The sequence below is a fragment of the Symphalangus syndactylus genome, chromosome 6, assembly GCF_028878055.3.
Source record: "Symphalangus syndactylus isolate Jambi chromosome 6, NHGRI_mSymSyn1-v2.1_pri, whole genome shotgun sequence".
NCBI classification, from domain to species: domain Eukaryota; kingdom Metazoa; phylum Chordata; class Mammalia; order Primates; family Hylobatidae; genus Symphalangus; species Symphalangus syndactylus.
In genome coordinates, this window is record NC_072428.2 from 25,348,139 (window position 1) to 25,420,227 (window position 72,089).

The 72,089-nt window shown below is 37.1% G+C and overlaps 1 protein-coding gene across 1 annotated transcript; it reads left to right on the forward strand.

Annotated features, from left to right (window-relative positions):
• Positions 1–3,794: 3,794 nt before the first annotated feature.
• DCDC1 (doublecortin domain containing 1) lies at positions 3,795–54,816 on the forward strand. The gene is given in 16 exon segments (XM_055282040.2): positions 3,795–3,835; positions 10,469–10,613; positions 12,181–12,340; positions 16,107–16,265; positions 17,417–17,617; positions 21,704–21,797; positions 24,277–24,447; positions 26,668–26,853; positions 28,228–28,431; positions 29,707–29,899; positions 32,817–32,969; positions 33,670–33,771; positions 38,991–39,127; positions 40,375–40,554; positions 51,929–52,079; positions 54,573–54,816. Coding segments are annotated over 14 exon segments (2,178 nt in total). The 5' UTR covers positions 3,795–3,835; positions 10,469–10,613; positions 12,181–12,221; the 3' UTR covers positions 54,701–54,816.
• Positions 54,817–72,089: the final 17,273 nt, after the last annotated feature.

The following is a 72,089-nucleotide window of genomic DNA, read 5'->3' on the forward strand; positions in this document are numbered from 1 at the left end:
TGATTAAAGATATTTAACATGTAAGCAAAAATATTCCAAGTTCGTTCATTCTATTTTTCGAGAATGATGTTTCTCTGAGAGGGAATAAATCATTCATCTTGCAGCATAACACAGGTTGTTACAGAAATTTTAAAAATAATTATATTTCCTCTTCAAATAAAACATTAATTAGAATTGTCTGGAGCATCTTAGGTACCCCAATACATTTTTGTTGAATGAATGAGAGATTAGAGGTATAAACTGTGTTTAATATTTTTTAAAATCTAGACATGACCCTTCTTCTATATTTATTATTATGTTTTTGTCATTTCTTTCTGAAGGAGTTTGGCCAATACAAGGACTGCTTGTTCCGAGCAGTCCTCCCATGAAGAAACCCATCTGTAAGACAACAGAGCCATATGCCCCTGTGCGACTCAGAGTTTTGCGGAATGGAGACAAGAATAAAAACAGATCCATTACTATCCTTGGTCCAGATATCTCACCTGGACAGAAAACACAGTAAGAACAACTTGTTCATACTTATTAAATACACTTTCTAGTTTGTACAGATTTTTGTGTTCTTAATTATGGATGTTTTTCTGTGGGAATTCTGTATTTATTTAGCAAAAGGCCTCCCATATTGATATTTGAAGATGAAAATAGAGACTAGGACTCATTTAGTTTCTTCATCAGGAATTTGATTTGAACTCTGCTGATTTAGAAGATAATGGATTGGAAATGAGTAGCTCTGATTTTTTAAAAGTTCTATTTTTAAAAATTCTATGATCAATGTATATTTGAATTAGCATTTTTGTTTGAGTTTTATAAATGTGTCTTGAAATAATTAAACTCAACATCCTTCTTAAATATAATTTTGTAACTACTTATTTAAGTTAAATTATACACGATTGTTTAAACCTTTAGAATATTTAATGAACAAATATCGTTCTCAAAAGTAAAACTTTATATAATTTATAGTCTTCCTTGGAATAACATTTTAAAAGTTTATCACCCTAGAAAAACATTTATTGACACTTTAGCTTACCTTATTATTGGGATAAAATTTTCCCAATAGCTAATATTTTTTCCAACATTGGAGAAAAATCGCCTGCTGTCTTTTCATTTCATTTTATGACAAAAGGCCATAGATCATTGAAGAGCTCTGATGTAAAGAATGAGTTAAACACATTGTTTCTCATATTATTAGCAGCCATATTACCTCTTGACCTTTCTTTTGAGATGTTTAGAATATTTGAGGCTGCTGATAATAGTTTAATATTACTTTCTTCACATTGATTAAATATACTTCATACATCGCTGAACAATGAGTAACATTCAGATTGGCTGACCACTGAACTGCCTGTAAAGATGATAAAGTAAAAAATTAATCTTCAAAGTAAAGTCAAGCCTGAAATTGAATTCTTTGACGCATACATTTCATAATTAGCTCATTCTGCTAGATGTAAAATGTGAGGGTAATGTCCTTAAAGTAGTGTATGACTCTTCAAAAGTAACACCCAAAGTTAACACAAAATTTCTATTTCTTCCTACGTTCATTATTTTTCTTGTTTTCTATCTTTAATTGTGGCTCAAAGTTACATACAGATATTATCTTATCACATCAATGTTTTAAAATGCATGGTTCAGTCAGGTAATCCAAACAAATTTTAAGAGATTGAAATGGTAAATTTGGACAACTGTTCTAGTAGAGAATATGTGAAATGCTGTACTGCCCATATGCTATGTTCATGGAACAGTATGTCCCAGTTCATCAAGTATTCAGGTATTAGAGTTACTTGTTCACCATATGAATTAATTACTCCCAAATAATTAAAATTCACTGGCATAAACTTAACACTAAAACTCTACTATGTATAGTTTAATTTCTCTGCTGATTCAGAAAGTGTTCTAGAATATCATCAATAGCATTCCCCCCCCTAGAGCTGGATGTAAGTACTGGTTCACAGAAGGTTTAAATGGAAGGTCTTGGCTTACATTGCAGGGTAGCTGCGTTGTCCAGCTTCAGAGAGCTCTGTTCACATTGTTATCTGTATGAATGGCATCCTAGAGTTGTGCCAGGCAGAAGCCCTGCTGTGCCTTGGTGTATTTAATAAATACAAGTTACACATCTTCCAGAAGAAATAACTTCTAGTGACATATATTACTTTCATTAACCTGAAATTTATTTATAAGAAGAAGGAGTGTTGGGCTGTTTAGTGTCTTTATAAGCAAAATCATGCTGGAAGTATGAAATATAGATATACTTTAACCAAATCTTGCTCTAGTAACATGCTGTCCTTTAGCTATTTAATAATTTACTGGAGGTAGTTTTGAGGAGTTTCTGTTGTTGTTATTGGTTCTTTCATCTACAAAGCCTAAGGAAAATCAAATAGTATTTGTTCATTACTTAGGCAGTTATTACTCTAGTGAGTGACAAGATCTTGTCAATTAGTCTTAATAATGACTGTCGAGTTCATATAAATTAAGACCTTCATAATTTTTCTTGTGTCACAGGCACATTTCGTCTCTCAGAAATGTAAGTTAAACAAGAAAAACTTCATAAGTTACATTTAAGGAATTTTAAGAGGAAAGGCCCAAGATGAGACTTTGAAGTAAATTTTATATTTTAGATGATTTCAATATATGTATTACTTATTAGTAAGTTATGATCTCCGAACTCGCTTGAGCTCCCTAGTAGAGCTTGTAAGGCCTTTTATGACCTATCCCTGCATATTTCTCTAGCTCTATTTCCCATCAACACTCCCCTTATTCCCACTCAAACCACCCACCACTGCTTTCCAACACTTCCTATGTGCTTAAATAATAAAAGTCTTTTGAGAATGAGTTTAGATTTCCTTTCCAGATGTTGACCCTGAATGAGACGCTCTCTTCTCTTGAGTTAGTTATGGCTGCTATGTATTCCACTACTCCAGCCCTGGGCCTTCCACCAGTACAGCACCTATCATTCAGTTTCATGATTATCTGCTTATGTTCCATCCATGAGATAGAGAACAGGGATGCCTCATTCCTAGCAGATGTACAATCTGCTATGTTATGATCATAGATCATTGTGTTCTGATGAAACAAGTATTAAGGTACTAGAGAGTCACTTTGTTAGCCACGTGATTAAGGGCCTACATAGGCCTTAAATTAGTGACTACTGAATGAATGAATGGTTAGCGATATTTGATCACCATTTGTAATGAATGAATGATTAATTATAAAGTATTTGATAACTATTTCATTTAATAAAATATAGATTCTAAAAATGCACAAAATAGTTTTCTAACTTAAAACTTTGAGCAGATGTATATTCAAATTAAGCATCTTTTTCTATGATCATCATTATTTATTTTTCAGTCTAAAAATTTTAAATTTGGGGTTAATAGTAAGACAATATATGAATAAAAATTACAGGTAAAATGAATGCAATCTCTGAATTTTCTTCAAAGTTGAAAAACTTATATTTCATAGTGTTCAGCATTATTAGAAGAGAAATAAAATAGTGAAAATGTATTGTCTTACAAAATTACTCATAGTATAAATATTTATGTAATAACATATCATGTTATTTAATGTTTTAAATGAAGTTAAATATTTCATTGTGATAGTTTTTGAAACTGTGTATTTTAAAGAAAGAGATTACTTTAGGGCAAATCATGATAAATTAAGACCTTATAATTTTTCACATATTAAAGTATGTCAAGAGATAATTGACAATGTATTCTGAGATATCAGTCAAATCTCGGATCATTTGTTTCAGAAGTGTTCACACTGAAAAGAAAGAGAAAATCTGTGTCACCAAATATGCTGAAACAGAAATGGACCAGATAGAATTTCACCAATTTTTGGAAAGGTAAATACTTAATATCCTAAATGCAAATGCTTTTTCCATTTAAATACCTGAATGATTATTTATACCAGATAACATACTATATATATGGTATATATGATATACATATAGTACATACTATATATATACTTAAATACATACTATATATATAGTATGTACTATGTAAGTGTATATATACTTAAATATATATAGTATGTAATATTTGGTTTATATTTGCTTGCATTAAGGGTGGGGTAGTGAAATTTTATGTTTTACCTATTATAAACCAATTTAAATATATGTAAAAATAGGTTTATAATAGGTTAAATATTACATATATACACATATGTAATATATTACATATATACATATGTAATATATTACATATATATACATATACATATGTAATATATTACATATATATACATATACATATGTAATATATTACATATATATACATATACATATGTAATATATTACATATATATACATATACATATGTAATATGTTACATATATATACATATACATATGTAATATGTTACATATATATACATATACATATGTAATATATTACATATATACCTACCTAAGAAAACCAGTTGTTAATATAATGATTCTGGAGTTTTTAATCTGTAGAATATATAAACTATGTGAGCCTGTGGTACCAATGGTAATTAATACAATGTTTTTCCCCGAAATGTCAAGGTCTATCAAATTCCCCTAGCTTTCTGAATGGCCAACTCTGTAAATATAAATTAATCTCATTTAAAAAACATATTTCACAATTTACAGCAACTTTCTTTGGTTTATATTTGCTTGAATTAAGAGTGGTGTAGTTAAATTTTTATATTTTACCTATTATAAACCAGTTTTTAAAACATAACTGTCTTAGTCTGTTTTGTGTTACTATAAAGAAATACCTGAGGCTGGTTAATTTAAAAAGTAAAAAGGTTTATGTGGTTCATGATTCTGATGGCTGGAAAGTTCAAGATTGGGCATCTGCATCTGGTGAGGGCTTCAGGCAGCTTCCACTTATGGCAGAAGGTGAAGAGGAGCTGGCAAATGCAGAGACTACGTAGAGGAGAAGAAATAAGTCAGAGGGGGAAGGTGCCAGCATCTTTTTAACAATCAGCTCTCAAATAACTAATAGAATGAGAATTCACTCATTTCCAAGGTGGGGGCATTAATCTATTTATGAGGGATCTTCTATCATGACTCAAACACCTCTCATTAGGCCTCATCTCCATCATTGGAGATCAAATTTCAATATGAGGTTTGCAGAGGACAAACATCTAAACCATAGCACTAACGTATATCATGTTTATGAAATATGTTGTAATTTTTTTAATCAGTATTTTTCTACCAAATCAAGAATTAGATCACTGCTGAAAGGTTGGAGCACTTGGTATGAACTTTTTCTCAAAGTATGCCTTATCAAATATGAGGGGATACTTTTATGGAGTTTAAGGAAAATTATGCTATCTTTGGTTATTTAATAATTCACTCTAGACAATTTTGAGGTTCTCTTTGTTGTTGTTGATTTTTCTATCTACAAAACTGAAGTATGATCTAATAGTATAATAAGTCCCATTTTAGAATAATAGATACACAACTTTTGTTGTTGTTGTTGGTACCTTCTACTTTCTGTAAAGTTGCTGGCAACATAGAATATTGGAAAGACCATTGGATTAGGAGGCAAAGGAATTCATTTTAACCCCAGCATTGCCACTAAATAGCTGGAAGTCTTCAGCAAATCCCTGTCCTTCTCCAAGGCTTGTTTTCCTCAACTGTTAAATCAACAGTCATCTGTTGTATTTATATAATATACATCAACCAGTGTTGGATGTTCTGCTGGAGGTTTCTGGTGTTTTTCTTTTTTCTTTTCTTTCTTTTTTTTTTTTTTAGAACAAGGCATTGCTTGCTCTTAAGGAACTCCCAGCTAACTTTTGGGGAAGAAAATTTGCTTAGTGAAACAATCAGAAAGCCACATGCAGCAGTGTTTAACCATACAGAATTGAAAATGATCAAGGGATCATTATATGATGATATATTTCCTGGTTTATATATAACCAGGAAAGAGAACATTGTAAGGGGCAGTTGTCAGAGAATGCCACAGGGAGAAGAAAGAAAATAAGACAAAAATCCAAAGCAAGAAGACAAAGACAAGGAGAAAGCACGTGACCATAGCTTCTCGAAGGTTTTGTTACGGTTTGGAAAGAACTGAAAGAGTGTAGAACAGCTCCTGGGGTGGGGTGTCCTGGCAAGTGATTAGTGTAAGAGCTCCACTGCTGCAGAGCTGTAGCTGACTGGATCTGGGAGGCATAGCTCCTTTCTTTAAAAATAGGGATCTTGCTATGTTGCCCAGGCTGATCTTGAACTCCTGGCCTCAAGTGGTCCTCCTATCTTGGCCTCCCGAAGTGCTGGGATTACAGGTATGGACCACCATACCCAGCCTGTTTTATTTACTTCTAAGCTAGCCTTAGAGAAATGGAGGGCCTGATTATCTGTTTAATTGCTTTATCCCATTGAGGAAATAAAATTTAGAAACATTCTTTATAAAGCTATGTCTTGCTGATGAGCATAAAGTCAACTTCATGTAATTTTGTGTTAGAATGTAAACAGTACATTCTAACACAAAATATATTTAGCAAGAATCTTCTACTTCTTCCATAGGCGGGATATCCTCACAGCATTGTTTAGGAAATGCTCCATCAGTCTCCTGTAGCTCTACTTTTTCCTCACAATTCCATCTATTTACATCTGTCCTAAAGCTTGCTGTCTGGGTTCCAGCCTCTCCCACCTCCAGCCCATTTTCCACCTTTCTGACAGTTAACTTTCGGAAAAGCAGACCTGATAACACCACATATCTGCTCTAATGCCTTCAGTGGCTTTCTGCTGCTTATGGGCTAGAAGGCAGGTTCCTCAGTCTGGAATCCTAAGTACTTTCAGTTGGTTTCTGTTTTCTTTTTCAGTTTCATCTGGTCCATACCCTCCTCATGTCCGTACACTCAGCTCCAGTCTAGCGCTTTTTGATGAAATCCTGTTTATCCTTTAAAACCCAACCCAAATGCCACTCCCTTAGGTAAGGCTTCTCTGGAAAAATTGTTTGCCCCTCTGTTCTCACAGCACGCTGGCCAGGTGCCTGTGGCAGCACCTACGACTTCATATTACACTTCAGTTGCTCACCTTTCTCTACCCTGACCAGATTCAGAGCTCCTCAGGGAACTACAAAACTGTCATTCATCTCAATATCCACAGGGCTTGTCCAGGGCTTGTTTTGGAGGGCAGGGGGTTGTGGGAGTGGGAAATCAGTGTTCAGTGTTTAACCAGGCTAAAAACGTCTGTTTCAAAGGTAGTTAAAGTGATGACTATGACTATAGTCATCACTTCTGGTGGAGGGAGCTGAGGAACTTGGTGACAAATTAGACTTTGACAACCTTGGAGAAAGAGCAAGACTACATCAGAAAAAGCCAAGGAAAAATTCTTTTAGGTAGCAGAAAGAACACAGGCACAGAAATAGAAAAGTATGGGGCATACCAAGGAACTAAAAGTCAATAGCAGTGTGTCTAGCTATTTATTGGTCATGTCTGGGACTGTGCTAAGAGCCCTTTTCAAAATCAACCTTTAATCGTCACAGAAACCCTGGAAGGTAAGAAATCTAGCCTTAGACAGGTTAAATAATTTGCCCAAGTGCCACAATTTGGAGAGAAAAATGAGACTCAAATGGGTCTGATGGGCCCCAGAGTCCAGCTCATGACTAACAGTCCTGCGGAGAGAGTTGTCATTATGGATTCAGGCCCCAGATTTCTTTTATTTTCTCTCTTTGCTGCTGGAAGCTTTCTGTAGGCAAGGTCAATTTTTGTGTCTTTTATTACAGATGCACTGAGGTTTTAAATTTACCTTCTGCAGCTAGGAGATTGTACAGTGAAAAGGGGAAGGAAATATTTGCCTTAAAAGACCTGCAAAGAGATGAACTGGTAAAGACATAGATTTGAAACTGGCAATATTAATTTATTAATACCCCATCCAAGAAAGAATGCCCCTAAATATGTCTTCAAATGCTTACCATTTTAATTCTTATTTTCTGTCAGAATTATCCTAACTGAGCAAACATCAGAAAGTAATACTAACAGCTAACATTATTCAGAGCTTCCTATATGTCTGGCATGTTTTCAGAGTGGTATGTAAATTAAACTTTTTTTTTTTTTTTTTTTTTGAGATGGAGTTTCACTCTGATACCCAGGTTGGAGTGCAGTGGCGCAGTCTTGACTCACTGCAACCTCCGCCTCCCATGCTCAAGCAATTCTCCCACCTCAGCCTCCAGAGTAGCTGGGATTATAGGCATGTGCCACTGTGCCTGGCTAATTTTTTGTATTTTCGGTAGAGATGGATTTCGACATGTTGCTCAGGCGATCCACCTGCCTCAGCCTCCCAAAGTGGTGGGATTACAGGTGTGGGCCACCGCACCCGGCCGAGCTAATCTACTTAATAAAGTTCATCATGATCCTAGACTCTAGAAATTAAGGAAGAAACTGGAGAAGGCCAAACTGTTAATCATTTGCAATTTCTATCTCCTGCTCTGAAGGAGGTAAATTCTCTACTCTTTTTGAGAGCTTCAAAATGTAGTTGTTGTTTAATGGTTTTTTACTAAGTGGTAATTTCACTTTTTCAGGACAAAATTATGTCTACTTTTTTCACACACTCTATTTGGTGACTGGAGGAGGCCGAAAAGAGGAAGGACTTCAGCAGCCCAGCCTTTCCCCTCATTTATAGAATTTGAGGCATTGGTTTGAAAAATTTTAAAAAAAGATACCTTCCTTGATTGATGCCTCCAATTCTTTGAACAGAGAACAAAGCTTGTACCATTTCGTTAGAACTCAACTCGGGCCCTGAACCTAAATACTGGAGAGAGTCTTAAACAGAAGTATCAATGGCCAACATCAGAGGCAGAATCGCAGGGTGGAGAGTCTGTTGTCGTCAGAGACTGCTAGATCTCATTTTGAACCCTAATGCCATCTCTCCAAGTGTTTTGTTTGTTTGCTTTTAGTGTTTTTGTTTGTTCTGCTATGCTATTCACTGTGAGTTTTTTAGAGAATGAATTTAAGGTAGATTACATTAAAATCATACAATACAAAAAATTAATTTAATGGTAAGTATAGATGAGGCCACCATGGCAAAGCAGGTATGAGTGGAAGGAGGATAAGAGGGAGCCAGGAGTGATTGTATATTTGCTAGAAATTAATCTGTCACTGCTCTGAAGAGTAACATGACGATGGAAACATAAACAGTTAGTTACATGATTAAATATGTCCAGAAGAGAAAAAGAAATCTGTTGTTCAAAAGAAGAAATTTTTGGCTGGGTGCGGTGGCTCATACCTGTAATCCCAGCGCTTTGGGAGGCCGAGGCGGGTGGATCACCTGACCTCACGAGTTCAAGACTACCCTGAGCAACATGGCAAAACCCTGCCTCTACTAGAATACCAAAAATTAGCTGGGCATGGTGGCAGGTGCCTGTAATCCCAGCTACTCAGGAGGCTGAGGCACAAGAATCACTTGAGCCCTGGAGACAGAGGTTGCAGTGAGCCGAAAGCATGCCACTGCACTCCAGCTTGGGCTACAGAGTGAGACTCCATCTCAAATAATAATAATAATAGTAATTATTATTATTATTATTTAAAGTTTCCCCTGGGTCTTCATACACAGAATGTCGAATGTTTGTAATAATGACTTTGCAATGATCAGAAAAGGCAGCACTGAGATTCTCTTTCTTCTTACTGAGCCTTTCTCAATATATCACTTTCTTTTCTCATCTTTAAAGAAATATTTATCCATTTAAGGACATTTAAGAAATACATATAAGCAAAAAGAGAAGGAGAAGAGGAAAAGTATCATCCATAATCTTGTCACCTGGAAATATCCACATTGACATTTTGGTGTTTATACTACAAATTCATTTATACCAGGGGTCATTAAACTTTTTCTGTAAAGAGTGAGATAGTAGATATTGTAGGTTTTGTGGGCCATATGGTGCCTGCTGTACATCAGCTCTGCTCCTGATGCATGAAAGCAGCCATAGACAACGTGTAAATGAATGGGAATAGCTGTGTTCTAATAAAACTCTACTCACAAAAACAGGCAGGGGACCAGATTTGGGTTTTAGGGATAGTTCACCAATCTCTAATTTTGCCAATCTGTAATTTACTCCTTCCTTCCTTCTTTCCTGCCTTCCTCCCTCTCTCCCTCCCTCCCTCCCTCTCTTGTTCCCTTCTTTTCTCCCTTCTTTCCCACCTCCTTCCCTCCCTTACTCCCTTCCTCTTTTCTTCCTTCCCTCTTCTTCTTAAACAATTATTTTTTAAACTTTAATTTTGAAATAATTATAGATTCACAGGATGTTGCAAAAATAATATGGTAATATACAAAGATAGTTTTTTCACTTAATACAAAACTCCTGAAATTCATCAAAGTTGTTGCCTTTATCAGCAGTTTGATTTTTTTGAAAGTACTGAGTGGTATCCATGGCACCGCAGTTTTCTTTAATCATTCACCTATTATTTTAATAGGATATTTTGATTTTTTTATTGTTTCCAGTTTAGATTATTACAGATAATGCTGCTGTGACAATTATATAAAGGATAAGAGATGCTTTGTTTGATAGGTGTATGTTTCATGTGGAGAACACCGGATCCATCCTGACCTGTCCATTGCTCAGCAAAAGAAACAAATATTCCTGAGGAACCTAGAATCAGACATTGCCAAAATTGCCAAAATTCAAATCTTCAGCAGCACACATAAAATAGAAGGTAAGCATTGGAATTATTTACCTTAATATATGCAGCCAAAATGAAATGCTTGACGATATTGCTTTTTAAAAAGTCAAAGTTTGTTTAAACAGGTAATATTTCACCTCTGCATCTTGCTGTTTAACTCTTTGCACTAAATTATGTGTTTGACAGGGTTGAGTATTTTAGTTCACACTACAGTACACATTCTTTGAATGTGCAAAGAAAACAATCTTTTTATTTTGTCGTTAACAGATCTGACCTTCTTTTGTGAGCCTTATGCATTCTCTAATCATGTTTACATTTTGTTCCATCCATTAATTGAATTAGTCCCTTTAGGGAGAGCTTTCAGATTCCTCTATCTCCAGACTCTCACGTTAAGTTCCACTCTAAGATAGAAAAAGGCACTTGGGATGCAGATCTTCTTGCTTCCTGGGCCCTACTGGCTGAAGTCGATGACTGGAGTGACTTGTGGTTCCTTCTGTTGGTTCAGACGATACTCTGGGTGGGTGTGCTTCCTCCCTGACTCAGCCTTCTGTCTGCCTCCTGTGACCCTCTGGAGCCTGACTATGACTCAGTGGTCGTCTCTGCAGTCCTTGTTACAGAGCCACCTCACCCCTGCTTGGCATCCACTTTTGGAAAGCTCCCCAAAAAGATTCTCAGCAACTCCTGGGTCTTAGCTGCACCTCCCAGAAACCAGATCCCAGTTCACGTGGCTGGCTGTGCCTCAGATTGGAGTAGCAAGGGTAGCTCAAAAGGGGACAATGGGCAGTGTCCTCACTGTTTCCCCAGTTTAACTAAGATGCCCAAAGTGAAGCCTGTAGAGAGAATCAAGATATGCTGTGCTAGTTTTCTGGCTTTCTCTGTCTTGTGCCCCAGATCCCCTCTGGCCCAGGAGTGATGGTTTTTCTCCAGGTCAATCCTGAAGTTAAACCCTTGATACACTAAGTGGGAGCTACAGGCTTTTGGAGAAACCATAGATCATGACTGTGTCATCCTGACTTCCATGGTCGATGGCAGTATGCTGTTTGAATGTCAAAAACTATCTTTGGACTTTTGCTTTTCTTTTATAAAAGTTCTAATTTCCTCATGATTTTCCTTCTTCCCTTAAGTTTTCTCCAGGAACCAGGACAAAAGTCCATATAGAGAAAAGAAAAAGAGAAAAAAAATTAGTATAATTTAAAACATTGCCGTATTATATATATTGAACACTGTATAGTAAAACTTTGCATGTGTCATTCAAGGCTTTCTCTGGAACTGCGACTGGGACCTCCACTGACGAGTTTTGGATCCCAGAGAATGATCTAGAAACATATATCTAAATAATGTAGCCCATTTGAATAATTACAATATAGAATAATTAACTGATCTTTGGAAAGACCTATTTTCAGTATTTTTGACTAAGAATATCTTGAGAATAAAGAATCTATAAAAATTAAAATTAAATTCAACTGAGTTTAATAAGTAACCTACGAATAGACCAAAAGATGGAATTTTTTTGCATTTGTATTTTAGTGTGTGTTTTTAAATTCCTGATGCTCTGCAATTGTAACTAATATGTCTTTGCAATTTGTGAATTTCTGCTCAGCTCTTGTTTTAGAAGTCCAAAGTGACGTTGTATCTGGAAGCATGCTTGCTGTGCATAAACCTGTAGCAATTTTTGGAGAAGAGAAGCAAGTTACAGAACCAGAAGAAAAGCAAATGCAAGAAGATGCTCTAACAATGGAAAATGCTTCCAGTGAAATTCTGTAAGTAATCAGTGTAGCCTGAAAAGCTACCTGGCTGCTTTTTGAACTCAGCTTATTAGCCCGATAACAGCACAGAGCGCATGCAGGGAGCTCATGCCAAGTTTGTGAAACTAATGGCAGGTGAGAGCTAGTGTTTAATTAGTTTTCCAGCAAATGATACAACTACAGCTTCGAAGTTCAACCATCACAATGATCTATTTTCAGGAATATTGTTATAACGTTATTATTTTTAAAAGGCTAGAATTTTAGGATAGTAGGCATTTATTTGAGGAATTCATCAAGTTTTGTTTCCATAATCATTGACTTCAGGATAAATTAAACTTCTTCCCTAAGTTCAAGTTAGACACATGTTAATATACAGTTATCATTCTGGATCATTGAAATAGCTTTCTGATTTCTCTCTATTGCTGTAATATCTTCCTTCCAATTCCCTTCTAAGTTAAACTGTAGACGATTAACTTTCTAATGCACAATCCTTTTCACATAGTTTTTTAAGGGCTACCTATTGCAGACAGAAAAACGTATTCATCTGGAATCCCAAGGCCTTCTGACCCTGGTTCATGCCTGTCATTGACCCTCATTTGCATTCCCATGCCCGCTGTCTCTTTCTGCCACATGAATTCCAACCTCCAGCTCAGCAACGACAAGCTGTCGCCTGCATATTGCACATTCTGTTTATGTTCTGCTGCAGACCTCTGAGCCACATAAGAATTTCTCTCCACTGCAGTGCCTTTACTTGCCCCGTACTTATCTGTAGAATGATACTTTAGCATTGAAGTCAGTTACAGCAATGACTGTACGTGGCAATGTGCTTGTCAGTCCCTCTCCCCCTTGCCTACCCCTCCCTCTACCAGCCTGGAAACATTGAGGGCAAAGACTGTCACATGGGTTCTAATCATCATTTACTGAATAAATGAAGGGAAGATTGAATGTGTTTCCAAATTATAAAACCAAAAATACCTAGCCAATTACCTCTGCAATAATTGTGAAAATAATTTATATATCATTGTTATGAATTGTTTCTATCCTCAATTATAAGAATATGAACCTTTATTTTAGGAACCAAACTTCCTCATTTGGATGAGTGATTCATTTGGTCCTATGACTGACACTAACAAAGGCACCAGAAGGCATTTTTCAGAGAGAACGATTGGTCCTAGATGGCATCTTTCTCAACAGTCAGGGAATTGACCACGAACTTTCACATCCCCTTCTAAAGAATGTGTCATCTAGCCTCTGAGTAATTTACTCTGCACTTGGAAAAAAATAAACAGAAAGTAAGAAAAAAGAAAGAAATATTTTTAAGAGCAAAGATCCTCATTGTTCTGAATCAGAGATTTCATGAAGGCCTGGAGTCCTTGAGGTTAAAAGTGATTGGGTTCTCTCAGAGTACAATGCAGTCGTCTCCTGCATATTCCAAGCAGGTTCTTTTGCTCAAGCCTCTTCTTGAATACTTCTAATAACAGAGAGATCACTGTTTTCAAGGAGGCCCATTCTAACATTTAAATAATTATTTAGACCATCTCCATCTTATTATTCCATGTGTTTCTCTGTACTATGCCCTATTCCTCTTCTACTTGGCAGCCCTTAAACTATTTGAAATATTTTTTAATACACAGGGTTATCTATTTTCCAGGCTGTCACTAGTCATTTGAACCATTTCTGATGACATGATCCTGAAATAATCCTAAATCATCTTACATTAGGAAGTCACTGTAAGATTTTTCCCAGACTTTCTTAAATGTGCTTGTTTGGAGGTTTTTGCGTATTTGAAAAATCGGATGATTTAAGGAGGGACGTGCATAAAGCCAGCAGCTAGAACATCAATCTAGAAGGATCCTTTTTGATTGCTTTTTTTTATCATAAAGGTGTCTGGCACAAACAATAAGAAAAATTGAAAAGAAATTCTGGTAGCACTTGCCTACCACTTTTGTGCTTTGCAGGAAAAAAAGGACTTTTGGAATATAGAGAGTGGGGGAAACTTTCTCATTTCCTCACTGAATCACAGGTACCTGCCCACCTCTTAAGCCTCATCTAGAACTACCATCCCCTCACTCACTGCATACCTGTCGCACCACTGTCTTTCTGTTCTTCAAATGGGCTAACCATAATCTTGCTTCATAGCCTTTTCATTTGTTCTTTTCTCTGCTTGGAATGCTCTCCCTCTAGATCCTCACGTGGCTGGCTCCTTCCTATTGTCTATGTCTCAATTCAAACATCACCTCTCAGAGAAGCCTTCTTTGACTCCATTGCTAAAGTAAACCTTACCCCGTCCCAGTCAATTTCCATTACAATATCCTATTTTATTCAACTTATGGCATGTATCTTGTTTATTCATTTACTTGTCTATTTAATCTCTCCTCTTCCCACTAGAATGTAAGCTCCATGAGCACTGATAACTCGCCTGTCTTGTAGATGTTCAATAAATATTGATTAAAGGAGTGAATAACTATCAAATGGTTTGTTCTATGAATGAACAAATTAATAAAGCAAGATGGACTGAAAAATGACTGTTCTAAAACTGACTTGACTATACCTCATTTGCCAGGAAGTTCAAGAGCTGATAGAGAAATTCTGAGTAAGAAAGTTAAACATCTGGATTTGGGTGAAGAATCTTGTTTGCATCCTGCTAACTTTGTTAAAACTAAGAATGACTTTTTTTTTTTTTTTTTCCTTTTCCCCAAAGAGATGGAATTGATGAGAAAGCTGTGGTTTTTATTTTTAACACAAGATGGCACTGTTGTTTTTTTTAAACTGTAAAGGGAGCGTTTTTGCCTTCAGAAGCCGCTTGTGCGGCCTGCAGTTCTGAATGAGGCAGTGATTACCCACCAGTTTCATATCCACATGTAATACTTCTATTACATTTGAAAAGAGTACGGTCAGCTCTGCTAGCACAGGAATTGTCCCTGAAGATTTTGGTAATTTAATAATGCTTGTAGTTACATCAAATTATGACAAGCACCTTGGTGATCAGTCTGTCCCAGAGAACTTTATTTATAGGTATGCATACTTAGAGTGCTGAAACAGGCTTGCTGCTTTGCCTGTATATTTATCCTTCCTCAGTTAAGCAGTCTTCATATCACAATCCCACTGAAGGCAAATGTGCTCTCAACAGTGGCCTGGAACTTTATATATACAGATCTATATGGTGGCTACTGATCCCCTTTATATCTTCATTTTAGTAAGAAGCCAGAAGGCTGACTCACTTATTCAAACTATGACTATTTACTCTGTTTATTATTCTCTATCAAAAGCTGGCTCATATGTGCAGATGCTATTTGAGTTTCTCTAGATTTCTCTGTGGAGAAATCTTGGAAAAGTTAAGGTTTCTTAATCTTGTCTAATGAGTAAACTTTACAAAACCGGGTAATCTAGGCTGTACTGTTCCAGTCAGAATTATGACCCAATTATGGGGTAGACAGAGGGAGTCTCATTACATGTTCATTGTGAATTTCTCAAACTACCGAGTAGTCAATCTTTATGATTTTTGAAATACAATATGTGGTCCCATTTTTTTCTGAGTAAACATGACAAAGATGAATGCTCTTTATTATGTGATTGAGGGATTTTATTTGTAGCCTTATATTAAAAGATCTAAATGATGTATTAGTAAGATGTGAATTTCAAATATTAGGCACCCTTATGGAAATAAGATTTATAGATCCACCAACATCCCGCGTAATATGATCAGACTACACCTCAGAAAAAAATTCTGTGAACACAAATGAGATTTCTTAGACTTGTGTTTGCTTCTGAACCTTGATAGAGATTCACACGCAAGAGCTCATCTTCGATTGAAGGCTTGTCACACACTTCTCAGGTATGCCTGGCAGGAAACTTCGCGTGACTTTGATGAGGATGACAGTCTTCCAAAGAAAATGGAAAAAGAGCTCTTTGAAAATGTGGAACCACAGAAGGAACACATGTAAAAAGTTGCAAAGGATTCCTCTTAAGGATTTCTGTCTAGTGTTAGTTTTCTCACATATATTCCTAAGAATTTTCACTGCTGTTAGCTGCCGTTTCTATCAACATGCACATTTTTGTCTTATGTTTTTTATTAAAATATTTACAAAATTTGTGGGAAGGTCCTTTACTCTTTGGTTTATTTTGTTCAGTGTATAATATCTTATTCATTTGTGTGTTTTTTTCTATTAAACAGTATGCTTATCCACCTTTGCCTCCTGACAACTGAGCACAGAGCCTGTATATTTGTTGAATGAATGTGTGAGTGAACTTATGAATAAGCATTTAAGATGCCCTGATGTTTTTAAGAAATTAAGAAAATGCAGTTTCTTCGTTTTTAGTTTAATGTTTTCTGTCAATGTCCAATGAAATGACCGGAATATATAGTACTTTGTATTATTTCATAATCTTTAGACATTTACTTGACATTACAGCAGTTACTGGAACATGTGAATTAAATGTTTTTGACACTTCAACATTTAGCACTAGGCCATGCACATAGTAGGGGCTTAATAGATGTTTATAGATTAACTTAATTGACAATGTGTTGTGATATGTAATATGTTACTTCTGCTTAAGGTAAGATCCTTAAGTAAGAGAGTCATTTAAATTATTAGTGCATCATTATTTTATGATATGCTACGAATTGTTAGAGGTGAGTTAAAAACTTGGAGAATGGTGTTCTGTTTCCACGGATACTGTAGATAGAGGATAGAAACAATCATAGTTTGAATAGAATTCCTTTATTTCTCTGTTTTGATTCTACATGCCCCTGCCCCCGTTCTCTTACTTAATTTTAAATTTTACTTTTTCCTCTTTAAATTACCTTGTAAACTGAAGTTGTTTTCTCTTTGCTAATGAATTTTTCAAATATTCTCCTGGTAAACATTTATTTAAGTTACAAATTAAGCTCAGAATTCTGCTTCTTATGTCAGCTTAGAAGTGCAGTGCTAGTAGCATTGCCGTCATTCTAATGATATAGTCTATCATTTCAAGTTAACATGGTTCACGTTGGAGCTCTCACCAACAGGACTTAGAATCTTCAGCACATCAAGTGTATGATCAAGTGCATGGGACATTTTTCTGCCACTAATGGAGGTTTCTTTATCTCAGCTGTTCACCAAAGCATAGTAAATTGCACAAGCATTGCCATCAGCAGTTCGAATACAGAGATGGGCAGATTATAAGCCATGCTGCTCCTCAGCTAGTCTTGGGGGTTCAAGGTCCCAATCTCCGGTCAGGCATGGAGGTGGTTTTGGTGGAGAAGAAATCTGATGGTAGTCATCAGCACTGGATACACCAGGAAGACAGCAGGTAATCCTATTATATTTGGGTTTAATATATCAAAAGGTGAATAGGATCCTAATAAATGTAGCATGGTCCCCACAGAACAAGCTGAAGTATATTTGAGAGTTCTGGGTCTTCTATTTAACTTAGCTGATAATTCTTTATCCTAGCCAAAGAAGAGGAAGGGAATAAAATCAAATGTAAATGCTAGGTAAGCTACATACAATTTATCCAAAATCAGATTCAGAGAAGGAATGTTACCTCTGATCTCCTGGGTATGGTTTTATCTGGCCATTGGGCTCAAGACTGAACTCTCATCAATGTCATTTTTATGAAATGAAGAGATTAAATAAGAATTCTAAAAAGTCCCCAATTTTCAAATTTTTTGATACTTTTCATTAACTTACTCCCCATCCTTCCCCCAACACACACCTTCCCTCTTTCCTCCACCTTCATAAAATAACGAATTTGTGGTTTCCACTCATGCAGTGTAAACTAATTCCTATCTTAGCAAATATATCAACCTAATTCAATGTCTGGTCCTGGATCCAAATCTGAACCAACCACAGTACTGTAAAAAGGTTAGTTTTGAGATAATCAGGAGAAATATAAAACAGCTTGGCTATCTGATGACATTAAGGAAGTCCTATTAATTTTGTTGGGTGCAATAATTGTTCAATGGCAAATGTTAAAAGAAGAAGTCCTAAATTGGAAACATTGTAGTATTTACAGATAAAATTAAAAGCTATCTTAGACTTGTTGTAAGACATTCTATCATAAATAAAAATTTTAAAAGTTGAGGGGAATGGATGAAATGAGAATGACAGAATGTTGATAGCTGTTAGGTCCATGCTGGTTGATTACACATTTCTCTCTCTCTCTCTCTCTCTCTCTTTTTTTTTGGTGCATATGGAACATTTCTTTAGTCGAACAAAAAAGAAAACAATACCCTGTATTTTAGATTGGTTTGCTTCAAATTCTACCATTAGTGTGATATGGTGGGTCTCCAGGGACCTCTTTAATCTCTGGAAATAGTGTACAAAGTGTATGTTTGTGCATCTGTGCAATTTATTTTTTCTGGGAAAGAGCTGAGATTTTCACTGGCTTCTCAAAGTTTGTGATGAAAAGGCTTATGAATCAGTACTTTGAGGGAGGTTGCACAAGCTTCAGCAGGTGGCAGCAGCGAGCCCTTCGTGGGCAGGAGAGGAGCTGGTCTTACTCTGCTCACTGACATGAGCAAAGCCTCCAGCAAGGAGAACTCGCTGGGCTGATGTTAGAAAAGACGGGAAAACCAACTGTGTAGACAGACCTGGTGAAAGTGTTTCTTTGCCCCATTCACCTGGGCTAAGCTGCCTTTGCAATGTGTAGGTAGGACAGCAGGCTTTTGTTTCTGTGAATGGTTTGCCATATGGAACCAGAATTCATACATTCAGCTGCCAAGGGTTATTGAGGGCAGTGTTTTAGGAGCTGTTGCTTTACAAAGAACAAAACAGATAAAAAATCTTTACTCTTATGGAGCTGACATCCTAGTGTTTCCTCATTTCTACATTGTATTTAGCAATTTATATTACTGCCTCGGCTTTCTGTATTATAGTAGAGGTCCCCACTTAAATCTAAATTGCAGTTTGAGCATGGCTGATAAATTCGGGTGGACATGCATGGGGAATGAGAATGTGACCCTACGGCAAGAGAAAGCCACTGCATAATGAGTTTGACCCAGGAATACTTGGTCATTGGAAGAGAATACTAGTTCTGAATCTTGCTCAGTGTCTGTCTGCCTAAAACTCTGAGATGTTGGATCATGTGTATCACTGCCTTGGAAAATCTAACCATGTGTAACACAAAAGAGAAGGACAGTTTCTTTCCATCTCTTCCCACTTTGCAGAACATTCTGTACTTTTGTCATCTTGGGAGCTCCTCATGTCAAGCCACGGAAAAGAGAGGCAGTTAGTGGAAGGGAGATGGTGATATTGGTTGATCCCTCATTGGAAACGTCAGAGTCCAGAGAGAAGAGGTGGAGCATCAGGGGGCCCAGTGGGACAGGATTTGCTGATAAGCACAAGTCACCCTCTAGGGACACCCAGACAGACTTGGACAAAAGAGGTTTTTTGTTTTGTTTTGAGGCAGTCTCTGTCGCCAGGCTGGAGGAGTGCAGTGGCGCGATCTCGGCTCACTGCAAGCTCTGCCTCCTGGGTTCACACCATTCTCCTGCTTCAGCCTCTCCGAGTAGCTGAGACTACAGGTGCCCGCCACCATGCCCGGCTAATTTTTTGTATTTTTAGTAGAGACAGGGTTTCACCATGGTCTCGATCTCCTGACCTCGTGATCCACCCGCCTTGGCCTCCCAAAGTGCTGGGATTACAAGCGTGAGCCACCGTGCCCGGCCGAGAGTTTTTGCAGAAGTCTTGTTGATTAGGTGTGGGCATGATTCAGAACAATATATGTCCCATGGCAGAAGTGTGTTTGCACAGTGACAGTAATTCTGAGCTTTATGGCACATCTTCCCTTAGCATATTGCTTTTTTCTCTTTCATGTAGACAGGTGCCTTTTAAAACTCATTTGTTTTGATAAGCTGGTGAAACCTAGAGAACCGTGGGCTATACTATGTAGTAGAACTCAATGGAAAATTCCATTTATGTTAACCACAGTCTTTTTATCCTCCATATTTTACCCAGGCTAGTAAATCAGGGTATATATACCCATGTACATTACATATGTATATAATATATATCACCCTATGGCTGAAGGAGATTGTCCAAGAAAGGATAAACTTGCAATGGGGTCCCTTCCCCAAGGCTGGGGTTCAGGACTCATTAGAAAAGGTATGGTTCCATTCCACTGAATTGCAGAGCAGTTTTGCTGGCATACCTGGCCAGAGCTTGTCTGTGGTGGCTGGATGTCTTAGTCTATTTTCTGTTACTTATAATAGAATAACTAAAACAGGGCCGAGCATGGTGGCTCATGCCTGTTATCCCAGCACTTTGGGAGGCTGAGGTGGGAGGATCACCTGAGATCACCTGGCTGGACCAGCCTGGCCAACATGGTGAAACCCCATCTCTACTAAAAATACAAAAATTAGCTGGGCGTAGTGGCACATGCCTGTAGTACCAGCTACTCGGGAGGCTGAGGCAGAAGAATTGCTTGAACCCAAGAGGTAGAGGTTGCAGTGAGTTAAGATCATGACACTGCACTCCAACCCGGGTGACAGAGTGAATCTCCATCTCAGAAAAGAAAAAAAAAAGAATACCTGAAACTGGGTAATTTATAAGAAATGAAATTTATTTCTTACAGTTCTGGGGGTTGGCAAGTCCATTGTTGAGGGGTGCATCTGGTGAGAGCTTTCTTGCAGCGGGGGGCTCTCTAGAGCCCTGAGATGGCACAGGTCATCATATGGCACAGGGCATCATACAGCACAGAACATCATGTCACATTCCTTTTCTTCCTTTTCTTATAAACCCACTAGTTTCACTCCCATTATGGCCTATTAATCCATTAACCCTTTCATCTGTGGATTAATCCAGGCAGACCCCTCTTGATCCAATCACCTCTTAAATACTCCATTTCTTAATACTGCCACATTGGGAATTAAGTTTCAACATGAGTTTTGGAGGGGCATTCAAACCATAATACTGAGTGAGCAGGACATACTATTCTGGAACATATAGGGGGGGTGCAGTCTGTTGCTGGGCACAGCAGCCTGCAGAGGGAATGGAATGGTGGTATACTAGGAGGCCTGAAGCATGTGGTGTCCATGTCAGGAGAAAGTGAGCAAAGGAGCAATAGGCAAGCCCAGGCTATGAAGGTGCCAGGAGACCTGCTTCCTGGGCACCTGGCTGGAACAAAGCATCATTGGGTCTTCTCACTCCCAACCGCTGACCCCCTGCCACAGCCAGAAAGAGCAGGAGAGCCCCTTCATCCTGCAGTCTTCTTCCAGCACTCTCTACTGAGAAAGCTTAACATCACACTTACTGTAGGGGAGAAATTCTTAAAGGATTCACATTCATTATTACAGAGCATGCATGGAGCTGAGAGGCAACACAGTGCTAAGTGGCACAGAGGGAGATCTAATCTGGTCATGCTACTTTATAATATGGCTAATCCTGTTTTCCCAAGGACCTTTCACCTGGTGAGTAACCCTGACCTTGTGCTGGCGGTCTCTATGACCAAGACTAGAAATGAAGTTTGTGGCTGTCCAGTTATTGTTCAGGTAAGCTATATATGGCTAAAGATTAGTCATGGCCTTTTAATTAAATTTAAGTAAAGCTTTATGCTTCCTTGTAGTGGAGGAAAAAAATGTCATAGAATCCTATTTGAATGTTGTTAAAATATTTACAATAGTCTGCGTAGATTTTAAATTGAACATGTTCATGTACCTCCTAATTTAGTTTAATCCAACAGATGGTGATTGTGGGCTTGCTGCATGTCAGGCACTATGCTAGTTAGTGAAATCAAACCTAATGGCAAGCATGAGAAATTGTCCTAACAGCATTCATCAAGCTTATGATCTCAGTGGTGGCTGAAGGCAGGTGGATGGCTGTTAGATGCACCTAAATTTGATAATCAGGAACATATGCAAGGCTCCCATTTCTAAAGGCCTTGGCAGCTGGAGAGAAAGAACCTAGTCAGAGAGGTCTTCCCGAAGGATGCAGGATCCTCAATGTTAATTCTACCAAACGACCCATTTGAAATTCTCTTTTCATTCACTGTTGCAAATGCTTATAGCAGCCACACAATTTATGGAGACTCCAGAGAAGTCTGGCTTCATTTGAGTTTTGGACAAAGACCTAGAAAGGTCTTTTTTTTTTTTTTTTCACATTTTTCTGTCATTCTCGCATGCTTATAACCAAAACCACTCCTAAACGAATATGTGTTTTTCCTTGCTAGTAAGGGGGAAAGTGAAGAAGCATTCCTGCTTTGCATTTACTTTCTGTGTCCTCCTCAGTATTTTCCATCCTCTTGTTGAACAGAATAGATTGCCTCCAAATAACATTTGTTTCATTCTGTGTTTTTAATAGCAATGAGGCAACTTGTTTTGCAGGCTGTGAATCCAAAATTGAGACATAGCAATCTGGACAAATGCCAAAGCTTAATTAAGTCTTCTATCCTGGTGATAAATATGGACTAAAAAATTATTCTAGGAGATAGAGTACATATAACATTACATTCTTCTCTGTCAGGTGCCTCTTCAGTACAGACCACAGTGAGATACAACCTCACACACATACAATTTTAGTACCTTAATCATTTTCATAAAATTATAGATATGGATGATTTCTCCCAAGGTAGCCATTTCATAAGAAATAATTTGACCCCAAGGTAATTTGGATTACCTTTCAAGAATTTTTTGTTGCTGGTGTTGTATTTATTGAAACAACTGGTTTGTGAGAAAATATTAAAGTTCATGTAAAATAATAAAAATGAGGCATGGTAGGTTAATGCTACTAGACCCTTTTCTGTCCCTTGAAAATATAGTCTTTGGTTTTTCAGACCTCTGAGGGAGGCTTTATTGTCTGACCCATTAAATTAATTCTTGGGACTCATTTATTTTCTTCTTTGCTATTAAGCTCTCGCTTGGTAAAGCAGATGTTATTAATTATAAAAGTTCCTTGAGGTGTTACGACATATTTAGTTAGAACTAATCTACTGGTTTAAGTTCTGTTAAATTGAAACTATTTCTTTACTTGTACTTGAGCCAACTTTCACAATTAGAATAAATATATTGTTTCTATTACATGTTTAACTGAATGTACTTAAAAAATAAACCTCTTTGATAATCAATAAAATGTAAATTAAAATATCAACAAAGTACTTTTTTCATTTATTATATTCATGTTTTGGAAATATTGCCCATTTTTTGGCAAGAATGTAAGGAAAATGGGTCATTTAGTATATGATTGGCACAAGTACAAAGTAAAATAATTTCTCTAGAAGGCATTTTGATATAATCTTTAAAATGATTTTTTTTATCAGCAACTCTACTTCTAGAAATTTGTCCTAAAAAATTATCATGGATTTCCCAAATATTTATTTACACTATTTGTTTATTTTAGAGAAAGAACCTACATGTTTAACTATTGGAGATTAGTAAAATATTCCTAAAATGAAATGGTATATATTTTTAAAAGATGTTAGAAAAAGGTTCAGGGAATATTGTTAAGGCCGGGCGCGGTGGCTCACGCTTGTAATCTCAGCACTTTGGGAGGCCGAGGCAGGCGGATCATGAGGTCAGGAGATCGAGACCATGGTGAAACCCCATCTCTACTAAAAATACAAAAAAAATTAGCTGGGCGTGGTGGCGGGCGCCTGTAGTCCCAGCTACTTGGAGAGGCTGAGGCAGGAGAATGGCGTGAACCCGGGAGGCGGAGCTTGCAGTGAGCCGAGATCGCGCCACTGCACTCCAGCCTGGGAGACAGAGCGAGACTCCGTCTCAAAAAAAAAAAAGAAAAAAAATTGCAGTTACCAAATGGTATGCATTTTAAGATTCTATTTTTGTAAATCAAATAATTGTATTTATAAACATATAAAAGTTTTCATATCTAATCATTAAAATTTCAAGACTAGTAGTTGTCACTGCGTGGTGGGATTATGGTAATTATCTGCACTTTCTGGATATATGCAGTGAAAAACAAGACTACTATAACCCTCACATGAACCCATTTGACTCCATATTTTGCCCCTTTTTTCAGAAATATAAGCCATACAACAATGGAGCTGCCAATCACAAGTGGCATTACATGAAAAATGTAAAAGCACTTGTGGCTTTTCATAGCACTGCTTTGGATAAGGAAATTACATCAGCAAATTACGCTGGTGTCTGTACATCATCTGTGATTAAAGAAGAAAACATTGATCAACCAGTAAGTGGTTCCTTCCTCTCAAAGGTAAAAGAAAAATAGGGTAAAAGAGAGTAATTTAATAAAATGAGAAAAATTTTTCCCTAGAAAACTGTATGTTCATGCAAGTTGAATGCTGATTTTTGAGTGAAATCACTTAGACTCTGATTCTGGTAGGAAAGAATGAAGGAAAATTGTGAGAAAAAAACAAATTAGGTAGTTTATATTAATCTAATGTACTTAAAATTTTTATTATTGAAATTTTCATACATATTCCAAAGTAGAGAGACTAGGGAAATAAGTCTTCATTTATCCATCATTCATATTTAACTATTATCTAGGTTTTGCCATGTTTGCCAACCCCAGACATTATATTATTTCACCTCCATATAAATCACATACTTCCAAAAATTTTGGACATTTTCTGACATACTCATCATGCCATTCTCACAGCTAACAAGATTAACAATAATTCTTTGGCCATCTAATACTCTATCCTTAATCAAATTTCCCAGGTTGCCCTAAAATTTATTTTTATGGTTTGTTGGTTTGTGTCAAGATTCAAATAAGGTCTCTATGTGACACTCGGTTGCGTAGTCTGGCTCCATTTTCATATTGAATGCCCCTTAATGGGATTTGTTTACTTTCTTCTTTGTGGCATCCTTTGACTTGTTTCCCCATCCCTCATAATTTCTGTAAATGGAATTGAGTCCTATAGTTGTAGTTAGATTTATGTTTAATATTTTTTTGGGCCAGAATCTTCATAGGTTTTCCCGCATGTTTCCTATTTATCACTCACATAGGCAATGTGTGGGTTTTCCATTTTCAGTCATGATAGTTATGAGTGGGTTCAGGTGTTTACAACCTGATTTCATGTTTAAAAATTCCCCAAAGACGTTTCACTTAGTGTTGCCCTCTTCTTTCAAAAGGGTGAATTTTGTCTAATTCTATCATTTTTTCCTACATTGATTAACTAAACTTTTAATAGAAGGAATAACTTTAGCTCATCAATTCAATATTTGACTACTCAAACACATGGTTGTAAGGGAAGGTAGGATGAACGCCTAATTCTTTCTATTGATCTCACTTATCTATTGCAGTGTAACAAAACCCCTGAAAATTTAGTGGCTTGAATAAAAAACCCATTTTTTGCTTTGTGAGCCAGCGATTAGAGCTGGGGTCAGCTGGGCAGTTCTGCTGGTCTTGTCCCAGGTCACTAATGTGGCTACAGTCATCTGGTGGTTCTTTAGTAGTTGAATGTTTTTATGGGGACTGGATGGTCAAAGATGGCATCCCTCACCATCTGGTGGTTGGTAGGCTGTTAGCTGGGAACATTGATTCTTCAACTACATGTCTTCTTGAGCAGGCCAGTTCAAGTTTGTTTACATTGTGGTCTCGGGGTTCCAATGGCAGCTAAAAGAGAATAAGCTCCAATATGCAAGCACTTCTTACGCATATGCTTGCATCATATTTGTTAGTGCTATGTTGGCCAAAGCAAGTCACATGGTCTTTCCCAGATTCAAGGAAAGAAGAAAAGGAGAAAGATTCTACTTCCCGATTGGAGAACCAAAAATGTCACATTTTAAAAGGGCATGCAGATAAGAGTGGGATGGTTTTATTGTGGCCATCTTTACAAATAATCTGCCACAATTTCTAGTGGCCAGTTTGTAGAGTTTTAAATTGATGCCAGTTTACTTCCAACAGTCTCTGAAAAGTTGCAGTTTTGTTTTTATTGGCTTGGGGTTTATTTGTTTTTATTTATATTGTTACCATCATTAAAACTCATAGGATTTTATATATTTAAACATTTTCAAAATGTTTTAGTTATCAGTCTTTCTGTTGCTCCCTAATTGTCCCATTTTGGGGCAGTGGAGGCTCCTTCATGTTGGCTCCTGTGTCTTTTGGACGTGATGATGGCTTCTTTTCTTTCAGGACACAAGATATTCCTTGATTGTCTTGTATATTTCTTGCCCCAAATCTGGAGCTGGCCATCTCCAAGAAGCTGATTTTGCACAGAGTTTATATTCATTGGTATTGAATTGTCATTACAGAATTTGGAAATACTTTAAATTTTTTAATTTAGCGTTTTGGCTAAATTTATGCTAAATTTAAATTTAGCATAAAATTTTAAATTTAGCATTTTGGGGTGTTAAAAGTGCTATATTTATATTGTAAAATGTTCTACAGCAATGCTATAACAACTTAGATGCTCCTATGTAAAGCCATCTTTGTCTCCCATTTTAGGGATACTGTTCTCTCTCACCTGATGGAAAGAGAAAAGCTATGCTCTGCTTGGCTTGTGGACAATCCATGAGAACAGAGAAAGGACTGAAACAATTGCTTCCAGGTGTTCCATTCCTCTGTATTTCAGGCACCAAGACTCAGAAGCCCTTCTTACAAGGGCCCTTCAAGGTCATCAGTGTGGCTGAGGTATGTAATGATCTGAGCTCTGCTAATGCATGTATGGCAACAATTTGGAAACTTTGATGCATTCATTATCTGCCTTGCACTCAAGTTCATCTCCACTCATCCAATTCATCTTCCTCAGATGCACCTTTACCGTTCTACCTGCATTGATTTCCTTTTCCCCATTGTAATTTAAAATGCATTGCCTATTAATAGTTCAATAGACTCTTTGAAGTTAATTGGGCACTTCTACAGCTTTAATCATTTACTGACATATTTCACTGTTCTCAGTGTTGCTTTTAGGTGAGGAAGTAACTGCAAATCTTTACTTCGTGGAACAGCTTTTTGCCTATATCCACAGGAAAAAACTTCTTTTTACTACTATGGAACATTTCAGGGGGAATTGGATGTGTTGTTTTTAATGACTGTTCAGGTTGGGTGCCTGAATTCACACATCTATGTCTAGCAGTATTTAGAGTTCATGGAGGAAAAATAAAAAAACTCTACCACTTTCCTACAACCTTTGTTTAAAATGGTACCATTTAAAAAACCCTCCCTTTCAACTATAGAAGTAAAAACTAAGGGAACTTACACACCTGAATAAAAAGGAGCGATTCCTAAAAGGTGGAATATATCTTCCAGTCTGGTGTGCTCTTCGGGGCTTGCTCACCCCATCCCCAGATCACCCTCCTCCCTTCCCTAATCCTGATACGCATTGGGGTTACAAAAAACATCAACAGAAGTAATAGCTCTGAAGGAGAAAGGAAGTCAGTCCTCTGGGAAACCTGAAAGCATCGGGTTTGCTTTGAAGATAGTAGGATAATCTTAAGGAGATGGTGAGGAGTTGGTTGGAAAGAATCCCCAATGCTACAGAATTTCAGACAGAACTTTGCCCTGAGGGCAGCGTCCTAGGTTGGGATCAAAAGGAAAAGCAGAAGAGTGGTGTTCACCACCCTTACTACCATGTATTTAAAGCTACAACCATTCCCGTCCCCATTCATCAACATCTTCCACCATATGGTGGAATCATCCTGAAGTTAAAAATTCAGAGGCTATCTGTAATGTTAGTGTATTATTACTTTAATCCAGCCTCTCTCTGGCCACGGCAGAGAGAAAGCAAAAAACCAATAAACAAACAAACAAAAACAAGAGAATGCCAGAAACACAAGTCAGATGCCCAAAATCACCTGGTGACTGAGTGACAGGCCTGGGAGGGAAATGAAGAATTTGGATCCAACATCCTTCTGACTCTAGTATTCAATATCTGTAACACATGAAGAGAGCATTGCAAAATGTGGACAGCACACACGTATACACACATTTATTAAGAGACTAAAGTGTAGCAAACTAAAACAAGAAAGTTTGAGTAAATGTACAATTTATTTTTTAAAAAATTAGATTGATTTGTCATGTGACAAGGCTGAAAAAACTCTAAGTTATTACCGAGCACATCTATTGTCTTTACAGATGAAGACCTGCACGCAAGCTGCATCTCACAGTACCATGGCAGCCACACACCAGAAGGCAGTGAAAATAATTGCATACAAAAATTGGGATGGATATTGCAATGGGAAGTTAATTGTGGCTGGAACATTCCCCATTGTAAGTGGCTATCACTTAAATGCTGCTTGCATCTTCAGAGGTAATGATAATGGCAATTCTTCTTAAAGAAAAAGCGGTGGGATTGAGTGATAAATGTCCTTGGCCAGATTCACCAGTTAAGGCTGATGAGATCAAGAACTCTGTTTACTTAAAGACATTTTATTTGATTGTGTGTCAGTGGATACAGACTTAGAAAAACTAGAAACCAGAATTCAGTTTTTAGATTGGCTCCAGAGCAGAGATCTATAAGAAAGAGGAAAACAAAGCTACTGGATTTTCTTCCTTCTTGTGATAGACGGAATGCCTTTTTCTGCCTTGTTTCTCATGCCAGCTTCAAGTTGTATGTCATCTGAATCATCCAAGAGATGCCACCTCATTCACCATCTGGAGTATCTGGACATTTATTTGTTGATAGGATGTTTTATTTTATTTTCAAATTGGGGAAGCAGTGGCTGTGTTAGGAGGAACTACGTGGTCTGCCTTGGGGGCTGCTCCTCATAGTCATAGGAAGAGAGAAGAACCTAGAAGGCCCAAGCCCAGCTTTGTCCTTGCACTACTTGGTGATTATCTTGACTATTCACTCTGGCCAATGCCTTTGGCAATGTATTTTACAAGTGATGTTTGATATGATATGGAGTTACCCTGCAGACTTCCTTGCAAGCACACGTATCTATTCCCTCACCTCTTAGGCTGAAAATATTTTTTTTTAAATTAAGGTATTGTTATTCAATAGACTAAGCAAAATACAGAAGTTAGCAACTCCAAGATTCACCCAGGAATCCACAGCTGGCTTTTATGGTCTTGGGCAAAAATTTTAATCTTTCATCCTGTTTTTCCATCTGCAAAATGGAGGTAATAATACCTGTCAGTTCTTGGTTTGAAGGTTAACTACTTACTTATTTTAAAGCGGTTTATCAGTATGAAGTATTACAACAGTTGTATAACATAAAGCAACAAATTTGAAAGTGGATTTTTAAGTTGAACAATTCTTAGAAGATACTCTGATGCTAAAATATATTAATATATGTCAGCTGCCATGTTAAATTTGTGGAGCTAGGAAATTTACAGTTGGATTAGACTACTGTTGTGAAATTAGGTAGAACAATCTAATATTGAAAATAGTCTCTAGTCAAAGATCAACATCAGTAGTAATTCAGCTTTCTATTTTCTCAAATTCAGTTATTTTTTTCAGATTTTTAGAGTGACAAGCTCTTAATGATTATTCCCAATCCTATCACCTTTGCCTGTCAGATCCTTACTGCCTGTGTTATCTAGCTTCTTACAGAATGCACGGAACAACCTGGGCTTGCCAGAGCGGCCTCCAAAGTATATACCAAAGATGGAACCCCAATCTTTACCTTGCGTGGTTTGGTTTTATGGGCTCTAGATGAATCCTTGCTCCAGAGAGACTCTGAGAAACAAAAGCAAGATGCAGCTCCTGTTGGAAAAGAACAGATAATCGTTGAAAGTATGGAAGGTTGGCTACAATCTACAGCATTTAGCTGATTCTATTTATGCTTGATCATGAAAACGTTAAACGTGATTATTTCATTAGTCAGTTTTTTCAGAATTTCAAAATCATAGGAAGCTACTTTAGTGACCCGAAGAGTGTCAATGAAATTGTCATGTTGTTTTTACCTTGCAGAATTATAAGAAAAATTAAAAATTAATGCAAATTTTGATTTTAGCACTGAAACAATAAATTGCATATAATTAATAAAATATGTTTGACAGTTCAGCTACTTTATGGAACATAATCATTTTTTTGTTCTTACTCAGGACCAAAACCAACTGGAGACCACTTAAGAAATTGGGGCTGGATCAGTGGAAATCTCTTGCTACTATTAGAAGAGAAGGTGTCCTCTCTATGCTTCTACTGTCATTCAACTCCCCTTCCCTGTCTCTGTCTTCTCCACTTTTTACTATCTCCCAGAAGCTCCAGTCAATGTCCATCTATTGCATTTTTGGGCACACTGCATGATAACTATCTGTTTATGGCTGTGTGTCTTATTAGACTATTTACAATTTGAAGGCAGCAGCTGTGTGTGTCCCAAACAACAGTCTGCTAAATAAAAGCAAGTCTTGGTAGTAGTGATTCAGTAGTTTTCTCAGTATGAGATTTCCACGGTTGTGTTGAGAGGCATAATTTAGAAGTTAAGAACTTGGGTTTTGGAGCCAGAATACCAGGGTTCAAATCCCAGCTTTGTCACTTCTAGCTCAATGGCCTTGGATAAGTTGTTTAACTACTCTTGTATTCCAATTTTCTTATTTATAAAGTTAGGATACATTTTTAACTATATTTTACTATTTTAAATTTCTTACATAAAATGTACATATTTTACTATTTGTAAAATAGTCAATTACTCCATGGATATAGATATACACACACACACACATATTATGTGTATATATATATATTTGATATGTCTCCATTATATAGATAAAATTGTCTTAGTCCATTAGTGTTGCTGTAACAGAATACCACAGGCTGGTTAATTTATAAAGAACGGAACTTTATTTCTCACAATTCAGGAGGCTGAATTGGTAGATCTGGTTGTCTGGTGAGGGTTACATTCTCCAGAGGGGAAGAATGTTTTGTCCTCACACAATGGAAAACAGGGCAAAAGAGCCCAGCACTGTGTGAAGCCTCTTTTATAAGGGCCTTAATTCTATTCACAAGAAGAGAAGCCCTTATGACCTAATCACCTCTTAAAGTCTCTATCTCTCATAATATCATTACATTGACCATTAAATTTTAACACCAGAATTTTGGAAAGCACACATTCAAACCATAGCAAATATATCTATATATTTTCACTTGAACACATATATATGTAGATATATATTCAATATCTGTATTCATTTGATCATCATTAATATATTCATTTGGTCCTCATAAATATGAATATATATTCATATGTGTATTTATATACTCACACGTACATATATAACTTAGAACAATGCCTGGTTGATATTTACCAAACATTCAGTGAAATTACTTATCACTTTTGTGTATAGGATATTACTTATTTTGTCTTCAAACGAGTTTTAAGAAATAATTATGTGAACATTTAATGCCTAGCTGAATGCTGAAGCATGTATTTCTGCCTTTATTTGGCATACAGAATATCTGAACTTCAGGTTTTATAAAATTACAATTTCAAACACTCTTCTTTAAATTATTATTTAAAGCCTGATTGGAGTAATATTATTAAGGTAGGACTATCAAAAGGGCATTCTTTTGATTCCATCTCTTCCTCCCTATATTCTAAAGGGTGTCCTTAAATCAAGCAAGGCCATCAGTAGGCTGCCCCCTTTTATGGAATTGTGACTTGGTGTTATGCCATCGGTTTGCATTAAGGAACTTTAAAGAAACAGCAGTTGGTCAGAATTCAACATAGTGCTTACTATGCAGGCAGTGGTTAAGAGCACAGGCTTTGTTGGCAGATGGCCTGGATTCTAATCCTTACTCTGCCACCACCCAGCTATGTCACTAAAGCTGAGTTACCATATCTGTAAAAGAGGACTGATAATAAGCCCTAACTCAGAGTCTCAGAGTATCATTTTTAGAATCACATGAGACGATGTATGTAAAGGCCTTAATAAAATACCCAGTATATAGTAACTTCTCAATATATATTAATTTTCTATTGCAGGGTACTGTTAGCTATATCACGAATAGCCTCTTTATGAGGACCCTTAAATGAATTTTTCTCGGATCTCAGAACAGGAAATGTGCATTTTCTATGGAATTTCTCACTATATGTGGGCCATATGAAGCTGGAAATTGTGTTTTTCTCTTTGCTTTCGCCGTTAGGAAGCTCAGAGCCCAAATTTTGCTTTATCTCTAGCGAGTAAAAACAGGGTGGTATTTATTTCTGTTTAACAATAAAAATAATATCTAACATTTATTGGATGTTCATCAGAGTAAATAGGCCAAACACTATTTCTTCTAAATATGTTACTTTGTTCTTTTAAAAAAAGAAAGAGCAGAATGAGATATTATTATTCAGTTAAAATATAAGGACACTAAGGTACTTTATCCCTGGCTTTAGTCTATTCCTATGCTTCTTTCCCCTGTGCTTGATTTTTTTATCTCTATTTTTTTCATTTCAGAGTAAGTATTTTGGTAAGCCACCTCAGATTTCTTTCAGGACTAGGTGATGTGTAAGAAAGAAATTAAAACATTTTTACAATCTTATTAGTTTATTTTTTGGGTTGTATATGAAGTTTCTGACCAAAATTATGCATTAGCCTCTGATTTTGGCATTGTCTGTTTAAATCAAATTATTAATGAATAGTAAAATATTTTGAATAAACAAATTCAGAAAACAAATTTATTCATTATTCATTGAACAATGATAAATGTGTCATTTTTCCACCAGAAAATCCAAGAATGAAAGTGAAAAACGGATTATTTGCAAAACCTGTGACATCTGATAGTTTGGATGGTATAGACAAGTCTTTGCTTATCCTCATCCTCAGAAATCCTATTGCCATCTGGGTATCTTGTGGTGAACCATTTCTACCTCCAAATGGTAATTTTTTTGTTTTTGCTTTCTTTCAAGCAAGTATTTGAAGGGAGAGAGAAATACATTTTATGCCATCATAAGAAAATGAATTAAATGTGTATAATATCAACATAATAACATCACATTTATACAAAGAACAGAAGGTTCATCAATTAATATGTGCACAAGGATAGCTAAACTCTCATGTTTGCACATTTGCCTGTTTTTTTCTTACTGGAATGGAGTATTCTGCGTGGAAAAATGTCTAATTTAGTTGATAAAGAGATCCTTGGTCTATAAGACTGAGAATAATGGTATACATTAGAAAATAACAAATGAGTTTAATTCACACTGAGGACGACCTGTCTGCACATTTTCATTTTTAAGAATTGCACCCTTTAGGCAGTAGGTGGATGTTTAAAAAATGAATGGTTCCAAGCCAGGCTTTCATCACCTCCAAATAGTTTGTGGAAGTGGAAAATGAAATATGGCTATTGCATATGGTAAATCTATATAATAAAACAGCATCGTTCTTAAAGAACTCCATTCCATAAAGAAATGCCTTAAGCCCTGTCATCTTTCAAATGAAGTTTCTTTTAATGACCCTTACCTTTTAATTACTTGTTTCTAATTGAATCTATTTCTTTGAGCAGAAAGTTCTTTATAAATTATTGGTGTGCATGATAAATTACTGTTGATAAAATATCTTGTATTTTTATTATTCTAGCTTTGCAGAAAGCAGAAAAATTAGAGAAACAGAACTGGCTAAAAAAGGACAGAATTTTGGCTGATCTAGATATTGTGAGACACAAAATGAGACAGTTAAAAGGTCAGTATGAGCTATACCAAGCATAACCATATTTAATTCAAAATGTAGCCTCAAATTGCTAATGGTTATTTTCTACCAGTAGATACCAAGTTTTTAACTAAGGAGTACTATATAAATATTGTTTTACATAAATCATTTGAGCAAAGTCTAAAACCTAATAATATATTTTTAGTCTGATTTTATGTCTGTAAATTTTATATTAAAATGAATACCAAATGACTTATGCATGCGTTTTAAAAATTAGGAGGATACCTGGGCAAGAGAAACTACTCCATTGTTTTTTAAATAATCCCTCAACAGACATTTTGTGGGCTTTGGAATTAATCTTTAAACAAACCTTGCTGTCATTCCTTGGATATTGCTGGGTAAGAAGTTTTTTTTTTTTTTTTTTTAAGTAATCTGAATGAGGAAGTACTAAAATCTTCAGAAGTCAGTGTCAGTAACTTAAAATGACTCCTTTTTATACGGCATGAGACATGCTATTCACAGTCAACGTGATCAATTATTGGTCTCCTTCTTCCATTCTCTTTAACACAGAATCTTAGGTTTCTGACCTTATACTATTCCCAGGACTTGAGATACAAATGTTTCTTTGGGGAGAAACAATGTACTATGGACTTAAGTCTAGGAAGGAACACATTTCAAACTCAGTAATTGCCATAGCAGAATTTCAACTCCTGATGCTATCTTTTGTTAAAAGCATATGAATCTTGCTTCAATAAATAGCAGAACTAGTCCTAACCAGATTAGACTTAACTGTGGTTTGAAATGGCTATTACCCAGTTCTTACCAAAAGAAGAATTGGTTGTAAGTGAAAATAATTACTACTACTAACTTCTACCACTCCTACTACTAGACATTTTCACTTGAATGTTCCATGGACATGTCCAAAACTACAACTGTCATACTACCCCAACACCAATGCCTCCTTTGTTTCTGCTAGTAGAGGGTTCTACTGCCATCTACTCAGGTGTTCCTCCTCAAAATCCTGGAAGTCATTATTGGCATCTCCCTCTCTCTCACCTTCCCCAAGCAAATATTCAGTAAGCCTTGTCACTTTGAATCTGTTAAGTTGATCTCAAATGATTCTAACTCTCTCCATCTATATATCATTATCCAAGTTCAAGCTACCATCATCTATATATTCTTTGGACCACTGGAACAGTTTTCTAACTGGTCTCCCTGCTTCCATCTTGACAGCGGTTTCCATTCTGTAAATAATGGTGACATTCTGAAGTTGAAGTTATCATACAAAAATGCAAAGGTATTATGATACTCCAGGCACAAAATCTTGCAAGGTTTCCTATGATCTTTAGGACAAATCCTTGAAACTCCTCAGCGTGGCCCTTTATAATCTTGTTCTCTGTAAGTTTCTGTTTCTCCTTGCCCACTACACTTCATACATTTTAATTTTCTTTTAACTCCCCAGACATACCATACACTTTCTTAACTCTGAGCGTTTGGCACATTTTAGTTTCCTCTACCTCAGAGTTTTCCCTCTCCTGTCCTCCTTAGGTCGCTCCTACTCATTCTGTGTTTTTAAAGTTACTTGTTACTTCTTTCCTGAAGCCTTCCTCAGCATTCCAAGCCTAGGGTAATGTCGTTTATCACACTCTGAACTTCCCACCCAGTAGTCATCATCACATTATTATGATTACCTGTTTATGTGACAGTCTTTCCTATGTTAAATTATACGTTCTATACCCTTCTCATTTGTTTTCTGAATAGTTGTAGAATGACTGATTTAGAGAATAAATGGAACTGCAGCCATTCATTCCAGGGAGTTTTCTAAGCTGTATTCCTGTATCAAGTTAAATACTGAAAATAGCACCTGGTACGGCTAGCTGCCTTTATTAAATTCTGATTTTATATTGTCTTCAGTTTTTATTACAATTAAGTATTTAAATTTTTTTTTTTGAGATGGAGTCTCATTCTGTCGCCCAGGCTGGAGTACAGTGGCATGATCTCGGCTCACTGCAAGCTCCGTCTCCTGGGTTCACGCCATTCTCCTGCCTCAGCCTCCTGAGTAGCTGGGACTACAGGCACCCGCCACCAAGCCCAGCTAATTTTTTCATATTTTTAGTAGAGACAGGGTTTCACCGTGTTACCCAGGATGGTCTTGATCTCCTGACCTCGTGATCCACCCACCTCAGCCTCCCAAAGTGCTGGGATTACAGGCGTGAGCTGGGATTACCGCGCCCGGCCAAGTATTTTAAAAATTTGAAGTTAATTTGTCATCATCTACAATACCACTGTTTAAAACTCTGTATTTTGTCAGTGATGTCCATTCTGGAGGGATCCACTGATGTGGTTTCTCTTAGAATTGAATGCTAACATAAATCATGTCCCTGTTGACAAAGTGGTATGTTTTCTGCTATTAAATATAAATTCAACACATACTTATAAGACGTTTACCCTCATGAAGGCCTTTTTCTAGCTGGTGAGATTATGAGGATAAATAAGAACAAGTCTTAGTTAACTGTAAGGCCTATAAGATTGTGAGCTTCCTCAGGGTTGGCTAAAACAGGAGGTATGAATAGTTGCCAAATCAGCTATTCTATATCATAGCCATTGGTAATTGCAACAAGCATTTATTGAGCATAGGCTATGTACAAAACACTGTGCTAGGCTGATTTTACATTTCATTGGTAAGCATGAACATTGCTAATATTAATCATAATACTAGTAATTGCTGGGTTTTCATGATTAAGTAACAAATGTCGAATCTTTACTACATGGTTAGTATATAATAAATACTCAATAAATATTGGTGTAAGGAAAAGGCAACTTATTTACCCACTTGGGGCTATAAAACTGATAAATAAATAAAACTCAGGAATGGCAGATCAGGCTAAATTATCAGTGTTACAGGTAAAGGCAATGTTGGAGCATTTAATTTAGTGTGAAAGCGAAATAAGTCTGCTAACTGAAACCCCAGATTGGGTGGGCTTACCCTTGCAGACACAGGTGATTCTAAATGAGGGTGGGCCTCCCAATAAGACAGAGAATGGGGAGAGCTGTCCGGGCAAGACACATCCCATTAAAAAAACAGCAAAGCACTTGTGTTCTCTAGTTTCTAAGAGAAACAATGGGCCAAGAATCCCCAGCTTATTTTTCCCCAATTTCCAATCAGAAAAATAATCTGCAATATCAGTGGAGCTCCATCCTCAAAATGAAACAATAGGACTAGGGAAGAGACGTACCTCATTAATAGTTAGCTATTATAATTACTATCCCCTGATCTCATGTGAAATAAAATAGGATATATGGGAAAATGTAATAAGAAAATAAAAAAATTCATTCAATACATTATTGCATGGTTTCAATTTATGTTATTCATACCTATGTAAATAACAGTTTATCATAAAAACCTTTCCCCAAACTAAAATCTTTTGTGATGATATTATGTCTCTTCATGAAAATTATAGCACAAATGTAGAGTACGTATGTGAATCCTGGCTATTTAAGGCCTGAAGTCCCATATGAAGAGGTATTGTTAGATATTATTACCTTAGGCATCTTTGCTTTCATGAAAATTGTAGTGCAAATGCATTCATTTTCTTAAGACCGTTAGAAGCAAGTTGACAAAAAATGCATAATGTTTTTTCCTGTTTTCTATACTCAATCCCTAGCTCTCAACAGTATAAATGATAAATTATTGCTGAACTCTCTGTAGTTGAGCAAAATTTTAGTGTTCGAAATGCATTCTAAATAAAATATTTGTTGAAATGTTATTTATAAAAATGTATGGGCCATAAATTAATGTTATCTGCACTCTATAAATAGAGTTGGGTAAAAACGGTATTTAGTATAAATTTGTGTTATGTATTTGTGAGGTGCCACCATGGTCTTCTCCAAAGTGCATTCCTTAATGGCATTGTCACTGTAACTCATTGACTGATTGATTCAATTATGTTTTCTTCACGTCCATAAATTGCATATGAATGCTTATTAGGGACATAGAGTTCTGGTTTCCCTGAAAAGTCATTGTTGCCATTTATTTTTATTGCTGGATCTATTTCCATAAACTTGAGCTAGAAGAGCACAAGTGCTTTACACTCTATAAGTACCAGATTATTTTCAGTTTTGTTTGAGTTATGGTCTGAAAATCTTCACATTAAGATTATGTTGGCAACAAAACTGAGACTTAATTTCATTTTAGTAATTCTGTTGTTTTATGAACCTAAGTGTTACTCTCTCTAAGAAGCCTTCTGTTGTGCCTCAGACTAGGTTAGCAACTCCTTTTAGGGGCTGTTATATATCTTGTGCTTTCCTGGTGCAGCCCAGTTGCAATCCACTATTGGTGTAATCATTTCCTTGATGTCTGCCCTCCCTACCAAACTTGAGGCAGTAACTCATTCTCCAACATGTTTGTGCTTGCATTATCGAACACAATGCCTCACCCATAGCTGTTGCTCAATATAGGTTTTTGGAAAGAAGATACAAGAGAAAGCATTATTTTTACTTAATAAGTTTAGAGATCAATATGAAATGCGGGCTAAGTATATCTTCAATGCAGAAAAAGAAAATTTCATAAGTGTGATTTTTTAAACCTCTTTTATAACTATTTTAAGTGGTCTAGTGGAAAGAACACATAAATTGGAATCACCACACTTATTAAATTGTGCCTGTGATTCTTTAGAATACAGTATTCCAATAAATATTTTCTCTTACTACAGCTTCCTAACAGCATAAAGGACACAGCAGAGGTGTCAGAAACTAATCGTGCTCGCTGGGTATTATTAGATAGAAAAAAAAATTCCTGTCTCTTGGGTTAATATTATTTTAGAAATACTTAATCCCTAGGCTGCTAAGCTAATTGTGGGGGAAAGGCTTATTATTAGTAAAGAGAACAAAACATATGTTCCAAGACTAGAAGGATGATAGGGGCTATATAAGGTCATGAATTCTATTTGACTAAATTACTGCTGAACCATATCATGGATGCGAGGCTGGGGCCAGTGTGGAAATCAGCATGTTATCTTCCTCTTCTGTCTGTAGAGTACGTATGTGAATTCTGGCTATTTAAAGCCTGAAGTCCCATATGAAGAGGTATTGTTAGATATTATTACTTTAGGCATCTTTGCTTATATGATATATTTAGTATTTTAGCTTACGCTCCTGTGTGGAATGATTTATACATAGAAAGCCAAATCAACTTATTTGAAATCTGAAAGCCTATCATCAGAAACAAAATTTCTAGAGACTGGTTTCCTCAGGGCGGCGAGTAGCGGCATGTCAGCCAGCCACCATGGTTCCTACCAAGAGCCCTGTGCAGCCCGTGGTGGTTGAAGGAGGCTGGACCGAACAGACTCAAGAGGAAATTAAACTCATGGAACTTAGAAGACATACAGAGGTATGTTCTTTGGGATTCTGGACATTAAAGACTCTGCCCTTTTTATGAGTATTTAAAAGTACAATATTGAATTTTAAAATGATATTGTTAATATATTCTCAGCACCTTATCAGTTATGACCATATAAGCATATGCCAAGCATTGAGTTGGCATTTGGAGAGTAGCTGTCTAAAAGACAGCCAGCTCATATGAGGGTCTGTTTTGTTTGAATGGATACCAGAAATTATGACCTTAGCAAAGAAGAGAAAAAGGCCCAGTGGATATGTACAAAGGTAATTGTAATAATTGTAGTCAAGTTGAGCCTTCTGGCTTCATTGCTCATGACTCCTAAGGGCATGTCTCAATATGTAAAAAGAGCAAGGAGCAAAATACTAATTGCAATGGAGACATTCAGAAGTGAAGAATTAAAAAAGTGATATCAGTCCAATTGGTTAATCAGTCAGGATTGCCAGACATAAAAAAGTCGAAAAGATAAAGGTCAGCTGTTGAGAGAGGACCGGGGAGAGAGACCAGGGAAAACTTTTTTGCTTTGTGAAGTTTTTCATCAAAATGATATGTTCCTATTTAATAAGATTTCTCAAATTCGTGAAATGTGTTCAATCTAAACCTTAGGCACGTGCCCAAGTCAAGGTTACTAGAACAAAAGGAACTGACATCCCTAGAAATATGACTTCATGCCAAGCTAAGAAGGATAAATCACTGACCAGAGAATGAATGCAAAGCATTGAACTGGGACATGCTTGAAGTAGAATAAAAAGCTGCCTGGCAGGGATCTGGCAAAGTATAAGGGTGGCTGCTGTATTTTAAAAGACAGCAAGTAAGGACTGAAACAACACTCATGTATACTCTTGTATGCATTTCTTGGTTAGAGGAAATGATGTGATTCTAATAAAAAACTCATCTTTTAGATGCAGAGAAATCTCCAGGTAGGAGAAACATCATGCAAAACTCCAAAAATACTTCTCTCTTCATTTCTTCACATTGTAAATGAAAGTTAAGCGCTTTGCCAAAATGAGTGCCTTATTATTATTATTCTAATGATTGTTATTGTCATTAGTGTTTCATTGAAGCAAGGGGAATTTACTCGAGTCAGTGACACGAGAGGCTAATGTACTTAATAGTTACTTCCTAAAATTGTTTTCATATAATTTATTAATTACAAGATATTTCTTGATTTTATCACATTCTTCACAAACACTATACAGACAGTTCTGTAAACACAACATTCTCTCGGCTTTTCTTGACAGGCACACCTTTCTGAAATTCAAGAAATGGAATCCAAAATAAATTTTCCAATTGCAACCAAATGTATAGCAGTCAAGCCGAGCAACCTGTATAAGCAGCCCAACACAAAACAAGTGTGGATTTATCTAAATGGAGGCAGACCTGAAGATGACACTTAGGCCTGGGGCAAAACTATTTCAGAGGTAAATCTAGTGTGAAAGGAGTGTTTCATAGGCCTGAGTTCGAATCCCAACTCTGGTATTTCTAGATTGTTTGGTCAAGCAAATTACTTCTATGAACCTCATTTTCTTGTCCATAAAATAGTAACAGTACTTTCCTCGTAGGATTGATCTCATGATTGAATGAACTTATATCTGTGAAAATGTGAAGTTCAATGCTGTCTGACATAGATGTGAATTTGAATAGGACACTTGTCCAGCAGAGATCAGTGCCAGTTCAACCCACTCCCACCAAAGAGTAAAATCTAAACTTTAAAATAATTTTCCTCATCCATTTTATCTTCTTCTTATTATTATTATTATTTATTTATCTGAGACAGATCTCACTCTGTCACCCAGGCTGGAATGCAGTGGCCTGTGTCCTCATCCATTTTAAATCCAGTTCACAAGAGTAACTTTTTTCACCCACCATGAATCATTTACTAGATATGTTCTGTCTAAGAAAAACAGTGGTACTCATTAGAGAAAGCCTATCATGTTCTTACTACCTAGAGTCCTAGAGCTGTCAGAATTCTCACTTCCCAAAGTTAAAGTATTGACTAAGGAAAGAGGATTAATAGTTCATTTTTGGTTTGTAATATCAGGGATAAAGTTCTGACATTTTTTCTTAATCTTTAAATGAAGACTTTAGGCACATAATAAATGAATTTGGGTAGTCTTTTTAAAAGTCTTATCTGTTGCAATGATGTCTTAAATAGTAGTTTGTCTTTTTTATTTTGTGAAATGTTTTCATGAATTTTTCTGGGACAAGTGAAAGTCACGTAGAGATGTTGGTGGTGGTGGGGGGTGTGGAAAGGCAAGATAGTATAATAGATTGGCTTGGAGAAGTTCATGGAGGCTGGTGAGGGCACATAGAGTAGCAGGGCCACCTGAGATGGTTCTGCCCTTGGGCATTAATCCAGTTTCAAAGTGTAAGGGAGACCACTCTTCTTCGACAGGGAGTTTGACTAAGAATGGTGAGAGCAATTTCATATCAGAAGTTGACAACCAATTTGTTGTACTTGAGAAATAAGAGATTAAAATGTGAAAAATGTATACCCCAAATGAGGAATACAAGTAAAGGATCTTCATACATGTAGGGAAAAAAGGAAAGTGATTTTTAAAAAAGATAGTGAAAGCTTTTTCAGAAGAGAACTACCTAGAAAAAGCACTATAACAAAGTTGAAATGTCTTTTCCTTGCTGGTTTTTTCAAAAATCAGAGTTCATGTTGTAGATGCTAAGTGTTAAAATGCAATTAAGTGTGGCACCTAGAACTGATATATTTCTGAGAGAATATGCAATGATTAATAAATGGGTAAAGGGTAGAGCTGAGACAATGGGGGAAGATAGCCTATCAGATTCAGGGTAGAAAAAGCTTACAATAACTTTGATGAAGTTTACTTATATCTATATCTAACTGGGGGATGACTTTTTGATTTATGTGACTCTGGTGTAGCATATAAAAGGCATTTCATAACTCTTATTCCATGATCATATAATTTTTATGAGCTTTATATATGAAGAGCCCTATGCCAGATGCTGTAAATTACTTTTCTAATTTATGTCTGTGGAAATATTTTTGTAAACTTAATAATGCTGTATAATTGACAGCTTAACATCAATAGTAGTAAGTAAAAGTGGAGTCTGTGGTCTCTTTAAATTAATATGTCAAATTGACAGAGTTTTAAAAAACTATATCCAAGGTTTACTTGGGAATGTAGATAAATGGGCACTCTGGAAGTACAACTCTTTGGAAGACAATTTGGCTGTACATATATATCATAAGAAAGTACATATCAAAGCAGAACTTGATCCCAAGGATATTTTAATGAACCTAGACAACAATTATTTATTAAGAATATTTATTACAAGCCTATTTCTAACAGAGCTAGATTATGCATAATTTAAAACCTCATCAATAGGGAGTTGATTAAATGAATTATATAGCACATAGGATGAAATACAGTAATTCAAAATTACCTTTTTGAAATAATAAGATGTTCAAGATATACTTAGTGAAAGAAGCATTATGTAAAGCATGTGGAGTTAAGTTCTGCACACATATGTGCACAGATATAGAAAAAAGACTAGAATGATTTTATTAGATGGCCATATTATGGGAGACCTTTATTTTTCTTTCTTGCATGTTTTCCTGTGTGTTCTATATTTTTTATGGTAAGTTCAGATTTTTTAATAAGGAAAAGTTGTATGATAGGGAAGCTGATATTCCTTTGAGAGAAGTACTAATAGAATGTGATAAATGTAAAATTAGCAGTGAAGGCAGGAATATCAGTTGAGAAAAGTGGAATACAGTACCCACCTAGGGTGGCAGACAAGGCTGTACAGAGGAATCAATCAGGAACTCTGATGGAACTTGAGAAACAGAGGAGATTCAACACCTTAAGCAGAAAAAGCATTAGCAAGGATTAGGGACACCCAGTAAATATAGGTGTTAGAATTCATCAAGCCTATTAAATAGGTGCCCCATGGACAGAGAAATTGGAAGAGATAGATGTGACCAGAGAGATTGTTTAAAAGTGTATGATAGACCCCATATACATATGTATTAGTTTTCTCAGTCAGCCATAACAAAATACTAGACTGAGTATTAAACAGCAGAAACAACAGAAGTTGATTTTCTCATAGTTCTGGAGGCTGGATGTCCAAGACCAAGGTGCCAGCCGGGTTGGTTTCTGGTGAGGCCTCCCTTTTTGGCTTACAGACAGCCACCTCCTTGCTGTGTTCACACATATCCTTTTCTTTGTGTGCATGTGGAGAGAGAAAGAACTCTGGTGTCTCTTCTTTTTCTTGTATATAAAGAAACCAGTCCCCCTGGAATAGGGATCCACTCTTATGGCTTTATTTAACCTTAATTACCTCCTTAAAGGCTCTGTCTTCGAATATAGTCGCAGTAGGGGTTAGGGCTTAACCATGAATTTGGAATGGACACAGTTTAGTCCATAACACTATCCTAAACTCAAGTGCTTGAACCACTATTTGCCTGTAAATAAAGAAATGGCATGGTGAAAACAATGTTTTGGGAAGATTAATGTGGCCTAGATGTGTAAAAGGACACTTAGAGAATGTCTAGAAACTTTGCATCTCTTCCTTTTCCTTTTCCATGCTGTCTATTTTTGTCTTTAGAGGCTTGCATGCGATTCTTTGTCATCAGTTAGGAATCTATCCTTTCACACTGTCAGGCTGTATAAAATACCTCTGGAGGATGGACTGTGTGTGAGCAATGAACAGGCAGCAGGAAGGGTAGGGTTTGGATTTCACTGGGGGTGTCTGGCTATTGACACTGACTCCAAAGAAGCTCAGAGTTTCAGTGTTTGAGACTTTTGCTGGAAAAATGAGAAACAGAACACATTTCAAAGTGCTTCTCTATACCTTCTATAATGAAACCCCCAGATGGTATTTGAATCCCATCCAATGTGGACTTTCTCTCAACTGCTTTCACTGCTGTGGCTATTCTGGATGATTTAGCCATGTTCTTCCCACCCACTCTTTGAACATTGCTAGACTTACTCTCATCTCCAACTGTTGTCGGCTCATCAGTCATCAATGCACCAAGGTGGCTCTCTCTCCAGGGTTAGTGGCTTTTTCTGCAGGACCAGCATCTTTCTCTGATTTATGATTGCCTGTGCCCCTCCTTCTATGGTCCTGAAGCGTTTGTCTTCTCCCATTCCTGCAGCAGCTCTCTAATTCTACAGAATCTCAAAATGAGAGTGTTCTTCCTTGGCCTAGGAATGGTTCTGAATGCATGAGCAGAAGCTCACGGAATGAAAAAGAGGTCCTTCTGATTTGGATAGGCAAGTATCTCACGCCCACAGGGAGTGTGCAATAGTTCCATGATGCCCATGTGCCTCACCTGAGGAGACCTGGTCTATGAAAACAAAACTCAGAAAATAGACTGTGGGTGAGCAATTATTACAGAACAGTGTTTCTTCATCATGAACTTTGTTATTGCAAAAACATTTATAGTATACACTTTAAAGAGGATACTTGTGTAAATTTAGATACATTTGAAAAACAGAATTAAGAATGTCTCTGTTCTGTTTTGTTTTGTTTTTTGTTTGTTTCTTTTTGACACGGAGTTTTGCTTTTGTTGCCCAGGCTGGAGTGCAATGGCGCTATCTTAGCTCACTGAAACCTCTGCCTCCCGGGTTCAAGCGATTCTCCCGCCTCAGCCTCCCGAGTAGCTGAGATTACAGGCATGCACCACCACACCTGCCTAATTTTGTATTTTTAGTAGAGATGGGGTTTCTCCATGTTGGTCAGGCTGGTCTCGAACTCCCGACCTCAGGTGATCCACCTGCCTTGGCCTCCCAAAGTGCTGGGATTACAGGCGTGGGCCACTGCGCCCAGCCGAAGAATGTCTTTAAAGGTCATAATATGACTAGATATCTTAGAACCGAATTGTACTGAAAATGTCTATTTTTTTCTTCTTAACTCATCTGTATTTGTTACATTCGTTTAGAGCAGAATGTGACTTGGGCACTACATTTCCATGCACAAGCCTCACTGAGCTACTTTTTAAACAGCTTTACAAGATGCCTAGATAGGCTTGTAATTTTGCTCCTCTAAACAATCTTTTCTCTCTCTCTCTCTCTCTCTCTCTTCCTCTCTCTCTCTCTCCTCTCTCTCTCTCTTTCTTTCCTTCTTTCTTTCTGTTTTTGATGGAGTTTTGCTCTTGTTGCCCAGGCTGAAGTACAATGGCATGATCTCAGTTCACTGCAATCTCCACCTCCTGGTTCAAGTGATTCTCCTGCCTCCCAAGTAGCTGGTACTACAAGCTTGCACCACGACACCTGGCTAATTTTGTATTTATAGTAGAGATGAGGTTTCACCATGTTGGTCAGGCTGGTCTCGAACTCCTGACCTCAAGTGATTCACCTGCCTTGGCCTCCCAAAGTGTTGGGATTGCAGGTATGAGCGACCACACCTAGCCAAACAATACTTTTCTTTGAGAAATAAGCCCTGTGGAGAGTTACATTAAGTTGCTTCTGTTTAACATACTTATTTCTAGTGGACTAGTACATGCAGAATTGGCAACCACAGGGTATGGAAAGTTTAAAAAGTAGATCCTAGAAGAATAACAAATACCTTACTTCTAAACATCAAGGTATATTTCAGAACACTTCAATGCCAACATATTTCATCTACTAAGGAATCTGGCTTGAACACTTTAGACCTCAAAGTTAAGTTAGGCTACATACATCTTACAGCACATGCTACGTTGATCTGTTAAAAGAAGCCAATTTGAAACTAAAAAAGCATTACTAACCCTGCTTTAGTGCCTAAAGCATCACAGTGTCACAAGTAGAAGTTGAAAGACATCTTATCTTCCCCTTAAAGCAGTTGTTGTCATGCCTTACGTATATTTTTAATGTTAACCAAAATAAAGGAAAAAAGTCATTGAAAATATATTATCAGAAAGAATGAAGATAAAATATTGAACATGAATACAAGTCATTCTTCAGCCAGAGCTTAGTCTATTTCTTCCATGCATGATGTGTCATTATTCCTTCAAGGGGCTGGATTTCATCAGTTACAACACAGAAAATGCTTTATTTTTATATTGAAATTTTTTTTTTGCTAAATTTATTGACTTTATATATAAATAGATCTTAGGAGAAACCAAGTAAAATAACCATAGATTGAATTTATATTTTGCCTTTAAAGTATGTTTTAGTTAAATTATTTATATGTTTTTTTCTGTTTGTAAGTAGAAAACATGATCTCTATAGAATAGTGACATTTTAGTGGTAAAGAAAAATAGTAGAAATATGTCTTTGTGGGATCTTTTCAAACTACACAAATTTCTCTCAGATACCTATCTCTATATAGCTCCTCATTTTCCCCACTCCAGTCAGAAACTCAACTGCCATACCCTTTGGTTTCATTGGAGTAGGAAAAAAAATAGTGACTGCTATGGATTGAATTGTGCCCCAAAATTTATTTTGAAGGCACAAACCCCAGTGTGTCTATATTTGGAGATAAGGCTTTTAGTTGGTAATTAAGATTAAATGAGGTCTTAAGGATGGAACATTAATCCAACACAATTAGTGGCCTTATAAGAAGAGAAAGAGAGAGAGAGAGAGAGAGACCTCTTTCTCTCTGCCATGTCAGGACACAACAAGGAGATGCCTGTCTACAAGTTAGAAAGCGAGTCCTCACCAGGAGCTGAATCTGCTGGCACCTTGATCTTGGGACTCCAGAACGCAAGAAATAAATTCCCATTGTTTAAGCCACCCAGTCTGTGGCAGCCTGAGCAAACCAAAGTAGTGACTATTATTATAAAGAATTTAGAAAAATAATAAAACCATATGAATCTACCGTAATCTTTTTGAAAATAATCTCTATGAATTTTTTTATTATCTTAATAACATTTATTCTGTTTTCTAATTAGGAAACAGCATGTAGTCATTGTATTAAAATTAGAAAAAGGATAAAAGCACCAAGAAGGAAATGAAAATTACATCATCCACAGATAACCAGTTATTACAATTTTAGTGTATATATTGCTAAACAATGTTTTTTTGGCTTTGTGATCATAGTAGATCACATGTATATACAGTTTGCAAGCTGCTCTATTCACTTATTGCGACTTTTTCCCCATATAATTCAACATTCTTAAAAAACCATTATTTTCAATGGCATCATAACCTTCTATCAAATTGATGTATTATTTATTCATCCCATTTTCTATTATTTGTCAGTTTGATTATTCTTAATTTTTTGCTATTATGAAGAGTGCTGCAGTGAACATACTGATACATCAGTCTATATTTATTTTCTGATTATTTTCCTTAAACAAATTCCTAGAGAGATTGCTAGGTCATGTTAATAAACATGCCTAAGAATTTTGATACCTATCACCAAATTGTTTTCTAGGAATATTTCAGGAGTTTATACTCCTATAAGTAGATATTGAGAATTCTCATCCAACCACCTGTTGTATACATGAAGATGTCAACAGCACTGCAACAAAATCCAGTGATTTAAAAACATATTTACAAGTTCGACAGAAGAAAAATGTTATACCCATATTTCAATTTATATATTTTTAATTACTTGTTGAGGTGACTTTGATTTGTTTTGTGTTATCCCTTATTGGTTATCTCTGAGTTCCCTAAGTCTTTTGCTATTTTTCTATTATATATATTTTTCATATTGATAAAAGCTTTTTATTAAGTAGTAAGGGTATTACATGTAACTTTATTAGATTTATTGTAAGAAATTTCCAATTTACTATTGTGTCTATGGAGTTTTTTAATGTATAGAAAGTAATACATTTTATAAGTTTTTTCGTTGCTCTTAATGTTCAGATAGTCCTTTATCATTCTGAGGTCATGTAAAGATTCACCTGCTTTTTCATCTAATTTTTTTGCAGTTGTGGTTTTCTCTTACTTTTCCTTTTTTTTCCTTTTTCTGGTGTAAAATTTGAGTGAAGCTATTTTCTCTGCTTTGTTTGCTTAAAATTACCTCAGCTCTGTTCACTAATATTTTTTTCCCTCCCCTCTGAGTTGAAATACCAATGTTATGCTAAAATCATACATATACTAGCTTCTGCTTTCAAGTTATGTAAAGTATGTATTACTTTTTAAATTATATAGATTTATATTTTAATATCTGAAAGAAGTTGCTCATTGTTGCACTTTGTTGTCAGATTTTACTTGAATATTCTTGCCTGTTGATTTTTAAAGATGAATTTTGGAATTACAGTTCAACATCATAAAATCATCCTATAGGATTTTGACTGAAGTTGTATTAGACTATTAATTAATTTCCTAAGAATTTATACCTTTTACATTATTCATTTTCTACAACTAGGCTGTGGTATTCTTTTATTTATGTATTTTTTTACATATGCTAAAATATGCTTATTTTAGTATATGTAAAAAAGACTTACGTATACTTTTTTCTTGTCCATCAGCAAAATTTTATAGTTTTTGTTTTTTTTTTTTTACAAGGGTCTTAGATTTTTAAATAATTGTTATTTCTAGTTGATCTTTGTTTTGGGGATAGATTTTCCCCCACTGTATTTTCAAAATGCCTATTTTCAGTGAACATATAAACTATTAATGTTTTAACATTTATTTTGTATTTGGACACTTTGGTTTTATTTTCATTAATTTCTCATTTGATTCACCTAAGTTTTCTAAGAATGAAGTCATATTAAATTCACATGATGGTGATTTTGCTTACTCCTTTAAAGGAACTGTTTCTCTTATTCTGATTTTATGTTTTATTGCATTGCTTATAATCATAAAAAAATTCGTAACAACAGAAAGAGAAGAAAACATCTTTTATCTTCATGAATGAAAAGAAAGAAAGTCAAGTATATTGGCCCATGCCTGTAATCTCAACACTTTGGGAGGCTGAGCTGTGGGGATGGATTGAACCCAGGAGTTTGAGACCAGCCTGGGCAACATGGTGAAACCCTGTCTCTACAAAAACGAAAATTAGCCGGACGTGGTGGTGCATGCCTGTAGTCCCAGATTCTCGGGAGACCGAGGTGGAAGGATCACCTGAGCCTAGGGAAGTCGAGGCTTCATTACAAACCGTGATCACACCACAGGTGACAGAGTGAGACCCTGTCTCAAAAAAAAAAAAAAAAAAAAAAAGAGAAAGAATGCTTTGGTTTTCTTTTTCTTGCCCACCTCCTTTTTTGGTCGTTTCACATTTTTTTTTCTCTATGAAGACTTATTTTTAAAGTTGTAATTCATTGATTTTCTGATTACTTTTGTAGCAGGAGCATCATGTTCTGATAGTCTTAGTGCGTAACATTAGTGATTTTATATTATGACTTTCCCCATAGTCAAGAAATTGGATTCATTTCTTAATAATCGGAAATATTTGTGTGTGACATGTCTTCTGAGGTTTTGTATACTGGAGGACATCATTTGTTTCTTTTAACCATAAATTGTAACTTGGCTAGATATAGAATTCTTATGTTAAAATCTTTTCCCCTAAAAACTTCATAACTTCATAGATTTTGCTTCATTTTCTTTGGTGTTCAGTGTTACAGAAAACAAAGTGTAAATATAACTGAATTTTTCTCCCATGCTTGAAATCCACACTTTTTGCTTTGTAATATTTAAATCTTAGTCATATTGTTCATAAACTTTGCCTTATCAGCTTACTTTATCTGAAGACATAGATCTTTATTTGGAACAGGAAAGTTTTCTTTTATTTTTTGATAATTGCTTAAGGTTAATGTATTCTAGATTCTTCTCCAGTAACACCAATAATGTACAGGTTTAATATCTGATGTCTTGACATTATAAATGTTTAACTTTTCTCTCTCATACACTTTGTCTGTTTTCCTTTTTCTGTATCCTGTGAGATCTTCTCCACCTAGTCTGCCCTAATACTGATTTGAATTTCTGTAATATTGAGTCTTTTTACTTTCTTACCTTCTCCCCTCCTGTCATTCAGCCCTCTCTTCATCCTCACTTGAAACCCTATTTCTTCTCTTACTAGCAGCTATACAACTTTGGTTATTATATTTAACCTCTTTGTTCTCCATTTTTCTCATCAACAAAAGGTGGAAACTAATTATTTCCACAGAACAAAATTAGATTGTTCTTGAGAACTTTTAGAAAAATACCCAGTCCCTAGAAATGTGTCAATACGTTTTATTCAGTGTTACTGTTATCAGCAGCCTCAGCATCTCTCCTGTATCTGAGCAATACTCCTTTCCTTTAAGCTGTGGTTGTCCCGTTTCTGTGTGTATCTGTGTGCGTATTTATGGAAGTCATACTTTTTGAATTTGGGGGTAACACAACACAGATACTTTTGAAAATGTACTCCTGCTGTAAATCTTTTTCAAAATCTTCACCTTGAGTACAATGTACCCTTTTTTATGTTGTAGAATATTTTCATTAGCTTTACATTGTTGCTATTGTTGATTTTTCTATTTATATTTCCTTGTACAAGGAGAGATCTTTTGATAACAGACAGAACAGGTTAGTTCTCTTTGGTCACCCTAGACATCTACTTGGGAGCTGTCAGAATCCTCCCTCAATGGTAGGTGGTAGGATTGGTTTGTATGCAGAGTATTTAATCAAATTGCTTCTGACTGGATGGTATTTGGCAGGAGTAGGGCTGCATTTAACCAACATAGCACATGTATACATATGTAATAAACCTGCACGTTGTGCACATGTACCCTAGAACTTAAAGTATGATAAAATATATATAAATAAGTAAAAATAAAATAATTTAATAATCATTAAAAAAAAGACTACTCTCCTGTTGGTCCTGACTATCCTATTCTATAGAGGGGAATATATTTTTGGATGATTTGAATTATTATTAAATTCAATCCATTCGTCCCTTACTCAAAATACTGGGTGAAAAGCTATGCTTTTTGAATTGCATCACCCCATCACTCTTCTTGTCTTGGCTTATATTACTGATGCATTTGCCAGATGCAGGGTGTCATCACATGCCCAGCCCTGACCCCTGCCATTCTGCCTTGTTGTGAGTTGTAGCATCTAAACAGATCTATAAACAGAAGTATTGATGGTGATTTGGAGGGCTGATGTGGACTTGGCACCTGCATTTTGGGGGAAGAGGCTTTTGGCCCTCTAATAGGTGAAAGCCATACAGGCAGGTGTGTAGAAACCTCTCACTTTCTTCCTGCTTGCTTTTATTATTTTGTCTTAAAGTTTTATTTACATTTTAATGGAATTGCCCTCAAGGGTCTGGCAGCATGTTGACTAATCTTTCTAGTACCATTGACACTGTATCTCTACATGTGTTTTTATGAGTAAGTATTCAAGACAAATTGAGAGAAGTTTAATAAAGCCTCTCTAGGAGGCTTTAAAATGTATCAGTTGAAAACAAAAGACTTTTTAACCATAGAATCATAGAGCCAGTGAAGTCTTAGACCAAAATTTTCATTTTATCATTGAGAAGACTCTTTTGAAGCAAAGTTACCTGTCTGAAGTAACAAAGAGGCCAGAGCCTGGGTCTCCTCACCTTTTGTCATTCTAGTTCCTTGGTCACTAAAAAAAATTGTTTTTAGCTATTTTGAGAAGTCTAGATTTTCGATCCAGTTTTTATCATATTTAGGAATTTCTTAAATAGTGAGAAGCCTTCTTCCATGAAAAAATGTGGAACTACAAGGTAAGCTTCACTGGAGAGTCCTGAAGCTCCTCATTGTTTAAGCACTTTAGGGAACATTTGTATGCCCTTCTTCCCATCCCTTCTATACCTATGTCTAACAACTATCAGTGGGCAAATAACCAAACTGGGATCATAGTTCTCTTAGAAGAGTTGGTTCTTTGATACATGATCATATTGTGCCATTCCATATTCAAATGTGGCTGTCCCTTTGTGTCTCAGCTGTTGCAAGACTGCTCCTCTCGTCTCAAAATGACCCACCTAGCTAGAGCACTGTACACTCCCAATGCAGCGCCAATTCAGTCCTGGGACGACATAGAGCGAGATATGGTTATCTGTGTGTCTATGCGACATAGTTTCAAAACCCCAAAAGGTATGCGTGATAGTTTCTTTTCCATCAAGTCTTTGAAGAATTAAAGCATTCAATCTTCTCTTCGAAGAGCTTATATCCCATCACAATGATTTTTAATAATTATCCCCCCCAAGCATTTCTACTCCATGTAATGGAAGTTAAATTTATATATTTATGTGCTGGAACCTCGTGTTAACACTGTTTGCTCTGGAGAATTCAATCGCATTTCAGTTAATCTTGAACCTTATCCAGGGGGCTTATTTGCAGAAATACTGAGAGCCTCATTTGAAGGTATTCCCCTAGTATGAACCCTGAAGAAAGTGAAGCTCCACTGATTTCCTATTTTTCAAATTATTTAAAACTTAATGTTTTATTAATAGTAATTATATGGTTTACAGTTTCTTTTCTTTAGTAATAAGTGTTCTCTAGAGTTATTATATTTGTCTATTTGTTGGTAATTTTCTTCAATAAATGACAGAAATTGAAAAGGACATATATTTGTTATTGAATGAACTCAAGATCTTTATCCTATATATCCTGCTGAAGTTAAAGCCAGTGTTTGTAGGTAGGTATATATTAGCAAAGATGTAATTTTTGGGAGATTCTGAAGAACATTTTTATTACTCTAAAGGAAACTAAAAGATTAGATAATGAATTGTCTGGCATCCTATATTAGTAATAGTAGATATTTTCTTTTAAGAAGTCACCATAAAATTATTATTACTATGTTATATGTAATGTAGGCAAACCAAAAACTTCTAAAACAGTTGCAATTCTATCTTTACATTTAGCCCAGAAGGGACAAAAGGATAGAAATGGAGACCAAAAAGTCGGGAGACAGGATTTATTAGGATGCCTAGCACTGTTCTGAGGGAAGGCACAAATATTCCTCCTGCACCATCCTACGTTATGGATGAGGCACCAGTCCTTTTATTCTTTGTTTTCTGCTGTTCCCATCACCCATCACTACCCTTCCACCCGGCTTATGGTGACCCTCACTACATGGGTACTTAGAAGAACACACAAACGATGAGGTTCTTATTATCAGTAAGTATTAGTTAATAGCTTTCTGTATCCCCAAAGTATGTAGGTTATAAAATAAACATAAGCTAGGCTCCTTTTCTAAGAGTTTTCAACCTAATTAAAAATATGAACACATGTGAAATAATTACAGTACAATCGAATAGTGAGCAAACGTGTGCAGTAGGAGGTACCTTCCCAGACCTTTCATTATCTAAGCTTCGTCTTCCATATTCCTGGGATGGGTTTCTGTTGCCTGTACCACACCTTCCTTGCAGTATTGTGTTTGTTGAGCCTGTGTGAGAAAGAAAGCTAAATATGCTTCAGGCAAGCTAGCCAAAAGGGTATCCAACGACAGAGAGAGATATCGGCTGCCTTCCCAGAAACAAGCTTGTCAACAATAAAAACTGTGACTGGAAGAGAAAAAGTATTGGAAATGCAAATATTGCTCTTTCTACCATTTTCCTCCATGTTAGCTCTGTGTATCTTTGATAAAGCTATGGAGACAAATGTTCATTTTTGCATCTTCAATTCTATAAATACATAGATTACCATCGTATGAAAGTTTATTTCTTTCCTATGACAATATGTTCCCCACGTTACCTTCATGGTGAAAGAATTAGTGGTTTCCTCCTATTGTCTCAGTTCTTTCCAAAGAGCTATAGCTATATATATATATATATATATATATATATATATTCCAGGATATAGGAAATCTCTGATCGCAGAAAATCTGATTTAGTCATTCTTTAGAAACTTATTTTACTGTTGCCATTTTGTTTTTTTTTCTGAAATAAGTAATAATCGTTTATTAGAAATCTAAATATTCAGAATGCCTTAAAAAAGAAAAGATAGAAATGCAACTACATGCCTATACCCATTAAGGGACATTTACTTAATCATTCCACTCATGATGTTTCTGTGACCTACTGGCTTAAGTATGTAGGAAGAAAATAAAGCAGTCTGGGAGTTTCAAAACCAATCTATGATAACTTATTTTATGCACTATAATATCAAAAAACATTTAGTATGTGAAAGTCCTCAAAGAATCACATCGGGTTTTTAAAAAAATCAATTGGATTTTGCAAAACAAACCAGAAGCTGTTAGAATGGCTTCTTTCACACAAACCCCTGACAAAATTAAAAGAGTGTTTTATGCCATTTGCCATAAAATCTGAACACTGTTCTCACTGCTGATTTCTGTCTTTTCAGTGGGTACAATTTTTAGATCAGCCCTAGGTTAGCTTCCAATTCAGGCTTTGTAATAAACCTGGAAAGAAGTCCTCTCTAGCAACTTCCATTCTCTAGCAATCCAAAGACTATTAACATATCTGATGTGATAAGAAGTCAGAGTTGTAATGAGAGAGCCCAGGGTGGGAGCCAAGGATTTGTGAGGGGTCTTCAAGTTTTTCATCATCCTGGACTTTTAATTATTCTCTATAACATTGACTTGTCTCTCAACTTCTTTTTTTTTTTTTTTTTTTTTTTTAACAGAGTTAAAACAACTGATGGAGATCAGAGCAAATTATGCGAGAATCCGAAGGCAGCAGGGCCCTCAAGCCACAGACATTGTGGTGTCACCATCCATGAAGCTGCTGTCTCTGGCACATCTCCACCATTAACTCCTACCAGAACCATTGGATTTTCTGCTGTATTTTGCTGGTATAGCTATGTGCACATACTCATGTTTGTTATGACATTATGATTATTTATCTTTTATTTTCATGCAGTTCCCCCCTCTTTCTTTTCTGAGACAGGTTGTTGCTCTGTCGCCCAGGCTGGAGTGTAGTGGCATGATCACAGCTTACTGCAGCCTTGACCTCCCGGGGCTCACGTGATCCTCCCATCTCAGCCTCCCAAGTAAATGGGACTACAGTCACGCACCACTACGCCCGGCTAATATTTATATTTTTTGTAGAGATGGGGTTTTGCCTTGTTGCCCAGGCTGGTCTTGAACTCCTGAGCTCTAGCAATCCTCCCACCTTGACATCACAAAGTCCTGGGATTGTATGCATGAGCCACTGCACCCAGCGATTTTTTTAAAGGTTATTACCCCCTGCATTTTACATAAAGTGACATTTGATGCCTCATATTTGTTCCTGGAAAGGCAACAAAACTAGACAAAATAATGCCAGCAAAATAACTATCTTCGGTGTATTTTCTTCCAAGAAAAGAAGGAAACTACTAGTCTTTAGTGAAATATAATTTCACAGGATCAAATAGCTTATGTAAAATAATTTTTATATATAATTGAACATTCCATAAAACATTCCATATATGGAATATGATAATACAAAAAGACTGACCACTAAACACTAAATTTGACCCTAGCTGACATTTTCTGGCTCAGCCACAATATTTTCCAAACTTCTGTATTAAAATCCTTAATATACTGAATACAAATGAAATGGCTGGTGGCCACCAAATGCCACACAAATCAATGCTTTCTTCTCCAATTTCTCATCAGTTTCACCTGTAGTAACAATCCAGGACCTTTTACGGGGTACAGTTAGATTCTGTTCATGAGAGTAAAGCTTGGCAATTCCCAATATATGCCCAGTGATCAAAAGTCATAGACTGTGTCCTCAATTCAAAAACTTAGGGAAAGGATATATGCACTATTTCAAAGAAAAATCATGGAAGGTTTCTTTTTAAAAAAGAAATCAAGGGAGATCCCTAGCAGTCTTAGGTATTAATCCTACAGGAAGGGAAGAATTTACAAGAAGAAGAAAGAAACATTAAAAAAAAAATAGCAGTGACAAATCAGAGTTTAGTTTCTGCTTTTGTGAAAAATTTCCAGAGAAATGCTCTTCTTCCCTGTCTTCATCTGAAAACCACTCACAACTCTGTATGAATATAAATTGCACTCTGGCTAGGTGTGTACAGAATGGCTCAGCTGGGCTCACTTCTCAATCCTCCACTTTAATGTGATGCAGGAAGGCAGTATATCATTTCTACTGAAGGGGGCTCTTGGTAATCGCTGCAAAAGGCCTAGTATTTACTCCCAGTCTGCAAATCAGTAGGGCTGCATGAATAAATTCCTGCTGCCTCCGACACCACTAAAAGCAAAGCACATTGAGGTGAAATTTCACATGTTACATCAACAGCAATTTGCCCTTTTACAGACATTTTCTGTATGTGTTGTGTGATGTTAGAGATGTGAAGGTATTCCAGTGCAGCTGTGTGCCATATAGGAGAAAAAGATTGCATGTGACTTCTGTTTTGTCTTGTCTTTTTTTTTTTTAAGCAAGAAAGTCAAAACAAGAAGGTTAAGAAACGTGCTCCCCGTTGGAAAGGGAGCCAAGAGGACTCTGGCAAGTTGGGCCTCTCCCTAGAATGACTCAATCACAATCCTTCTATAGACAATTTTTTGTTTTCATTCCTTGAAAACAAAGACATCTCTCAAGGTGCAAAAGTACCTATCACTTTCCTCCCAGGGAAAAGTTGATTTGCTATGAAAATGGCATAATTTCACCCTGGATCAAATGCGCAAATTCTTGTGAAGTCGTCACTGTTGCATGTGAATACGCCTGAAGCGAAAATTGGTAATATCACACAACGCTGTATCAAGAATCAGGAGACATAAGGCAAAAGTCTTAACTGAACTTTTCTATTACTAGTAAATGGGATTTTAGATGTAATGTAACAGTCATCAACACATCACATTTTACCAGCAAGGCAGCGACACTTACTTCGTAGACGACAGCTAGCCCTGGGTATCTTGGTAGTTCATAGCCACTTTTAGCTTAGACTAAAAACAGCCCTGCTCTTTCCTTACTCTTGACCTTCCTCTTGGGTTGGCTGAAAGGTGGACTGGGGAACAGTTTCTCTACCTTCAGCAACGACTGTAGGATAAGACCATTGCAAATCTGTTCAGCCATTCTAGGCTTTTAATAAATGCAGTAATTTCCTTTGGGAACATGTTTATCAAATTTGAATCAGCCTCATATATGTAAGTCAGATTTCAGTATTTTTCTATCAACTGAAAATGATTTATTATTAAATACTAAAGCAACCATCCCTAAGTCCATGGCCTACTCCAAAAATTTATTTCCTGCTGGTTCACAAACACCCTTAAGGTGATCCAGATGTTAATCAACAGTGTAGAAGCATTTGGGATTTTCCTCAGGAGAACTGAATTTTTCTGCCCACCTCTCTAGCTTTTGTGGCCTGATTAAGTGTTAGGGTAAAGTTGCATGTTTCTAAGCAAGTAAACTAAAAGCAATATACCTGAAAGTCTGGCAGTCTTTCTGAGAATAACTAACAGTATTTATAAATAAGAAGCATTTTATCTGGATGCTTATGTCAGCTTTGTAAAACAGGATATATTAGTAATGATTCAAAATGCAAAGGTAGCTTTGAAGGGCAATAACCCTAGATCTCTGTTTGTTTTCTTGATTGTTTATCATAACGAAATATTGTTTTTCTAATTAAGAAAACAAAGCAACAATCAAACAAATGACAACAGAAGGATAAATATAAATGTATTCTCTTTTGTCAGAGACTCACTTAGAAATTGTGGCTCGTGGCTGTTGAAGCATTTGTGAGCTAACCTTCAATAACAGCCCAGGTGTGCTGAGTGCCATTGAGAGATTTGTGATTCACCATGGCAGCATTTTTTTTTTTTTTTTTTGCATCATTTGGAAGCGAATGATCAAAACACACAAATCTGCATTATTCTAGTACATCACAAAATCAGATACAAATGTCCCCAGTTACAGGAAATTTAGACTCAATGGTGATTCTCAGTTGTTTCTGTTGAACCGCTGGTTCTGGTTCCCTCCTGGCTTTGAACATATCTCAACCCCATGTCCCCTCTATGAGGCTAGGTAAGTGGAAAGAAAGAGTAACAGTTTTGTTCTTAACACAATAAATTAGAATTCTGCATAAATGGCATGGTTTGGGACTGTGTGGCCAGAAGCAACTACAGAGCAAGATCAACAAAGACCACTCAGGAGAAAGCTGATGAAAATAAATGGACTGACCGTGTAACCGTAGATATTTAGTGGGTGCCTGCTGCCAGCTATAGCATTTTCTAATTCTACGAGGCTGGAATATGAAACTACTATCAATAGGCTGACACCCTGTACCAAATGTATAAATAGAAATATATGAGAGAGGAAATACATATGCCCATGCTGCAACTGGGTTGAAGGACAGAGGAAGAAAGGAGATGAGAAATTCTATATCTGTGGCAAGTAAAATGGTGATTCTGAATTGGATGTGCTATTGCTCATTGTCTGTGGTATCCCTCTGTGGGCTTGAAGGCAGATACGAGCTTCAGTCCAGCTGTTGGACTTATCAGGTCCTAGCTTGTCAGTCCTAGAGCAGTAATTTCAATGTGGGAAACTGATATTAGGGTTTTCGCTCAGGTGCACATGCTCAGGAATGTCAGCTCTGTCAGACCAACTGAGGCATTTCGGTGGTCATCTCAGGTGCCACCACTGGAAGCTGTGTTTTAAAGGAAATTTCCTGAAGGACACTGTCCTTTACTCATTGACTATGCTGGACAGAGGTGGAGGGGAGGAGGGAACTTCCCAGGGCTCCTAGGTTAGTGCCTCTAAAAATCCAAAATCTGATTATATCTCTGTTCTCATTTCCATTACTTTTTCTCCCTCTTCCCTCCTCCCTCTTCCTCCCTGCCTCTTGGCCTTTTCCCCGTCTTCCTGGCTCTTCTCCTCTAAGTCTTTGAATCACATCTTTCATTTAAAAAGAAAAAACTGTTTCCTGGAACAATTTGTGTATTGGCAAGAGATTCTTCCTTAATATGATTCTCAAATTTGAGTGTGCACAAGAAACACCTGGTGTGCTAGATAAAATACAGATTTCCAGGCTTGGTCCGAGCACTGGTTATAATCTCTATGCCTAAGGTGTAAGGAATCTGCATTTTAACAAGCACCTGGGAAGAAGTGCATCATGACCACAGTGTAAGAAACTTTGCCAAGAGTTTTGGGCCTGCCAGGGACAGCGCTGTTTATTATCAGCAGAGCATGGCCCAAGTGGTAAGTACTAGTTTTAATAACAAAGCCTGTATTCAGGGGCTATGAAGACAATGAAACATTTGCTTTGTATATGTAAGTGTTTGAGTCTAAGTAGCCTCACGTTTTCTCATCACAGTTCCCTTAAGAAATGATGGAAATGTTCTTGAGTCAGATATAACCACCCAGAGATTTTAACTAGGACCCAGACATTGGAAGGCGAAACAAGTGAGTCTGAGGTGCTGAAGCTTCCTATGTTCATTAAGCTGCCTTTGGTGCTGATAAAATCTTGCTATTTTAAAGGTCACAGGAATAATATCAGTGCTGTGGTACATATATCAGGGAGTGGAGTACTTTTGAGGGTGGGGAAAATAACCAGCTTCCTGGAGTTTTCTTATACATTTTTATATGTACAAAGAAGGAGAGCTTTGGAACAAGGAGAGGATTTCTATTTTCCATCATTGTTCTTTCTCCTGTGAAGGAGCTGCTTGAGCCTCTCTTTTCTGTTTGCCCTAAGTTTAGTCAGCATGGAAGTCTGAGCACCTGCATTCCTGGCAGGCTCACCCAAGAGTGTGAAAATCCACAGGATGTTATTTCAGTTCAGTAACAAATTCTCTTAGAAAAATGAATTTTCAAGATAGTTCTCTTGCCAGACCAATGAAATCCATACAGCTTGGGGGACAGACACTTTCCTTGGAAGACAGACACTTTCTTTGGAAAACAGAGAATACAAAGAAAATTAGTTTTTCTAACACTTAATTCACGTATATACCAGTTTGTTCTCTCTCTCTCTCTCTCTCTATATATATATATATATATATACATATATATATATATATACGTATATATATATATATACATATATATATATACGTATATATATATATATATACATATATATATATATACGTATATATATATATATATACATATATATATATACACATACACACACACGTTTTTATATATTTATACATTTTTATATACAAATATAAGTTTAAATTTTTCCTTGCCTCTTGTTTAGTGTAGTCATTTTGATAGGATAAATCCCATTGTGGATTTTGATTTTTATTACTCTATCTTCTACTACCCCACCCTCTAAGCCAGCCCAGCTAACAGCTTTCCCAGTGTTAAAACTGTGTGTGTGTATATATATATGCAGAAGATAGAGACAGAGAGAGAGAGAGAGACCAGCTTGTATATACATGGTATATGCATGAATATATATATATACATGAAAAAATATATATATTTTATATATATATATATATATATATATTCAGGCAGTCACTGCACTCACTGTTCTAGGTCCTGGGCATGCAAAGGTGAATGTGACAGATGTGATCCCTGTCCCCATGGGGCTCATGCTGTGTGTTGGGGAGGAGAGGCATTTAGAAAGTTAAATATCCAGATAAAATAATTATGTGCAATAAATAGTTACACGTTGTGTTAAGTCTTATGAAGGAAACCAAGTTCAGTTAGAGGATTACTGGAGGGGAGGCAGTGGTGACATACTTAATCAATGGCATGTTTAAAGCCTTATATAAGGAAGTGAGTTAAGCTAAAAGACAAGAATGAATCAGCCATTCCAAATGGAAAGAAGCAGAGTGAGGGTTGTGGTAGGGAACAGAGTACCAGGCAGAGGTGAGAATCAGGAAAGAGCGTGGCATGCTCAAGCTACCAAAGGAAGGTCTAAAGTAGCCACTGTCCAACAGAAAGATCACAGGAGCCACATGAGTAATTTGAAATTTTCTAGTAGCCACATTTTTAGAAAAGTTAAAAGAAATGTGTGAAATACATTTTCATACTATATTTTATTCAACTCAATATATCCAAAGTATTAGCATTTCAACATATCAATGTAAAATTATTGAGGCATATTTCTTTGTTATTGTTCTAAGGTCTCCATATCCTGTGTGTATTTTACACTTACAGCACATCTCAATTCAGACTAGCTGTATTTCAAGTACTTCAGGGCTACTTTTCTTAAAAGAACTAATTCACAAAAAACAAAACAACAACAACAACAACAAAATGGCACTAGCACTGTTCTAGTTGCTGGGCGTGCAAAGATGAATGCAATGACTGCTTGGATAGGCCTAGAATGTTGGACTAACAGGCGCAAGATGAGCCTGAAGGGGCATGCACGGGCTTGATTGTGAGGGCCTTGTACGTAGTGCTAAGGAGTTGGGAGATTATATATATATAAGTGCACTTTATATATATAACTTGAACAAGCTTAACGTAATACACAATGTCTAGTCCAACATTCACATTAGTTCTTACTGGCTTCCCACTGCAATGTATCTATATGTGTGTGTGTGTGTGTGTGTATGTGTGTGTGTGTATATATATATGTATGTGTGTATATATATGTATATATATGTATGTGTGTGTCTAAGTGTACTTAATACACTAAATGTACTCATGTTTTATCACCATAATTACCTTAAGAAATAATGGAAATGTTATTGAGTCAGAACTAACTACCCAGAGATTATAACTAGGACCTAGACATTGGAAGGCGAAAGAAGTGGGTTTGAGGTGCTGAAGCTCTCCATATTAATTAAGCTGCCTTCAATGCTGATAAAATCTTGCTATTTTAAAGGTCACAGAAATAATATCAGTGCTTGATATATATATCAAGCTGGAATAATATCAGTGCTATATAAAAAGATCGATAGATAGAGAGGGAGATAGATAGATAGATAGTGCAGTGGGAAGCCAGTAAAGAGAACAAATGTGAATGTTGGACTAGACATTGTGTATTAAGTTAGGTTTGTTCAAGTTACAAGTTACAGACTCACTCAGTTTACCTCTGGTGATGGAGATTTGTTGGAAGTATTAACAAGGAAGAGAGGAAGCACAGGAAAGCCCAGCAAACAGGCTTCATGGGGGCCTCTGTTCCAGACGCATGCCTGTCTGGGTCCCAGTGGCCACCCCGGTAGTCTGCCATTCCTGCTCTTGACTTCCCTGTTTCTCTGTGCTTCTTGGTCCTCATGTGAATTTTCTACATCTCCGAGGGCTCTTCTGTTGTACACTAAGATATGGCACGTATCTACTCGTGGCTTCTATTGCTTCACGGCTTCTGTTTATATTTTTTCCTGCCTTCTCTTTATATTTATTTTGGCTTCAGGGTCACTGTACCATCTGAACTACTTTCTTTGTGTCTTCTAACAGAAGATTGAATGGATGGCTTCTACTCATTCCTTTAGATTAGGATGTCAGGGACACATGATGCAAACCACAGTTTCCCTATGTAAGGAACGGTGTGGACTGATCTTTCCTTAGGAAGTTGTGGACATGGCATTGTTAGTATAGACATGTATTTCTGCCATTGTGATGGTTTTCTCCCTTCACTACTGAGGAATGAAATTAGCAATAGAGTCAGCTAGGCTGTCACTATTCCTAATCAGTCAGTGAGAGGCTTGCCCTTGGGTATACACTTAAAACTGACTTTGGTGGGGTGACCTTGATGTTATTTTCTAAGCAGCTGACACAAAATTGAGGTTAGAATCTGTGACTTTGATTACAATATCAGGATGAATACCATTTGAGATCTTAAGTAACACTTCTGAACATAATCAAGGCTGTCTAAAGATGTGGATGTTGCAGAGACTGGCAAAACTCAAGACACTCTGATTGGCATTCAGGACATTTTTTCAAATCAATTCCAGTGTCAAACCCTTTTTGTCAGACCTTTCCTTGCCTCTTGTTTAATGTAGTCATTTTGATAGGATAAATCCCATTGTGGATTTTTATTTTTATTACTCTCTCTCCTACTACCTCACTCTCAAAGGCCAGACTTGCTAACAGCTTTCCTAATGTTAAAATATGAGTTCTGTTCACTGGGTGTGACAGTGGTTTGCTGTGTTTTGAGTTGTAAATCCTCGTTATTCTCTAAGACACCCATGGAGCAGTGTTATCCAATAGATAACACCCAGCTCCCATGGGAAGGTTGATATGGGCCACATCTATACATTTAACCAAAGCTGTGTCTTCAAGAGGCTTCTCAGGGAGTTTTCACCAGCGATACGGTCACCGCAGCAACAGCACATACCAGGATCAACAGGACTCTGCCTCACTCAGGAAATGACTTGACAGCAGAGGTTGATTTCCATTTGCCCAAACATACAGCTGTTAATATGAGTAAAATGGGATGCACTTATAGGATTTTGTAAGTATTTCAAAGTTGTTTACTTACCCTGTCTGACTTCGGACCACTGCCATCACTCACTGATATAATACCACTAATTTTCCAACTAGTCACTGCACACCCCCCCACCCCCGGAGCCTTGCTTCTGTCGAATTCTTTGTCAAAGTTGTAGCCAGAATGATCTTTCTAGAATAAGAATCATATCATGTCGGCTGGGCGTGGTGGCTCACGCTTGTAATCCCAGCACTTTGGGAGGCCGAGGCGGGCGGATCACGAGGTCAGGAGATCGAAACCACGGTGAAACCCTGTCTCTACTAAAAATACAAAAAAAAATTAGCCGGGCGTGGTGGCAGGCGCCTGTAGTCCCAGCTACTCGGAGAGTCTGAGGCAGGAGAATGGCGTGAACCCGGGAGGCGGAGCTTGCAGTGAGCCGAGATCGCGCCACTGCACTCCAGCCTGGGTGACAGAGCAAGACTCCATCTCAAAAAAAAAAATCATATCATGTCACTTCCTCGCTTAAAGAGCTTAAGTGGCCCTCTGTTGCCATCAAAATGAAGGACAAACTCCTTCCCATGTGCCCAAAGGCCTTTGGAATCTGGAGGTCCCCTGGCTCTGCAGTCTGGGTTCTCAGCCCTTTGTTCACAGAGTTCCGCACTCCACCCATGCTAAACTTTCCCCCATTCCCCAAGATTGTATATTCTCTCTTACTTCCATGATTTTGCACGTTTTCTTCCTGCAGCTTTCTCATGTCATTTTATATGACTGTGTGGGGAACTTCCTTCCATGTGCTCCCCCTGTACCTGTTGCTCACCCCTGCAGGACTTACCACTGTGGACATGCCCTTTCTCTCACTGGTCTGCAAACTCCTTGAAAGTGGGGTGTTCAGAATTGTGTTCCCAGTGCCTGAATAGCCCTAACTACATAGCAGGTATTCATGAATATTTGTTGCATGAATGTGAGATTTAGGGTAACTTGTTGGTTTAAAAAGTTTTATTTTTGTTCCTTTTTAGCCATGCATTGAAATATCTGCTTTTCAAATGTAAGTACTACACTGAATCAGAGTTTAGCTTTTTGTAGAACTTTCTTCTCACATGCATTATGTCAATCCATAGAACATCACATTGCCTTCTTACAAAACAAGTCTGCACTTGTTGATAAGACAGTATAGACTGACTAAATTCCCTTTACCAAAAGGCAAACCAAAGCAATGTTGACTAGGAATCCTACTTTGCCAACTGTACCTTTCAAAACACTCCAACAGCCTGAAATAGTGGAAAACACTTTTCTTCCATCAGAGACCAGACAGACCCTCCGTTGCAGGCAGCCTGGCTTAGAAGGGAAGACTTGTCACCCCCTTTCACAAGCGTGATGATTTGTAGCTGAGAAGGGAGAGGCTGCTCTCTGAACCACATGCTCCCTGGTGCAGGCAGGCTAAGGAAAGATGAATGGCATTATAAGACAGACATCTGAATGTTTCGTATTAAATTAGTCCCACAGAGCCCCCAGAATTCTCATTCCATAAATCACAAAGTAAAGTAAACTCACTCCCAGGTTAGGTTGCTGTGACTTTGGCCTGGGGTGTCATAGATAATCTGAGAACAGTTAAACATTTGTCTGAAATAGTAATAATTTTGAGCATGTTTACTCAGTGGCATAGAGGTGACCCAGACTGATCTCTGCTGCCAGAAACAGCATGTGAATGGGAGTCAGCCAATTTAGAAGATTTCCAAACAAGAGTCACTGCTTCTCACATCCTCTGTCTACCCTGAAACTGCTATGAGCTCTTTCAGGAGCTCCTGGGTGCTATAGGCCCAGATGAGCAAACTTCACCCTCTCTATAGAGCAGGTATGGGCTGGGCCTGGTGGCTCATGCCTGTAATCCTAGCACTTTGGGAGGCTGAGGTTGGGTGGATCACCTGAGGTCAGGAGTTCAAGACCAGCCTGGCCAACATGGTGAAACCCCATCTCTACTAAGAATACAAAAATTAACCGGGTGTGGTGATGGGCACTTGTAATCCCAGCTACTTGCGAGGCTGAGGCAGGAGAATCGCTGGAACCCAGGAGGCAGAGGCTGCAGTGAGCCGAGATCGCGCCACTACACTCCAGCCTGGGCAACAGAGTAAGACTCCATATCAAAAAAAAAAAAAAGCAGGTATGAAAGAGCACGGATGCACCCCTCCCCCTCTACTAAATTGCAGTTATAGCACCATTTTGAAATCCACCTTCACCTTGTCTTGGTGTAAGAATCAGAGTTAGGAAGCACTTGATTTCACTAAAGCCACATTTCTCTTCAATGACAAAGGCTTATTCTGAGACTATTTTACATATCTTTGGATCTATTCTGGTTCTTCCATTCCTGAGCTGACATTGTGGGTATTCAGGACACTAATTAGAATGGAAGGAATATTGGGCTGAGACTCATGAGATCATCCAACTTGATGCTGACTGGCTGAGGAACCATATAAGCTGCTACATCCTCTTCTAGAAAATGAAAAGAGCAGATTCCTCTAAGGTTGCACCCAGCTTTAAAAGTCTGATTCTAATTCAGTGATATGATTAGGAAGATATGATTTTATTTTTTCCTCTCTCTCTCTTCCAGCTGATTCCTGGAAGTTCATCTGTTTGGTAGGTCCTTTCTACAGGTGCTCACCGGCATCTGCATACGGGGTCACCTTCACCTTCGGAAGCCCAATTTAAATCTCACCAGATTAACAGAGGGAGGTCATAGCATGACTTTGTGGTAGCCAAGGCCTGGAGGTCGCTCCTTCCAGGGAAAGATTCCTGGACTTGGAGACAAAGGCCTGGCTTGAGTCTTACCTTCCTGCAGTCTTGGGAAAGTTGCTTGGTATAAGACTCAAATGAGATCATCAACACAGGAAGAGAAGAGCACTAACATTTTTAGAGTGTCTACCTGTACTGGGCACCATATTGGACTTTTACATAAATGTCTGTCTCATTCAGTATTCACAACCACCCTACGAAGTAGATATTTCTTCTACTACTTTTACATTTTACAGATGGGAAAGCTGGGCTTTCAAGAAGTGAAATATCTTTGCTAAAGGCCCCAGCCAATAAGTAGCAGAACTGGGATTTATACCCAAATCTGCCTAACCTCAAAGCCTGCTTTTTCCATTTAGGTTCCCTAGAAACCCCTTGTAAGTTTTCAGTGCAATAGAAATGTTAGATGTGGTCTTGGTAATTCTGAAAATGAGTTCACTAGATGCCTTGAAGTGATCATTTTTATGGTTTAGTTGCCGCTTATTTGGATGACTTTCCTGATGACAATTGAGTTAGGCAAGGTAAGCTACATTTGGATGCCCAACCCAAGGTGTGAGAACAGAAATCTATTTCTTACAGTTCTGGAGGCTGAGAAGTCCAAGATCACAATCAAGGCACTGGTGTCTGGTGAGGGTCTTCTTACTGCTTCCCCACAAGGCAGAAGGTGGAAGGGCAAGAGAAAGCAAACCCACTCCCACATGCCCTTTTTATAGCAGCATTAATCCATTTATGAGGGTAAATCCCTCCTGACCCAAATACCTCTCAAAATGCCCCAGTTCCCAACATTGTTGCATTGGGGAGTCAGTTTACAGAAAATGACTTTTGGAAGTCATATTCAGAACACAGTAGGTGCCATAATTAAGTACCACGAGAGGGGTAGCTTAAACAACAAAAGTGTATTGTCTCACAGTTCTGGAGGCTGGAAGTCCAAGATCAAGGTGTTGGCAGCACTGATTCCTTCTGAGGGCTATGAGGAAGAATCTGTGCCATTCCTCCCCTTAGTTTCTGATGATTTGCTGGTGCTGTGGACTGAATATTTGCATCCCTCCAAAATTCATATGTTGAAACCCAATCCTCAATGTAATAGTAGTAAGAGCTGGGACCCTTAGGGGCTAATTAAATCATGAGGGCAGTAGCCTCATGAATGGAATTAGTGCCCTTATAAAATAAGCCCAAGAGAGTTGCCATGCCTCTTCCACTATGTGGGGACACAGCAAGAAGGCACCACTGGAACCAGGCACCATATGAATCAGGAAGCAAGCCCTCACTAGACACCAAATCTGCCGACACCTTGATCATGGACTTCCCAGCCTCCAGAGCTGTGAGAAATAAATTTGTATTATTTCTAAGCTACCCAGTCTAAGTTCTTTCATGATAGAAACCCAAACAGACTAAGAAAAGCTGGCAATCTTTTGACATTTCTTGGGTTGTAGAAGCATCACCTCAATCCCTGCCTTCATATTTATGTGACATTCTTCCTGTGTCCTTGGGTCCAAATTTTCCCATTGTTGTAAGGACATCAGTGATACTGGATTAGGGGCCCACCCTACTCTAGTGTGACTTCATCTCACCTAATTACATTTGCAATGATCTTATTTCCAAATAAGATCATATCTTGAGGTGCTGGGGGTTAGGATTTTGACATGTGAATTTTGGGGGAATGCAATTCAACCCGTAATAATCAGTAACAAAAATCCCCAAACCTCACCCACACAAGCCTTTGTCATAGCACAAGTGCCCTACCATTAAAGATTGCAACATTCTTTCTTGATGACATGCCTCTCTCTTTTATGTCTTTCTTGTTCCTTACTAACACTGATGTCTGATATTAATGGAAAAACCATTAAAAAAAAACTATTATCCTATGAGGTAGAGTGAATGCACTCAACTGTAAAAGGTAGACTTATCGATCAATTTTAGTTAAACCTTGCTTGTCTGACACTTTGCTGCTAAGGAATGTGTTTTTATTGCCTGGCCAGATAGTTCAGATTTCCGGTCAGTCTTAGTAAAGACCCCTTTTATAACATTGATAAAATTTTATCACAGAGCTATGAAAACAAAATTAGATTTCATAACTCACATCAGGCCTTGAAGGGGATGCCTCTATAAATCTTACAAACCCTATCAAGTTTAATGCACCTATTCTGATAATTTTTTCAATAGCAAATTCTACTGAACTTCATATATACTATGTGTGTTTATAAATGTGTGTATGTGTGTGTATATGTGTTCATATATATACATATATATAAATTTGTTTCTCTCTCTCTCTACCTTACAGGAAAGAAAATTTTCTTTACCCACTTATAAACAGAAGACTGTAACAAGAGGGCCAATTATTTCCATCGCTGAAGACTCTAAATTTGGTAAATCTTCTAAATAACAATCCTGCGTAGTTTATTAAAAAAAATTAGTCCTAAAATATATCCTTCAAAAATCTGCATGTTAAACAAAAGACTGTGACAAGAAGGCCAATTATTTCCATCGCTGAAGACTCTAAATTTAGCAAATCTTCTAAATAACAATCCTGCGTAGTTTATTAAAAAAAAATCAGTCATAAAATTTATCCTTCAAAAATCTACATTTTAAATAAACCCTGACAGTGATTTCTCAAGACTGTAAAGATATTAGTCTGAGAATGCCACTCTAACAGACTGCTCTAGGCATCTTTTCTCTTTGCCTTGGCCAGGCTTCTCAGAATTGAGTTAGCATGTGACTCCATTTGCACAGCAGGACAGACGAGTACAGCTGAAATAAAAAGTGGAGGCCTCTGCAAAAAAAAAAAAAAAAAAAAAATTATCCTTCAAAATAACTCAGTTTTTTCAATGGGCCTATTTTGAAGAATGAACATTGACAAATGAGACAATATATCCATAAATTCATGGTATGACATACCATAATCAAGAGCAGTGTTAGCCATAGACATTTTGTATGCCAGTGAAATCTATATACATTCTCTAGATTTTTCTAGTTTATCGTGTGGCTTATTGGAAAAAAAAATGCATATATATTGAAAGCATGTTTTGTCTCCCCAACTAAATGATAAGTGCCTACAGGGCAGGAAGACCCTTGGTTTTATCTACTTGGGACAGAGCTCTACCCACAAGGGCTCACTGATAAAACTCATCAGTCCCACCCCACAGCAACATGATGGGGACATGAGGTTCAGTTCTTCTACTCTTGGCCTGAGCCGCAAACCAAAATTACAACAGTAAAATGGGAATAGAGGATCTGCTTTATAGAATTTCCTTTCAGTGAGCTGCTCAGAAACTACAATCCTTAGAGTGAAATTAACTGGAGTTATACTGGGATAGTCCTCTCTGCTTTTCAGAGGCAAGAAACACTTCTCGAAATTGTGCAAATGAAAGAAATGTCATAGTATAAACTAGACATCTTATATCCTTAAAATGTATCTTTGGTGATTATACATTTTGGTTTCAAATCCCAAGTTTGAAGAAACATCCAAAAATTATGTGAAATTACTTATAAATGAATTGACAACATTTGAGACTTCGACAGACAATCATGAAGCAGTTCTCAAGCTGATTTGGTTTATATACCTCTTTAAGAATCTTTTGGAAAGCCATAATCTCACAAAATACACATATGCAATTTTTTTTTTTTTTTTTGAGACAGAGTCTCACTCTGTTGCCCAGTCTGGAGTTCAGTGGCACAATCTCGGCTCACTGTAAGCTCCCCCTCCCGGGTTCAAGCAATTCTCCTGTCTCAGCCTCCTGAGTAGCTAGGACTACAGGCACCCGCCACCACACCCAGCTAACTTTTGTATTTTTAATAGAGATGGGGTTTCACCTTGTTGGTCAGGCTGGTCTCAAACTCCTGACCTCAGGTGATCCACCCGCCTCTGCCTCTCAAAGTGCTGGGATTACAGGCATGAGCCACCACACCCAGCCCAAAAAATGTTTGTTCACAGAACTGTGGATGAACTTTCCAAATAAAGAAGTTCTGATAAAAGAGAAGATATTTCTCATTTCCATAATCTTTAAGGTGTGGGGGATACATAATCCGGACTTCTCAAATGGATGATTTCTAAATACACATCAGATGAAGTGATTCTAACTTTCTCTGTAGTAATATCTTATTTTGTTATATTCAAAAACAACCATGTAGATTTATTAGCATGTGTGGGTGTGATTTTTACATCTAGGAATCTTAAGTGGGAAAAGAGAAGGAAATATCAACTTCCTCAAACTGTGTTGTTAATTTTGGTCATTCCTTGGAGAAAACCCTTATTACCTGGAAGGAAAAAAGCTAATTAAGTTGACATGTCTCACAATCGCAAAGCCATTTTCCTGGCTCCTGTTACAGGCAGAAGGAATACGTACTGCTTTCCTTTTGTCTGTCAGGAGAATAATAGGGAACACTGACAGGCCTGGCAGTTGGGGATTGAAACTCAGAAGAGGAGTGGCCTGTAAACGCACAGAGCCTACCTGGAAATCCCTGCTGTTTGGCCATAGAAAAATGGGGCACCTTGGGTTGGAACCCCCAGCTATCTCCACTGCTACACTTTTGGTGCATTTATCTCTTATCTAAGATGGTGATGTTGCCAAACGTTCAGATGCCTTTCCAATGATTTTATTCCTAAGTCATGTTACAACTATACTTCTGTTAATTTAGTCACTGTTTACTGTAGTTTCAGTTATAAATCCTGCAAAAAGTGTCTTCTGACTCCTTTTAAGGTATTTAGAAACCTCCTTAAAGCTATTAAATTTTGATATGTAAAAACATTGGATTATGAATTAATGTCAATGTCATTGGCTAAATTATCAGATTATTAAGAGCACTAGACTAGGAGCCTGAAGATGCCCTTCAAGACCGCTATCCACTGTTTTGTTTCTAGAGCACAGCATGGTGCCTAGCACACAGTAGGTGCTCATTAAACCTTTGTTGAATATCAAACGTAGAGTTGAGTTTCAACTCTAGCTTGATTCTCACCACCCATGGGACATACCTATTTTCTTATCTGTGGAATGAGAATGGTAATATTTCCCTTCAGCCCCCAAAAGTTATTTTTATCATCAGATAAAATGAAGCATGGAAAAGCACTTTTTCTGTGTTTTTAATGAAAGTAGTAGTCTTCAAAATTAGGCATATGTACCATAGAGGAAGAAAAGTAACTTTCTCTCAACCCTTCTGAGTTCTTAGCTGGGAAAGACCACTAACAAAAGGCAGACTAACAAGAGAAACACAAACAGAAGTTTATTAATGTGTATATCCCATTTATGTATGGGAGGTACCCAGGAAATGAGGAATTCTCAAAGAGATGGCCTAAGTTTCAGGCTTAAAGCCCATCTTTAACTAAAACAAAGAAAGAAGGGTGTGGGGAAGACCAGTTAAAAGGAAATGGCCAGTGTTCTCAGGAGGGGAAGTCTCGCCCAGTAGGTAAGAGCACAGGTGTGAAAGCTAATGAAGGTTAGCTAGGAAACTACCATCTATGGATCAGACACTATGCTAGTACTTTAGATGCATTGACCTGTTTAATCCACACAACTATTATTAGCTCCACTTTGCATATCCGGAAACTGAGGCCCTTATGTTAAGTAAATTTGCCTCAACTCGTGGCTAAGAAGGGGCTGAGAGAAGTCTGAGACTAACAGGGTGGACAGTAAACCCCTACACTAACCATAGCCCATTTGTTTATTCCAGAAGTGTTTATTGAGCACCTACCATAAGCTACGTACTTACTGTATCAAGTTCATTTCAACATTAGCAGATAATATGTCAAGAGAAAGAAAAGTTCATAGAGGAGAAAACAAAAGAAGAAGGTGAATGCAAAGTGTACTCTACTTGTTCCTTTGCTTGAACTCAGGAACTCAGGAGAAGCAACACTTTTTTTTTTTTTTTTTTTGCTACCACTCTCTGAGCTTCTGGAATCTCTCCGTCTGCTCTCTGTTTGAACTTCAGCAAATATAAAACTTATATTTTCTCTGCTCCTGGAGCTTTCAGAATCCCCAAACACTTGGTTTAGATTAAATCCGTTGACTGAGGCATTATAATTCGGCTTCGACACAGATGATTCCATCAAGCATCGCCTTATCTAACCGAACTGCTTATTACAGTAACAGAGTACACTAGTCAGGG